At 37.1% G+C, this 72,089-nt stretch overlaps 2 protein-coding genes and 3 pseudogenes across 2 annotated transcripts in view; 3 read left to right on the top strand and 2 right to left on the bottom strand.

The window, feature by feature from the left end:
• LOC110287885 (olfactory receptor 5B12-like) overlaps positions 1-811 on the top strand; it is a 2,873-nt gene extending 2,062 nt beyond the window's left edge. The window contains exon 2 of the mRNA XM_021154385.2: positions 1-811. This exon is cut by the window's left edge and continues 271 nt beyond it. Coding sequence (XP_021010044.1) covers positions 1-703 — 703 coding nt within the window. The 3' untranslated portion in view covers positions 704-811.
• Positions 812-12,107: 11,296 nt separating this feature from the next.
• On the bottom strand, positions 12,108-24,682 carry LOC110287882 (dual specificity protein kinase CLK3 pseudogene; annotated as a pseudogene).
• A 1,686-nt stretch (positions 24,683-26,368) lies between these two features.
• Positions 26,369-27,315, top strand: LOC110287883 (olfactory receptor 5B12-like; annotated as a pseudogene).
• Positions 27,316-40,135: 12,820 nt separating this feature from the next.
• Positions 40,136-41,083, bottom strand: LOC110288625 (olfactory receptor 5B12-like; annotated as a pseudogene).
• An 18,077-nt stretch (positions 41,084-59,160) lies between these two features.
• Positions 59,161-60,105, top strand: LOC110288624 (olfactory receptor 5B12-like). Its single transcript, XM_021154919.2, has one exon. It carries the CDS (start codon positions 59,161-59,163, stop codon positions 60,103-60,105), a length of 945 nt encoding a protein of 314 aa, XP_021010578.2.
• The last annotated feature ends 11,984 nt before the right edge of the window (positions 60,106-72,089 follow it).

Below are 72,089 nucleotides of genomic sequence, written 5' to 3'. Positions count from 1 at the left end.
AGGGTTTCTCACAGGAAATAAGTTAATATCCTACAATGCATGTGCTGCCCAAATGTTCTTCTTTGTAGCCTTTGCTATTACTGAGAATTTTATACTGGCATCAATGGCCTATGACCGTCATGCAGCAGTGTGCAAACCCTTGCATTATTCCACTACTATGACAACTACGATATGTGTCCTGCTTCTGGCTGGATGTTACTTGAGTGGACTCTTACACTCTTCCATTCATGTTTCCTTCACATTCCATCTTTCCTTCTGTCGTTCTAATGTAGTCAATCACTTTTTCTGTGATATCCCCCCACTATTAGCTCTTTCTTGCTCCAGTATACACACAAATGAAATTATACTCTTCATGTTGGCAGGATTCGATGTGGCTTTTTCACTATTGTTTATATTGACCTCTTACTTCCTAATTTCTATTGCAATTCTGAGAATGCGCTCTGCTGAGAGCAGGAAGAAGGCCATTTCCACCTGTGCATCCCACCTTACCACTGTTTCCATCTTTTATGGAACAATTATCTTCATGTACTTACGGCCCAGCTCCAATCACTCCATGGACACTGACAAGATGGCATCTGTTTTCTACACCATGGTAATTCCTATGCTGAACCCTCTTGTATATAGCCTGAGAAATAAAGAAGTCAAGAATGCTTTCAAGAAGGTTGCTGGAAAAGCAGTGCTTTCACTGGGAGTAGTCAATTAACTGTAAAGTGTATTGTAGTTCCGGGTATATTCTTTATATGTATTTTCTGTGTATTCCCTTTGGATTCAGACAATATACAGCTAATGTTGGATATGTTATCATAGAAATTGGGGGCTTTAATTTAAAAATCTAGACTGTAATCCTAGATAGTAGAATACCCTAAACTGCTCCGCATATCATGTGTTATCTGCTGTATAGTAAAGATTTCCTCTGAACTGTGATATAGTTTACTTGGGAGATTCTGGAGATTATAAGACTCAAGAAGTAAATAAAATTACCAAGCTCAGATGTGTCAAAAATTTAAGATTCAGGATGCCAATGGAACCTACTAGGTTGCTGAGCTCAGAAACTTGTAAGAGTCATATAGGCTAGTCCATAGAACCATAATAGCACACTAAAGATAGAGAAGAGTCTCTCAAACCACACTTCCTGAACCATGCTTCTTGGGTTATAGCAATTCATCTTTTTACTCAGTGGCCACACATTCTAGATGGACTTACTAATAATGCATCTGTTTCAGATACATTCATTTTCTTGCAGGTATCTCCTTACCCATACTCATGTAAGTCATAACCATGACAAAACTCATTGTTTCAGCAAGAGAGATTTGCAACAAATTGTTCTTTCTGTATGTTGTTGGCTCTCTAGTTTGACTAGACATTTCTGTACATCTTATTCTGAAAACAGCTACTTTTATAGCAAACCATAACTAGATAGATAAATAGATCAACAGATACCAGAGTTATAGTGTATTTTTTTACAAGTTGTATTAGTTTCTTGAAAGCTCCAAACAATGTTTTGTAATATTCACTCCCTTTCAGTTAACATTCACTCCATTTATACCCATCTATTTTATGCACATTTATGTTCTCTGATTAAGATCAAATTTATGATTGTCAAGTGATCTTTGATGTGTGAGCTTTTTTGGAAGTATGGTCAACCTAGCAGTGGCTATACTGTTCAAAAAATAATAACAGCAAACAAAAATCCAAACAATCAAAGAAAGAAAAAAGCTTCACTTACACCAAGCAGCTATTAATTAGTAATACCTTTATTGATAGTGGCAAGAATATATGCCCATCTCTTTTCTGAGGATTCTAGTTGAGTTAATAATTTTTTGAATCCAACCTTCATTTTCACTTCATTCCATTCAGTAAGTTCATCTCGATATTGAAACAATTTTTCAATTCTATAATGTCTTTTTTTTTTTTCATTTTACTCAGCCATACATTTTTTTTTTCTTGGGCATCACTCAGGTATTTATTACTATTCACATTAAGTTTACTGAGCTAACTGTTTATGTTCTATGCAAAAATTTTAATCTTTTGATAAAATTAATTATTATTATTTCAAGTTCTGTGTAATGGTGTTCATACTGGTCATTTTTAGACAATTTTTAGGTCCTTGCATTTCAGAGGAAATGTACAGTATTGCCCTTACATATTCTGTAAATTTGTGTGTGTATGTGTGTGTGTGTGTGTGTGTGTGAAAGAGAGAGAGAGAGAGAGAGAGAGAAAGACAGTGAGAGAGTGGGGGAGACAGAGACAGAGACAGACAGAGAGAGACAGAGCAACAGAGACAGAGACAAATACAAAGATAGACAGACACAGAGAGACACAGAGACACAGAGGGAGACACAGAAATTTATTATGATGAGTTCTAAACATTTTGAGTTCTCTTCTTGGCTTTGTCTTCCTTGAGATTCTAGGCTGCCTTTTTTGTGTTGCCTGGCCACAATCTGAAGGTTGGGATGGCCTGAGCAGGTACGGTTTCAAGGACTTACAAGTTGTGTATGCATACAGATGGAAAACTAAGGTTGGGCAGGTGTTAGGATATACTGCAGGTAATCTGGGGTAAAGGAGACTGATCAATCTACATTTCAGATATAGGTTCTGACCAAGGCTTGGAGGATGAATGTGGCTTAAGCTAATGGAGTGGAATGAGAAAGGAAGGAGAACAGTAGGACACATGAGGCTACAGTATCACTCTAAGCAATTATTGTTGGGATCATTTCTATTGATATTTCTGTAGGGGCAGGGAACAGGGGCATTGTTTGGCTCAATCCTAGGTACACTGAGAATTTTTTTAGACTTATTCAATCTTTAATGTTATAGTTGCACCTTTCCTCATTTTGACTTCTTTATTATCTGTTTATAATTCATCAGCATTTTGAAAATCTGTTCTGGTGAGGGGTGCCAGAGGGCAATATTCTCCTCTACTTCTCATCTCATTGCAGGCTTCCTCTTTGATAGGACTGTCATTATCATGTAATTGTAACCTATCTCTACTCACTCTATGGATGCAGATAATATTGCATCTTTGGTCTACAATGTACTTATCCTGGTAATGAAATTTTTGGTCTCTAGTCTGAGGAGCACATTCATAAAAGTTGTTGATGAGGCAAACTTTCTGCAGGATTATTCATCTGATGACATAAAATCCACCAAAAGATATGTAATTTTTCTATGCTATAATATAATGTTAAATATTATTTGTTGGACATAAAATAAATTCAGTTATCATATCATTAATTACATTAGTTGAAAAGTTCTTTATATATCCACAGTTTAGAAAATTTGAATGTTTAAAATATCTACTTAGTGAAATTTTATCCATGTGTAAATAGCACTTCCACTTCATAAATAAATAGTTCAGTGTTTGTTAAGTTATTTGTCTCAGAAGGACTTATGTATGTGACAGTTTCCAAAAAGTAAATATTTAGGTTAAAATGAAAACATAGAGGTTTATTAGTCACATTTTATGAATCATTACAATGAATAAGGATCTCCCAATTTTTATTTTTCAATGTATTTAGCATGTAAGAAGTTTCTTCGAAAACAATAATAATTTTATCATATCCAATGAAACAAAATACGTGAATAATTAAATAATGTATACAATATGTTGTGAAGCAGTATAATTATTTATACATCATATAATCCCAAATAATTTATTAATTTATATTAATTATAACACTAATTTAGTATTGCATGGTAATTGACTAGTTACATATTCAATATGTATAAACCAAATTAGAGTTCTATAGTCATTTGATTATAAATAGCCCCATTGGCCCAAATATTTGATTGCCTGTTCATTAAGGAGTGGTGTTACTTGACACAGATTAGGAGATATGGTCTTGATGGATGAAGTATGTCACTTCCAGTAGGCTTTTAAGTTTTCTAAAGTTTAATTCACTTCCATTGGATGTTTCTTCCTGCTGCTTTTGGATCAAGAGTTGTAACACTAAGTTACTATCTCTGTTTGAGTGCCATTATGCTTCCTTACATAAGGATAATAGTCTCAATTAATTATCTTCATTTGTAATACTTGCTCTAGTCATGGGGTTATTTTATCACAATAGAACACTGACTAAAGCTTGTAGCTATCATTTACTTAAACTTTAAAAAAGTCTTGTTTCCAAAATTATTATACTTAATTTTCATTATATTATTTCATACAATATATTTTATTCATACTTTTCCTTCCTAAATAGTCGTAGATTCTACCTACTTCTTTATCAACCCAACTTTGTGTCCTTTCACTCTCTTACACAGAAAAAGAATCCACAATCAAGAAAATAAACAAAGTTTAAAGGAAAAAAATCAACAAAAGAAATGGAGTTTGTTTGTGTTGCTCTGAAAGAAAGAGCAAATTGTTATGCTCTCCTTTAATTTTTCCCTCTGAAAAATAATATATGCACAGAGAAATAGTAACTTGATTCTGACCTATAAGGCTGCAGATGGAGGCCATTATCATCTAAGTAAATATGGTCCATTGCTCATTTAAATTTGTCTTTTCCTGGATTTAGGATGGTCTACAGTCTGATTAAATTAATGTTCACATTCAAACTTAGATTGACCTGTATTTCACTGTTCAGTGAGTATAGGTTTTAGCATTCAAGCAATTCTCCTGTACTCTACCATCCTACTAATAGTTTATTTAGTTTCTGTCCAATTATTCTTTTGTTTGAAGTTTCAATCTATTTTCTTCTCAAATTTTGTTTTGAATATTTTTTTTTTCAGAAAGATCTTGGATAATGACTCATTAGACTTTATTTCAATGACAATGAAATTGATCAAATTATTTAAAACGAAAAAGAGATGTTTCTTAGAAAGAATCATCTTGTTAAAGACATGAATTTTTGTCTCAATGGACAGACTCAAAAGATAAATTTTGGGTTTCTGTGTTGCTTGACAAATTTTTCCAACACGACTAGACACATTTCCTACATAAATAGCAATAGGTATTTAATTATAAAGTATGTATTTGCCCAGCCTGCTCCTTTGCCAGAGGAGATCATCAGCTTGTCTGCTCCTCTGAAGACCCCACAGTCTGAAGACCTTCCAGGACTCTTCTACAGGCCTGGCAACAGGTAATGGGCCCTCCAAAATAACTGCAGCATCTGGAAAGCCCAAGGAGCCAAATGGACTTCTTAAACTCCACCCCTTTCAAGCCGGGGCCTTCCTCCAGGGCAGATTCTCACCTTCTATGCTACTCTAAAGACCCCCAGTCTGGAAGCCTTACAACAGATCTGCTGCATGCAGGACTTGTCTGAATATGCATGCAGCAACTTATCTGAATATACCACATTCTGAAGCCTCCCAGGAAAGCTGCAGTAGCCATGCTAACAGATCACCATCATGCATGCCCCTCTGAAGATATCACAGTTTGAAGATCTCCTATGAGGTCTGCTACAGTCAAGGACACAGGCCTTCCAGGAGACCTGCAGCAACTCAGGGACACAGGAGGCAGGTTTCAGTCAGAGACACCCAAGCCAGTTAACCAAGAGATAACCAGGCAGTGAGATGGAAGCCAGGAACCACAAGCAGCAGCAGAAGCCAATATAAACTGACATCATCAGAAACTAGTTCTCCAACTACAGGAAGCCCTGTATACACCAACACAAATGAAAATCAGGATACTGACCTAAAATTCTATCTCATGAAGATGATAGATACCTTTAAGCAGGATATAAATAACTCACTGAAAGAAACACAGGAAAACACTGGTAAACAGCTAGAAGCACTAACACAGGAAACAAATGAATCCCTTAAAGAAAAAAACAGGAAAACACAATAAATTGAAGGAAATGAACAAAGTTTTCTAAGACCAGAATATGGGAGTAAAAGCAATAAATAAAAAAGAAATGGAGGCAACCCTGGAAACAAAAACCCTAGAAAAGATGTCAGGAACTCAGATGAATGCTTCAACAACACAATACAAGAGATAGAAGAGAGCATTTCTGGTATAGAAGATACTTTACACTATATTGACACAAAGGACAAAGAAAACACCCCAAAGGAATAGTCTGCAGGAAATAGTAAAACTCAAGGCCTACCTCAACCAAATACAAAGGAAGAGACTGATAAAAAGAATCAAGAAAACCAAGAGTTAATACTTTGACCAAATCAACACGATAGATAAACCCCTAGACAAATCTACTAAACGGCATGGAGACAATATCCAAATAACAAAATCAGAAATGAAATGAGACACAAAAAAACAGAAACTGAAGAACTTCAAACAATCGTAAGATGCCCCCCCTCCAAAAAAAGGCTATGCTTAACAAAACTGGAAAATCTTGATGAAATGGATGATATTGCTACATAAAGCCCATGTACCAAAGTCAAATCAAGAGTAGGTAAGCTATCTAAATAGGTCAATATCCCCTAAGGAAGTAGGAAAAATCACTAAAAATTTTCCAACAACAAAAAAAAAACCCCAAGGCCAAATGGCTTTAGTGCAGAATTCAACCAGACCTTCAAAATTGAGGTAATTGCAACATTCCATAAAATTCCATAAAATTGCATCTATTCCATAAAATACAAACAGAAAAAAAACCCACCTAATTCATTCTATGATGCGACAATTACTCTGATACCTAAACCACTCAAAGACATAAAGAAGAGAGAAAACTTTAGACCAATTTCTTTTATAATTATTAATGCAAGACTACTAAGTAAAATTCTCACAATTAAAATGTATGAACACATTAAAACCAGCATTTACCAACAAAAGTAGGTTTGTTCTCACAGATCCAATGTTGGCTCAATATATGAAAATACATTAACATATTCCACTATACAAACAAAGATCATATAATTGGATGCTGAAAAAGTATTTGACAAAATACAACACCCCTTCATGTTAAAAGTATTTGGGAGGTTAAGAATTCAAGGTCCATACCTAATCATAATGAAAACGAACATGTAGCAATCCAACAGGTAATATCAAATTAAATAGAGAGATAATTGAAGCAAGCCTCCTGAAACTAGGGCATAACAAGGTTTCACACTCTCCGCTTATCTACTCAATATAGGACTTGAAGTTTTAACTGGAGCAATAAGAAAACTAAAGGAGAATGAGGGGATACAAATTGGCAAAGATGAAGTCAATCACTATTTGCAGATGTTATGATAGTACACATAAACACCACCAAAATTCTACCAGAGATCGTCGACAGCTGATCAACTTCAGAAAGATGGTCAGATATAAAATTAACTTAAATAAATCATTAGCCTTCCTTTATAGAAATGACACACTGCCTGAATAAGAAAATAGGGAAAGTACATCCTTCACAATTGTCACAATTAATATAAAATGCCTTGTGTTGATTCTAACCAAACAAGTGAAACACATGTATTACAGAAACTTTGATTCTCTCAAGAAAGAAATCAAAGTGGATCTCAGAAAATGAAGAGTTCTCCCATAATAATAGATTTGTAGGACTAACATAGTAAAAATGACCTTCCTACCAAAAACAATTTGAAGATTCAATGCAATACCCAACAAAATTCCAACACAATTCTTCAAAGAGATGGAAAGAACAATTCTCAAATTACTATGGAAAAAACAGTAAACCCAGGATAGCAAAAACAATTCTTAATCATAAAAAAACTTCTGGGGGAATCACCATCCCTGACCTCAAGCTATACTTCAATTTCTTTATGAAATCAATTTAGTATACAGTGGTTCAGTTACCATGAGTTTGTTGGCTTCCTATTTTGTTTTGTTTTTTGTTGTCGTATCATGATCTGATAGAATATATGGGATTATTTCAAAATTCTTTTATCTGTTGAGGCTTGTTTTGTGTCCAAATATATGGTCAGTTCTGGAGAACATACGATAAGGTACTGAATAGAATGTATATTCTTTTATTTTAGTGTGAAATGTTCTGTATATGTCTGTTAAATCCATTTGGTTCCTATCTTCTGTTAGTTTCACTGTGTCTCTCTATAGTTTTTGTTTAAATGATCTGTCCATTGGTGAGACTAGTGTATTCAAGTCTCCATTAATGTGCAAATTCTTCATTATTGTTTTGAGCTTCAGTTAGGTTTCTTTTGTGAATGTGGTTGCCTTTTCATTTCAGGCATAGACATTCAGAATAGAGACTTCAACTTGGTGGATTTTACCTTTGATCATTTTGAAGTGTCCTTCCACATCTCTTTTGATTCCTTTTGGTTTTCTTCTATGATATTGTTGAAGAAGTTTTCTGGCTCTTTGAATTTGGAATCCTCAGCCTTTTTAGTTCCTATTATTCTTAGGTTTGGTCTCTTTTATTGTGCCCCAAATAACCTGGGTTTTGTGTTAAGAATATTTTACACTTTGCATATTTTTTAACTGGTGGGTCAATATATTTTATGGTATCCTCTAAGCCTGAGATTCTCTCTTCCATTTTTTACAGTGTGTTGGTGAAGCTTGCATTTGTAGTTCCTGCTCTCTTGCATAGGTTTTCAATATCCCAAGTTGCCTCTACTTATGATTTCATTATTATTTCTGTTTCTACTTTTAGGTCTTGGATGATTTTCTTCAATTTCTTTCCATGTTTGATTGTATTTTCTTGAGTTACTTTAAGGAATGTATTTATTTCTTCCCTAAGAGCTTCCATTGATTTTTCCTTTATTTCTATAAGGAATTATTTATGTTCAACTTAAAGGCTTTTATCATCTTCATGAGATGGAAGTTTAGGTCAGAATCTTGTTCTTCAGGTGTGTTAGAATTCCCAGGGCTTTCTATGGTAGAAAAACTGGATTCTGATGGTGCTAACTTTTATTGGCTTCTGGTGCATATGTTCTTGTGCCTGCCTTTAGCCATCCGGTTAACTTTTGATTCTTCCAGTTTAGTGTTTTTAACTCTTATGAGGCATTCCTATTTAAACACTGCCCTTTCCCTTGATGTCTGCAATATCACCCCCCTTCTCATTCTAATATCCACAAAATTAAGTCTATAGGTTTTATATTGACTTTATTGGATTTTATTGTCACTATGTTCATTACCTTGAACTATTTATATCTTATGTTCATAACTATCCTAAGTGTGCCCTCAGCTGATGGACAGTAAAAGGCTTCCTTCACCTATGCATCCTGCCTTACCACTGTGTCAATCTGTTCTTGAACAATCACCTCCATTCACTTAAAGGCCAATTCAAGTCATTCCATGGACACAGACAAAACTAAACCATGGTCATCCTGAATTCTCTTGCCTACAGCCTGAGGTATATGGTGTCAAGAGTGCATTCAATAAACCTTTGGGAAAATCAAAGTCTAACTTTATGTCAATTATTTACAGATCATTTCTAAACAATGGAAACTTCAATTAAATAGTTGTTAGTTTTTCCATTAATTTTTGTTGTTTTTTTAATTGGGTATTTAATTCATTTACATTACCAATGCTATCCCAAGAGTCCCCAACATGCCCCCCCCCAACTCACCCATCCACCCACTCGGACTTCATGGCCCTGGAATTACTTTGTACTGAGGCATATGAAGTTTGCTCGACCAATGGACCTCTCTTTCCACCTATGGCCTACTAGGCCATCTTCTGATTCATATGCAACTAGAGACACAAGCACCAGGAGGGTGGGGGCGGTGTTACTGGTTAGTTCATATTATTGTTCCACAGATAGGATTGGGGATCCCTTTAGCTCCTTGGGTATTTTCTCTAACTCCTCCATTGAGGGCCCTGTGATCCAAACAATATCTGACTGTGAGCATCCACTTCTGTGTTTGCTAGGCCCCTGCATCGTCTCACAAGAGACGGCTATATCTGGGTCTTTTCAACAAAATCTTGCTAGTGTATGCAATGGTGTCAGCATTTGGAAGCTGATTATGGGATGGATCCCCAGATATGGCAGCCTCTAGATGGTCCATCCTTTACTCTCAGCTCCAAATTTTGTCTCTGTAACTCCTTCAGTGGGTGTTTTGTTCCCAATTCCAAAAAGGGGCAAAGTGTCCACACTTTGGTCTTTGTTCTTCTTGAGTTTCTTCTATTTTGCAAATTGTATCTTATATCTTGGGTATTCTAAGATTCTGGGGTAATAACCACTTATCAGTGAGTAAATATTGTGAGAGTTCCTTTGTGATTGGCTTACCTCACTGAGGATGATGCCTTCCAGGTCCATCCATTTGCCTAGGAATTTCATAAATTCATTCTTTTTAATAGCTGAGTAGTACTCCATTGTGTAAATGTATGACATTTTCTGTATCCATTCCTCTGTTGAGGGGCATCTGGGTTCTTTCCAGCTTCTGGCTATTATAAATAATGCTTCCATGAACATAGTGGATCATGTGTCCTTCTTACCAGTTGGAACATCTTCTGGTTATATGCCCAGGAAAGGTATTGCAGGATCCTCCAGTAATACTATGTCCAATTTTCTGAGGAACCGCCAGACTGATTTCCAGACTGGTTGTACAAGCTTGCAATCCCAACAACAATGGAGGAGCGTTCCTCCTTCTCCACATCCTTGTGAGCATCTACTTTCACCTGAATTTTTGATCTTAGCCATTCTGACTGGTGTGAAGTAGAATCTCAGGGTTGTTTTCATTTGCATTTCCCTGATGATAGAGGTAGTTGAACAATTTTTCAGGTACTTCTCAACCATTTAGTATTCCTCAGGTGAGAATTCTTTGTTTAGCTCTGAGCTCCATTTTTTAATGGGGTTATTTGATTTTCTGGAGTCCACCTTCTTGAGTTCTTTATATATATATTGAACAAACAAGAATCCTATGGAACTTCAAATAGACTGGACCAGAAAAGAAATTCCTCCCGACACATAATAATCAGAACAACAAATGCACTAAATAAAGATAGAATTTTAAAAGCAGTCAGGGAAAAAGGTCAAGTAACATAAAGGCAAGCCTATCAGAATTACACCAGATTTTTCACCAGAGATTATGAAAGCCAGAAGAGCCTGGGCAGATGTAATACAGACACTAAGGGAACACAAATGCCAGCCCAGGCTACTATACCTAGCCAAACTTTCAAGTACCTTAGATGGAGAAAGAAAGTATTCCATGAATGAACCAAATTCACACATTAACATTCTATAAATCCCGCCCTTCTAAGGATAATAACAGAAAAAAAACAAAACAATGACAGAAATCACGTCCTAGAAAAAACAAGAAAGTAATCCCTAAACAAACCTAAAATAAGACAGCCAAAAAAACAGAATGCCAACTTTAACAACAAAAATTAAAGGAAGCAACAATTACTTTTCCTTAATATCTCTTAATATCAATGGACTCAACTCCCCAATAAAAAGACATAGACTAACAGACTGGCTACACAAGGAGCACCCAACATTTTGCCGCTTATAGGTAACTCATCTCAGGGAAAAAGATTGACACTACCTCAGAGTGAAAGGCTGGAAAACAATTTTCCAAGCAAATCGTCTGAAGAAACAAGCTGGAGTAACCATTTTATATTGAATAAAATAGACTTCCAACCCAAAGTCATCAAAAAAGTCAAGGAGGGGCACTTCATACTCATCAAAGTTAAAATCTTCCAAGAGGAACTCTCAATTCTGAATACCTATGCTCCAAATGCAAGGGCAGCCACATTCATTAAAGAAACTTTAGTAAAGCTCAAAGCACACATTGCACCTCACACAATAATAGTGGGAGATTTCAACATACCACTTTCACCAATTTTTGTTCTTATAAATAGTCTCGGAACAAGTTTTCCTAAATTATTACTGGCATATTTCTTCTTTTACTCCTTTACACATACTATCTATAACTCTTTTCTTTCTTTCTTTCTTTCTTTCTTTCTTTCTTTCTTTCTTTCTTTCTTTCTTTCTTTCTTTCTTTCTTTCTTTTTTTGAGACAGGATTTCTCTGTGTAGCTTTGAGTGTCCTGACACTCACTTTGTAGACCTGGTGGCCTCAAAGTCAGAAATTTGCCTGCCAGTGCCTCCCAAGTTCTGGGATTAAAGGTGTGCGCCACCACCAACTGGCTTAACTACTTTCTTAAGGTATAAGTAACTAGCCTTTGGTTTTGTTTTGTTTTGTTTTGTTTTGTTTTGTTTTGTTTTGTTTTGTTTTGTTTTACAAACAGTAAGAAACACTTGATTATAACTTTACAATACAATATGAGTAGCTTGGGTTCAATCTGCTTTTAGGCAGCTAAGCACCACATCCAACAATTTCTTGCAGGCTTCTGCCTTTCTTCATATTGCACTGATCATTGGTAGCTCTGGCTCTGAGGCCAGTGGGAGAGGATGAAGGAAAGGTGTCAGCAGCCCAGTCCAGATCATCAAATCTTAGTTTGCTGGACTGCCCCTGTAATCTGTTGTGGTTATGGCTGTTGCGGAAGGACTGTTCTTCAAGGGTCAGGACAGCAAAGAAGGGGTGCTGCAAAGCTTCTGACAGTGTGAGGCGCTAACCAGAGTCAAACTCTGATATCTTTCTCATCAGTACAAACAGCTGCACATGCTCCACAGAATCTGTGAGCATGTAATTCTTTAAAAGTTTGCAGTTCTCCTTCACATACTGCCCTTTCAGAGCTGTTTTAATTCCATACTAGGACCCCTTTGTAGAAGTATTTTTGCTTCCTGGTATGGTGGATTATGTGTGATGTGATAGGCCTTAGGATATTCTCCATCAGAGCCCTGTGTTCTCTCTTTTCATGGGTCTGGAAAAGTGTAAAATCATGGCAGTACTGGAAAATAATGCAACCCATGCTCCAGACATCACAGGGTTATGCCCAGCCCAAATCAAGAATCACCAAAGTTGGGCAGAAGTGACAGGTGGTCCACAATGGAGGTGTGATGTTTTTAGTCAAATGTGACACTGCCAAAGTCTGCTACTCAGATGATGGTGTTTTTTGGTGACCTCTCCTCACAGCTCTTGCGCTCATTGTAAAGGGTTTCAAACTCAGAATTCACAAACAAGATGTTCTCTGGCTTCAAGTCTGTGTGAGTCAGCTGGTTCTCATGTAGAAGTCTAAGTTCATGAAGAGCTGGTAGTCCATGTGGTAGGGGATAAGACTGCAAGTTATTTTCCTTCAGGAATTCAAATGTGATCTTGCCCAGGAGCTCAAATGTGATTCACTTATGAACGTGGAAGTTGAACCAATCAGACATCAGAATCAGACAAAGGAACCTATTTTCCTTGTCTTTCTCCTTGATTTTCTTGAGAACATTAATTTCTACAGAGCAGCCATCGAGTACTATGGATGATCTTCACGGCAAACTATGACTTCCCACAGGCATCGTCCAAGCCCTCCATCACCTTATCAAAAATAACTTCACCTAGGTTCTCCATGATCTCATATCACTGTTGGAGTCAATTACAGACCCGCCACACTGAGTGTCCCTCCTTGTCACATTACACATTGTTGCTGCTGCACTTACTTCTAGGTTGTCTTCTCAAGGATGTGTTGCTACTAGACCTGGGACATCGTTTGTGACAGTGGTTAGTATGCTTGCAGGTATGTATGTTATAGCCCCTCTCTTGTGACTGTCTCCAATGCTGAGAATGTGAAGACCCATAGCAATCCACTCCAAAGGATGGGCTCTGCTCTTCACACATATATGTATTGCAGTCATGGAGTTCTGGGTATCTCCTCTGGTAGATCCTCCTCATGTCTTCTGGACTGTGATCTCTGTGGGAAGACTCCCTTCGGGATGCATATTGTAGTCAACCTTCATGTTCCAGACTGTAAGACCACCTCCTCTTTCTGTGGTAGCTCAGGTACAGATCTGACTATGGGGAAAGGTATTTCTTACTGTGATGAATTGTCTCCCAGGACTCAGCTGCAGCTAGGACCCTAGATATAAGTAACTTAAAGTAGATTTTTTTTAATGCTTTATAGAAATAAATAGTAATTCAATTGCAAAATCAAGATTATAATGCTACAGAATAACAGTGTAACTACTGATATGACATTTTTAAAAAGCTAATCCCACATGTCATTATGTCAATGATATTTTCTTTTACAAATACTTAAAATAACTGGTTTTCATTTTCAAATTATACTTTATTTATTTGGTATGCATGTGTGAGTCTTTCTCTCTCTCTCTCTCTCTCTCTCTCTCTCTCTCTCTCTTCCTCTTTCCCTCTCATTGTTTGTGCATGTTTATGTGCATAAACCGTGTTTTTTTCACCATTGTGGAATTTAACACCTTGGAATGATAAACCTACACATGATGTTTTATGAAAGCAACAAAAATGTGACTAATAACACTCATTTGGTAACAGAAAGATAAGAATTTACAGGAATGGGGGAAATGTGTGAATGATGTAGGAGGCTAGGCCCAAGATCTAATCTGTTTTGTTGTGGAAAAAAGGCAGGGAATTTTGCTGATAAAGAGCAATGAGTTTCAGATACAAAATGTGCTTTTCAAAGGTATCTTGTCAAAGAGGGTAAGTGAATTCTACTTACTTATATCAAAGGGTACATTTATAGAGACAGTTCAATTAACTTATCAAAGACAGTAAATATAATGTGTCTACATAGCATTAATAAAATACATCTTAATGATCTTCATACCCTACTCTTTTGAATAATATTCCCTTCAAATCTAACTTATAACTGTTTACTGAAAAAAAATCCCTAACCTTGCACTTGTTATAAGACATATATTTGGGTGAGAGAAAGAGAGACAGAGAGAGAGACAGAGAGAGAGAGAGAGAGAGAGAGAGAGAGAGAGAGAGAGAGAGAGAGAGAGAGAGACAGAGACAGAGACAGAGACAGAGACAGAGATAGAGACAGAGACTCACACCTGCAGAGAGAGAGGCAGGTCTTGGAAGAACACACACAGATTCACACACACAAACACACACACACACACACACACACACACACACACACACACACAATGAGTTGTGACTATCCTTTGAGTACCTTTATTTGTCATATCAGGCTTCTGAACTCAGGGTTTTTAGAGTACTTTCCTTTCTCTATTTAAGAAATCTGAGTTTAAATAATTTCCTCTTCTTAAAACTAATTTCCTCATTAATGTTACATATCCAACATTTGCTTAGGTATGCATCTCTGAAAATAAATTCCCAGGCAGATTTCAGTGTGTTAAGGAGCTCTGATTTTAGGCTACTGAAAGATTCACCATGAGACTTGAGATCTTATAAATAATCAGTTCTCGTAATTTTTCAAGAAAATAAATAATCTTTGTAGTTTAGCTGCATAATATGTTACTGTATTATTTTAAAAATGGAAAGTTAAAATTTTAATGTTCTCAAAGCCCAAAATGATAGATATATAAGGCAATAAATATATAAACTATAACTAAAAATGATCATTCATTATAAGTATCTAGATTATATCATCAAATTAGAAACTCTACCTCTATCCATAAAATATTGATAATTTTAACATTAAATTTAATAAGAAATTTTTAAAAGCAATTTTATTTGATATTTTCTCCATTTACATTTTCAACGTTTTCCCAAAAGTCCCCTATAAACACCTTACTCCCCAAACCAACCAATCCTGCTTCAAGATCTGGCATTCCCCTGTACTGTGGCATATAATCTTCGGAAGACCAAGGGCTTCTCTTCCCTATGACAGCCAACTAGGTGCTCTTCTGCTACATATGCAGCTAGAGACACAGATCTGGGGTACTGATTAGTTCATATTGTTGTTCCTCTTATAGGGTTGCAGACCCCTTAAGCTCCTTGGATATTTTCTGTAGCTCCTCCATTGGGGGACCTATGTTCCATCTAATAGATGACTGTGAGCATCCACTTCTGTATTTCCAGTCACTGGCATAGCCTCACAAGAAACAGCTATATCAGGATCCTGTCATCAAAATCTTCCTGACATATGGAATAGTGTCTAGTTTTGGTGGCTGATTATGGGATGGATACCCGGGAGGGGCAGTCTCTGTAACTCCTTCCATGGGTACTTTTTTCCCCATTCTAAGAAGGAACGAAGTATCTATACTTTGGTCTTCTTTCTTGAGTTTCACGTGTTTTGCAAATAATATCTTGGGTATTCTAAGATTCTGGGCTAATATCCACTTATCAGTGAGTGTATAGCATGTGTGTTCTTTTGTGATTGGGTTACCTCACTCAGGATGTTATCCTCCAAATCCATCCATTGGCCTAGTAGTTTTATAAATTCATTGCTATTAATAGCTGAGTAGTACTCCATGGTGTGCATGTACAATATTTTCTGTATCCAAGCTTCTGTTGAGGGATACCAGTTTTTTTTCCAGCTTCTGGCTATTATAAATAAGGCTGCTATGAACAAAGGGGATCATGTGTCCCCTATACACTTCCCCCCCCATACACCCCTGCTCCCCTACCCACCCACTCCCACTTCTTGGCACTAGTGTTCCCCTGTGCTGGGGCATATAAAGTTTGCAAGATCAAGAGGCCTCTCTTCCTAATGATGGCCAATTAGGCCATCTTCTGCTACATATGCAGCTAGAGATATGAGCTCTGGGGTTACTGGTTAGTTCATATTGTTGTTTCACCTATAGGACCTCAGATCCCTTCAACTCCTTGAGTTATTTAGCTCCTCCATTGGGGCTCCTGTGTTCCATCCAATAGATGACTGTGAGCATCCACTTCTGTAATTTGCCAGGCAGTGGCATAGTCTCACACAAGACAGCTATATCAGGGTCCTTTCAACAATATCTTGCTGGCATGTGCAATAGTGTCTGCATTTACTGGCTGATTCTGGGATGGATCCCAGGGTGGGGCAGTTTCTGGATGGTCCTTCCTTCAGTCTTAACTCCAAACTCTGTCTCTGTAACTACTGCCATGGATATTTTGTTTCCCATTTTAAGAAGGAATGAAGCATCCATCTGTTGGTCTTCTCTCTTCTTGATTTTCTTGTGTTTTGCAAATTGTATCTTGGGTATTCTATGTTTCTTGGCTACTATCCACTTATCAGTGAGTGCATATAAAGTGACTTCTTTTGTGGTTAGGTTACCTCACTCAGGATGATATCCTCCAGATACATCCAGTTGCACAAGAATCTCATAAATTCTTTGTTTTTAATAATGAGTAGTACTCAATTGCGTCAATGTATCACATTTTCTGAATCTATTCTTTGTTGAGGCATATCTGGGTTCTTTCCAGCTCCTGGCTATTATAAATAAGGCTGCTATGAACATAGGGAATCATGTGTCCTTATTACCAGTTGGAACATCTCCTGGGATTATGCTCAGGAGAGGTATTGCTAGGTCTTCTGGTAGTACTATGTCCAATTTTCTGAGAAACAGCCATTCTGATTTTCAGAATGGTTGTACCAGCTTGCAAACCCACCAAGAATGGAGGAGTCATTGCCTTCATCTGCTGTCACTGGATATTTTTTTTTTTTTTGGTTTTTTTGAGACAGGGTTTCTCTGTGTATTCCTGGCTGTCCTGGAACTCACTCTGTAGACCAGGCTGGCCTCAAACTCAGAAATCGCCTACCTCTGCCTCCTGAGTGCTGGGATTAAAGGCGTGTGCCACCACTACCTGGCCTGAATTTTTTATCTTAGCCATTCTGACTTGTGTGAGGTTGTGTGAGATCCTCAGGGTTGTTTTGATTTGTAATTCCCTGATGACTAAGGATGTTGAACATTTTTTCAGGTGCTTCTTAGCCATTTAGTATTCATCAATTGAGAATTCTATCTTTAGCTCTGTACCCCATTTTAATGGGGTTATTTGATGTTCTGGAGTCCAGCTTTTGAGTTCTTTGAATATATTGGATATTAGTCCCCAATCAGATTTAGGTTTGCTAAAGATCCTTTCCCAATTGGTTGGTGGTCCTTTTGTCTTATTGACAGTGTCTTTTGCTACACAGAAGCTTTGCAATTTTATGAGGTTCCATTTGTTGATTCTTGATCTTACAGCAGATGCCATTGCTGTTCTGTTCAGGAGTTTTTCCCCTGTGTCTTTATCCTCGAGACTTTTCTCACTTACTCCTGTACAGGTTTTAATGTCTCTGGTTTTATGTGGAGTTCCTTGATTCACTTAGACTTCAGCTTTGTACAAGGAGATAAGAATGGATCAATTCTTATTCTTTTACATCGCAACCACCAGTTAAGACAACACCATTTGTTGAAAATGCTCTCTCTTTACCACTGGATAGTTTTAGATACTTTGTGTTGTTTAATTTCTGGGTCTTCAATTCTTTTCTATTGGTCTACCTGTCTGTCACAGTACCAATACCATGCCTTTTTTTTTTTTTTCATAATTGCTCTGTAGTACAGCTTGAGGTCAGGCATGGAGATTCCCCCAGAGGTTCTTTTATTGTTGAAAATACCTTTTGCTATCCTAGGTTTTTTGTTATTCCAGATCAATTTATAAATTGCCCTTTCTAACTCAGTGAAGAGTTGAGTTGGAATTTTGAGGAAGATTGCATTGAATATGTAGATTGCTTTCAGAAAGATAGCCATTTTTACTACATTAATCCTGCCAATCCATGAGCATGGGAGACCTTTCTGTCTTCTGACATCTTTTTTTATTTCTTTCTTCAGAAACTTGAAATTCTTTTCATACACATCTTTCACTTCCTTAGCTAGAGTCATACCAAACTATTTTTTTTATTATTTATGACTATTGTGAAGGATGTTGTTTCCCTAATTTCTTTCTCAACCTGTTTTTCCTTTGTGTAGAGAAAGGCCACTGATTTGTTTTGAATTAATTTTATATCCAGCTACTGAACTGAAACTGTTAATCAAGTTTAGGAGCTCTCTGGTTAAATTTTTTGGTCAGTCATGTATAATATCATATCATCTACAAATAGGGATACTTTGACTTCTTCCTTTCCACATTGTATCCCCTTGATCTCCTTTTGTTGTCTAATTGCTTTTTCTAGGACTTTAAATACTATATTGAATAGGTAGGGATAGAGTGGGCAGCCTTGTGTAGTCTCTGATTTTAGTGGGACTCTTTCAAGTTTCTCTCCATTTAGTTTGATGTTGGCTACTGGCTTGCTGTATATTGCTTTACTATGGGTCTTGAATTCCTTATTTTTCCAAGAGTTTTATCATGAATGGGTCTTGTATTTTGTCAAATGATTTCAAGAATCTAATGAGATGATCATGTGTTTTTTGTCTAATGATTTGATTTTTTTAATTAGGTATTTATTTCATTTACATTTCCAATGGTATCTCAAAATTCCCCCACACGCTCCCCAACCTACCCCCACCCCACGCACCCACTCCCAATTCTTGGCCCTGGCTTTCCCTTGTACTGAGGCATATAAAGTTTTAACAACCAATGGGCCTCTCTTTCCACTGATGGCTGGCTAGGCCATTTTATAATACATTTGCAGCTTGAAACACGAGCTCAGGGGATACTGGTTAGTTCATATGTTGTTCCATGTATAGGGTTGCAGATCCCCTTAGCTTCTTGGTTACTTACTGTAGCTCCTCCATTGGGGGCCCTGGATCCATCCAATAGCTGACTGTGAGCATCCACTTCTGTTTTTTCTATGCCCCGGCATAGTCTTACAAGAGATAGCTATAACTGGGTCTTTTCAGCAAAATCTTGCTAGTGTATTCAATGGTGTCAGCGTTTGGAAACTGATTATGGGATACATCCTTGGATATGACAGTTTCCAGATAGTCCATCCTTTTGTCTCAGCTCCAAACTTTGTCTCTGTAACTCCTTCCATGGGTGTTTTGTTCCCAAATCTAAGAAGGGGCAAAGTGTCCACACTTTGGTCTTTGTTCTTCTTGAGTATCTTCTATTTTGCAAATTGTATCTTATATCTTGGGTATTCTAAGTTTCTGGACTAATATCCACTTATCAGTGAATACATATTGTGTGAGTTCCTTTGTGATTGGTTACCTCATTCAGAATGATGCCCTCCATGTCCAACCATTTGCATAGGAATTTCATAAATTCATTCTTTTTAATACCTGAGTAGTACTCCATTGTGTAAATGTACCATATTATTTGTATCCATTCCTCTGTTGAGGGGCATCTGGGTTCTTTCCAGCTCCTGGCTATCATAAATAAGGCTGCTAAGAACATAGTGTAGCATGTGTCCTTTTACTGGTTGGAACATCTTCTAGATATATACCCAGAAGTGTTATTGCGGGAAGATCTGGTAATACTAAGTCCAATTTTCTGAGGAATCATCAGACTGATTTCCAGAGTGGTTGTACAAGCTTGCAATCCCACCAACAATGGAGGAGTGTTCCTATTTCTCTAACTGGCTAAATTATGATTTGTTTATATAGTATATTAAGTTGGTGGATTTCTGTATATTAAACTATCCCTGCATCCCTTTAATGAAGCCAACTTGATAATGATGGATGATCGTTTTGATGTGTTCTTGTATTAGTTTTGCAAGAATTTTATTGAGTATCATTCATAAAGGAAATTGGTCTAAAGTGCTCCTTCTATAATGGGAATTAATGTGGTTTAGGTATCAGAGTAATTGTGGCTTCATAGAATGAATTGGGTAGAATACCTTCTGTTTCTATTTTGTGGAATAATTTGAAAAGAACTGGAATTAGGTCTTCTTTAAAGGTCTGATAGAACTCTGCACTAAACCCATGTGGTCCTGGGATTTTTTTGGTTGGGAGAAAATGACTGCTTATATTTCTTTAGGGGAAATGGAATTTTTAGATGTTTAATCTGACTCTGATTTAACTTTGGTACCTGGTATCTGTCTAGGAAATTGTCCATTTCATGCAGGTTTTCCAGTTTTTTTGAGTAAAGACTTTTGTCATAGGATCTTATCATGTTTTTGGATTTCCTCCTGTTTTGTTGTTATGTCTCCTTTTTCATTTCAGATTTTGTTAATAAGCATAGTGGGCCTGTGCCCTCTAGATAGTGTGGCTAGTGGTATACCTATCTTTTTGGTTTCTCCAAGAACCAGCTCCTGGTATGGTTGATTCTTTCTATAGTTCTTTTCATTTTCAATTGTTTGTTTTCAGCCCTAAGTTTGAATATTTCCTGCCATCGACTCCTCTTGTTTGAATTTGCTTCCTTTTCTTCTAGAGCTTTTAGGTCTGCTGTCAAGCTGCTAGGGTATACTCTCTCTAGTTTCTTTTTGGCAGTACTCAGAGCTATGATTTTACTTCTTAGGAATACTTTCAGTGTGTCACATAATTTTGGGTATGTTGTGGATTCATTTTCATTAAGTGCTAAAAAGTCTTTAATCTCTTTCTTTATTCTTTCATTGACTGAGTAATTATTGAGTAGAATGTTGTTCAGCATCCATGTGAATGTTGGCTTTCTTTTATTTATGTTGTTATTGAACATCACCCTTAGTCTGTGTTGATATGATAGGATGCCTAGGATAATTTCAATATTTTTTTTATCCGTTGAAGCCTGATTTATGGCTGATTTTATGGTCAATTTTGGAGGAGATACCATGAGGTGTTGAGAAGAAGGTATATCCTTTTGTTTTAGGATAAGATGTTCTGTTAAATCCATTTGTTTCATACCTTCTGTTAGTTTCAATGTCTCTCTGTTTAATTACTGTTTCCAGGATCTGTCCATTGATGAAAGTGGGGTGTTGAAGTCTCCCACAATTATTGTGTCCTATGTAAATTGTGCTTTGAGCTTTACACTAAAGTTACCTTACTGAATGTGAATACCCTTCATTTAGAGCATGTATATTCAGAATTGAGAGTTCATCTTGGCAGATTTTACCTTTCATGAATATAAAGTGCCTCTCCTTGTCTTTTTTTTTTTTTGTAACTTTGGGTTGGAGGGTTTTTTTACCCCATTATTAGAATGACTACTCTTTCTTGTTTCTTCAGACAATTTGCTTGGAAAATTGTTTTCCAGCCTTTTACTCTGAGGTAGTTCCTGTCTTTTTCCATGAGGTGAGTTTACTGTATACAGCAAAATGATGTGTCTTTTTAATGTAGTCAGTCTGTTGGTCTATGCTTTTTTATTGGGGCATTGAGTCCATCGATATTAAGAGATACTAAGGGAACATAATTGTTGCTTCCTGTAATTTTTGTTGTTAGCATTGGGATTCTGTTCTTGCAGCTCTCTTCTTTTAGGTTTGTTGAAGGATTAGGTTCTTGCTTTTTTAGAGCATAGGATCCTTCCCTTTATTAAACTTTGAAGTGCTGGATTCATGGAAAGATATTGTGTGAATTTGTTTTTGTCATGGAATACCTTGGTTTCTCCACCTTTGGTGACTGAGAGTTTTGCTAGGTATAGCCTCCTGGACTGGCATTTATGCTCTCTTAGGTCTGTATAACATCTTTCCAGGATATTTTGGCTTTCATAGACTCTGGTGAGAAGTCTGATGTAATTCTAATAAGTCGGCCTTTATATGTTACTTGATATTTTTCCCTTCTGCTTTTAATAATATATTTTTATTTAGTGCATTTGTTGTTTTGATTATTATGTGTTGCTGGAATTTCTTTTCTGTTCCAGTCTATTTGGAATCTGTAGATTTTTTTGTATATTCATGGTCATCTTTCTTTAGGTTAGGGTAGTTTTCTTCTATAGTATTGCTGAAGGTATTTACTGGCACTTTAAGTTGAAAATCATCATTCTCATCTATACTTTCATCCTTAGGTTTGGTTTTCTCATTGTGTCCTGCATTTCCTGGAAGTTTTGATTTAGGATCTTTTTGCATTTTGCAATTTCATTAATTGTTATGTGCATGTTCTCTAAAGAATCTTCTGCCCCTGATATTATCTCTTCCATCTCTTGTAATTTGTTGCTGATGCTCACATCTATGGTTCCTGATTTCTTTCCTAGGATTTCTATACCCAGAGTTGTCTCCCTTTGGGTTTTCTTTATTGTTTCTACTTCCATTTTTAGATCTTGGATGGTTTTGTTCAATTCCACCATCTGCTTGTTTGTGTTTTCCTGTAATATTTTTAAAGGACTTTTGTGTTTAGTCTTTAAGGACTTCTTCGTGTTTTGCAGTTTTTTTCCTGTATTTCTTTGAGGGATTTTTGTGCTTCCTCTTTAAGGACTTCTACCTGTTTAGCAGTGTTCTCTGTATTTATTTAAGTGAGTTATCAATGCCCTTCTTAAAATTCTCTACCAGCATCATGAGATATGATTTTTAAAATCTGAATCATGTTTTTCAGGTGTGTTGGGGTATGCAGGATGTGTTGTGGTTTGCATATTGAGTTCTGATGATGCCAAGTGGTCTTGGTTTCTGTTAGAAAGATTCTTATGTTTGCCTTTTGCCATCTGTTAATCTCTGGTGTTAGATGTTCTAGCTGTGTCTGGCTGGAGCTTGTTCCTCCTATGATTCTGTTAGCCTCCATCAGCACTTCAGGGAGTCCAAATCTCTCCTGAGTCCCAGTGGTTAGAAAACTCTCTGAAGGCAAGCTCTCCTCTTTCAGGGAAGGCACACAAAGTTCTTGAGCTCAGATCCACCTCCTGGTTGAGTTTTAAGGCCCAAAGGAACCCTATCCAAGAATCTCTGTTGCTTCTGCAGCCCATGTGCTCTTCTGTGCAGACTGGTCTCTGAGAGACCTGTGATACAAGATGGCACTCCCACATGAGGCCCTGGGTCAGACCCCTCTCTGAAGTCTGACTCTCCTCAGGGATTTTAAGATCCTGGGTGTGCTAGTGTGCTGGTGGTGTGGAGAGTCCTGTGGTGACAGTGAGCCTGTCAGCTGAACTTGTGCCCATGGTGGCCAAGGCTAGTGTCGAGCAGAATGAACCCCAGCTGCTGGTAGGGTTGGTTTCCCATTTCAGTGTTCCTGCTGGCATAAGCCCCTCTGGGTTGTTTTGAAACAGATGTTTTATTCCACTCAGCAGTGATCCCACAATCATGGGTGTGCTAGGGCACCTGAAGTGTGGAGAGTCCCAGCTGCTGGACTGCTGGGTTTCCAGTGTCCCTGTTCCTGCGGACACAAGCTCCTGGGTTGTTTTGGAACAGATGTTGTGGTTGGCTCACCAGTGATCCCAAGATCATTGACATTCTAGGACCCCTGTGGTGTGGAGAGGCCTCTGGGGACTTTCAGAACTTCCAGGGAGTTCACTTGCACGGTGTCATGGTGCTGTCCACTAAGAAAAAAATTCAATCAGACTGTGGTTGTAAAAACAAAATTGATTTTATTTTTCTTAACAACAACAAAAAATCAAAGCTCAAGTATAATTGGATCAAGGAACTCCACATAAAACCAGAGACTCTGAAGCTTAAAGAAGAGAAAGTGAGGTGAAAGCCTCAAAGATTTGGACACAGGGGAAAAATTCCTGAACATAATACCAATGGCATGGGCTGTAAGATTTAGAATAGACAAATGGAACCTCATAAAATTGCAAAGGTTCTGTAAGGTAAAAGACAATGGCAATATGACAAAAAGGCAACCAATAGATTGGGAAGGCATCTTCCCATTCCTAAATCTGATAGGGGACTAATATAGAGTATAAATAAAGAACTCAAGAAGCTGGACTCCAGAAAATCAAATATCCACATTTAAAAATCGGGTATAGAGCTAAACAAAGAATTCTCAACTGAGAAATAACAAATGGATGAGAAGCACCTGAAAAAAATGTTCAACATCCTTAATCTTCAGGAAAATGCAAATCAAAACAACTCTGAGATACCAACTCACACCAGTCATAATGGCTAAGATCCAAAATTCACATGATAGCAGATGCTGGTGATGATATGGAGAAAGAGTAACACTCGTCCATTGATGGTGGGATTGCAAGCAGGAACAACCACTCTGGAAATCAGACTGGCTGTTCCTCAGAAAATTGGACATAGTACTACCAGAATATTCAGCAATATCTCACCTGGGCGTATGCCCAGAAGATGTCCCAACCGGTAAGAAGGACACATGGTCCACCATGTTCATAAAAGCCTTATTTATAAAAGCCAGAAGCTGGAAAGAACCCAGATACCCCTCAGCAGAGGAATAGATACAGAAAATGTGGTACATTTACAGAATGGAGTACTACTCAGCTATTAAAAAAATGAATATATGAAATTCCTAGGCAAATGGGTGGACCTGGAGGGCATCATGCTGAGTGAGGTAACCCAATCACAAAGGAACTCACACAATATTTACTCACTGATAAGTGGATATTAGCCCAGAAACATAGGATACCCAAGATATAAGATACAATTTGCTAAACACATGGAATTCAAGTAGAAGAAAGAGCAAAGTGTGGACACTTTGCCCCTTCTTAGAAATGGGAACAAAACACCCATGGAAGGATTTACAGAGACAAAATTTGGAGCTGTGAGGAAAGGATGGACCATCTAGTGATTGCCATATGCAGGGATCCATCCCATAATCAGCTTCCAAACGCTGACACATTGCATACACTAGCAAGATTTTGCTGAAAGGACCCAGATATACTTGTCTCTTGTGAGACTATGCCGGGGCCTAGCAAACACAGAAGTGGATGATCACAGTCAGCTATTGGTTGGATCACACGGCCCCCAATGGAGGAGCTAGAGAAATTACCCAAGGAGCTAAAGGGAACAGCAACACTATAGGTGGAACAACAATATGAACTAACCAGTACCCCGGAGCTCTTGTCTCTAGCTGCATATGTATCAAAAGATGGCCTAGTCGGCCATCACTGCAAAAAGAGGCCCATTGGACTTGCAAACTTTATATGACCCAGTACAGGGGAACCCCAGGGCCAAAAAGGGGGAGTGGGTGGGTAGGGGATTGGGGGGGTGGGGGTGGGGGACTTTTGGGATAGCATTGAAAATGTAAACGAGGAAAATACCTAATAAAAAATAAATTAAAAAAAAAACTAAAAAAAGAAAATAGGAGCACATGTTAAAAAAAAAGCCCATTAGATGTAATGAAAGCATTTAAAAATAACTCTAACTTTTCAAAAACTATGAACTTAGTTTGTCAAATAAATGATAACTGTGATATATTTAAACTTTAAAGTGAACATGTTTCATACATCAGGAAGTTATCGTTTAGTTCAAAGTTAAAAGGAAAAAAAATTAATGAAAGATCTTAGCAAGTTAGGTATAAAACTGAGTATTCATGCTGTGGCACCTAAAATTACTGCATTGCCACAGTTGGTATGTTAAACCTAATGGAAGTATTAGAGATGGGAGACACAATAGATAAGGTTTGTTAATAACAAAAGGCAAAGAATAATTACATGTACCTATATTACACTTGATTCAAAGAAGCTGAGGTACATCTCAGAAAATACATTTGTAAGATTTTTGAAAAAAGAAACAAATCAGTCCTTTGTGTGTTACTAATATAAAACAACAAAAAAAACTATTTTCATTTACCAGAAAACTAAAATAAGACCTATATTCATAATAGGGATACATATTGGCAGCAAAAAAGTAACAGTTTCAATTTGACTCCCACCCAGGAAAATAACTCCCTTTAGGTCATTTCCACCCAGAATTAAGTTTAGACCATTTCAAACTAGAAAGGATGCTGTCACATGAATAAGAGAATGTGAACATACTTCAAATTTCCTGCTGATGTCCAAATACAATATTTTTTTATTTTATCCTAGGAGTCTCCTTTAATTTCCATATAAAAATGATTCAGAATATTTCAGAACTGTCTGAATTTATTCTTGTTGGGTTAACAGATGCACCATTCCTGCAAACTCCTTTATTTATCATCTTTACTCTCATTTATTTGACAACATTGTTTGGGAATCTTGGGATGATCATGCTGATTCTGCTGGACATCAGACTCCACACTCCCATGTACTTTTTCCTCAGTAACCTCTCTCTGGTGGACTGTGTTTATGCCTCAGCTGTCAACCCCAAGGTGATGGAAGGGTTTCTCACAAAAATAAGATCATATCCTACAATGCCTGTGCTGCCCAGATGTTCTTCTTTCTAGCCTTTGCTATTACTGAGAGTTTTATCCTGGCCTCAATGGCCTATGACCGTCATGCAGCAGTGTGCAAACCCTTGCATTATTCCACTACTATGTCAACTATGATTTGTGTCCTGCTTCTGGATGGATCTTACTTAAGTGTACTCCTACAATCTTCCATCCATGTTTCCTTCACATTCCAACTCTCCTTCTGTCATTCTAATGTAGTCAATCACTTTTTCTGTGATATCCCCCCACTATTAGCTCTTTCTTGCTCCAGTATTTACACAAATGAAATTATACTCTTTATGTTGGCAGCATTCAATGTTGCTTTTACTCTATTAGATATATTGTCCTCTTACTTACTAATTTTGGTTGCAATTCTGAGAATTCGCTCTGCTGAGAGCAGGAAGAAGGCCATTTCCACCTGTGCATCCCACCTTACCACTGTTTCCATCTTCTATGGCACAATTATCTTCATGTACTTACAGCCCAGCTCTAATCACTCCATGGACACTGACAAGTTGGCATCTTTTTTCTACACCATCGTCATTCCCATGCTGAACCCTCTTGTATATAGCCTGAGAAATAAAGAAGTCAAGAATGCATTCAAGAAGGTTGCTGGAAAAGCAGTTCTTTCACTGGGATTAGTCAAATAACTGTAAAGTGTATTGCAGTTCTGGGCATATTGTTTATATGTATTTTCTGTGTATTCCTTTTTGATTCAGACAATATACAGCTAATGTTGGATATGTTATCATAGAAATTGGGTGCTTTAATTTAAAAATCTAGACTGTAATCCTAGATAGTAGAATACCCAATACGGCCCCTCACTTCATGTGTTATCTGCTGTTTAGTAAATATTTCCTCTGAATTGAGATATTGTTTGCTTGAGAGATTATGGAGATTATAAGACTCAAGAAGTAAATAAAATTACAATGCTCAGATGTGTCAAAAATTTAAGATTCAGGACGCCAATGAAACTTACTAGTATCCTGAGCTCAGAACTTTATAAGAGTCACATAGGCTAGTCCATTGAACCATAATAGCAAACTAATGCTAGAAAGGAGTCTCTCAAACCACACTTCCTGAATGTTGCTTATTGGGTTATAGCAATTCATATTTTTACTGGGTGGCCACCCATTCTGGCTGGACTTTCTAACAATGCATCTCTCTCAGATACACTCATTTTCTTGCAGGTAGCTCCTTATCCATACTGATGTAAGAAATAACCATGACAAAACTCATTGTTTCAGCAAGAGAGAGTTGCATCAAATTGTTTAATCTGTATGTTGTTGGCATGCTTTCCAGATTTGTCTAGAAATTTCTGTACTTCTTATTCACTACACAGCTACTTTTATAGCAAACCATGACTAGGTAGATAAATAGATCAACAGATACCAGAGTTATAGTATAATTTTTTACAAGTTTTATTAATTTCTTGAAAGCCCCAAACAATATTTTGCAATATTCACCCCCTTTCAATTAACATTCCCTCCATTTTTACCCATCTATTTTTAAGCACATTTGTTTTCTTTGATTAAGATCAAATTTATTATTCTCAAATGATCTTTGATATATGACCTTCAATGGAAGTATAGTCAACCTAACAGTGGTTATACTGTTAAAAAAATCAACAATAACAACATTCAAAAATCCAACCAAAAAAATCAAAATGCTTCACTTACTCCCAGCAGCTATTGACTGGTAATATCTTTCTTGATAGTGGTAAGAGTATATGTCCAACTCTTTTCTGAGTTTTCCAGTTTGATTAATAAGATTATAAATACCACCTTCATTTGCTCTTCATTCTCTTCAATAGATTCATCTCTATATTGAAACCTTTTTCAAATTCTATAATCTCTTTTTTTTCAGTTTACTAAACCATATATTTTTTAGGGGGCATCACTAAAGTATTTATTACTATTCACATTAAGTTTATTGAGCTAATGGTTCATGTTTTATGCAAATATCTTTAATCTTTTGATAAAGTTAATTATTATTATTTCAAGTTCTATGTACTGGGGTTCATCCAGGTTATTTCTAGACAAATTTTAGAACCTTGCATTTTAGGGGAAATGTACAGTTTGGCCTTACGTATTATATAAATTTGTGCATGTATGTGTGTGCGTGTGTGTGAGAGAAAGAGAGAGAGACAGAGAGTGACAGACAGACAGACAGACACAGAAACACAGAGAGAGACACAGAGACTGGCTATGATGAGTTCTAAACATGTTGAGTTGTCTTCTTTGCTCTGTCTGATTTGAGATCCTAGGTTGCCTTTGTTGTGTTGCCTGGTCACAATCTGAAGGTTGGGATGGCCTGAACAGGTAAGTTTTCAGGGACATACAAGTTGTGTAGGCATACAAATGGAAAACTAAGGCTAGGCAGGTGTTAGGTTATACTGCAGGTAATCTGGAGTAAAGGAGAATGATCAGTCTACATTTCAGATATAGGTTCTCTCCAAGGCTTGGAGGATGAATATGGCTTAAGCTAGTGGTATGGAAGGAAAAAGGAGGGAGAACAGAAGGACACATGTGGCTACAGTATCACTGTAAGCAGTTGGTGTTGCGATCAATTGAGTTTCAAAAGAGTGCCAGCAGACTGAACAAAGCAGACATTCCATGGCAATCAGCGGCCATACCAGAGACGCTGAAATAGAAAAGACGGGAGAGAGAGAGGACTGTAGATAACCTGATTGTGCTGCGTTTATTGATCTTTTTAAATGGATGATTATTTTTGTCAAATATGAGTACACTTCATTTTTAATATATTTCTTTGAAAATTTTATGCATAAGTACTTTAATTATATCACTTGCATAAAAACATATACACTCATATATACACATACATGTATATATGTGCACATACATATACACAAATATATATATATATATATATATATATATATATATATATACATATATATATGCATGAAGTATTGGGTTCATTTAGTCTTTCCTTTATTTACATATGTTTAAGCCTGATTTCTTGAGTTTAAATAATCTACTAGATGGATTTAACCAGGAGAAAATTTATTCTTCACTCAACTGCAATTTCATTTCTTATTTTTAATTTATATAAAAACTGTGACTGAAAATTTTAGCTCACAATTAAGTAATAATTCAGCTTTACCTTACTGCAATAAAATATACAATAATTAGAGTAATAAAAACTCCAGATTCTTTATATTTCATATGGAAGGTCCTTGAAGCATTTGTCACAATCTTCTAGTTGTATCATGATCTCGTTATATCTGTGCCCATTAAAACAATCCAGAAAATCAAATAACCCCATTAAAAATGGGGCTCAGAGCTAAACAAAGAATTCTCCCCTGAGGAATACCGAATGGCTGAGAAACACCTGAAAAAATGTTCAGCATCCTTAATCATCAGGGAAATGCAAATCAAAACAACACTGAGATTCCATTTCACACCAGTCAGAATGGCTAAGATCAAAATTTCAGGTGACAGCAGATCCTGGCAAGGATGTAGAGAAAGAGGAGCACTCCTCCACTGTTGATGGGGTTGCAAGCTTGTACAACCACTCTGGAAATCAGTCTGGTGGTTTCTCAGAAAATTGGACATGGAGGATCCCGCAATACCTCTCCTGGGCATAGATCCAGAAGATGTTCCAACTAGTAAGAAAGAAACATGCTCCACTATGTTCATAGCTGCCTTATTTATTTATAAAAGCCAGAAGCTGGAAAGAACCCAGATTCCCCTCAACAGAGGAAAGGATACAAAAAATGTGGTACATTTACACACTGGAGTACTACTCAGCTACTAAAAAGAATGAATTTATGAAATTCCTAGGCAAATGGATGGACCTGGGGGGCATTATCCTGAGTGAGGTAACCCAATCACAAAAGAACTCAAATGATATGTACTCACTGATAAGTGGATATTAGCCCAGAAACTTAGAATACCCAAGATATAAGTTACAATTTTCAAAACACATGAAACTCAAGAAGAATGAAGACCAAAGTGTGGACACTTTGCCCCTTTTTAGAATTGGGAACAAAACACCCATGGAAGGAGTTACAGAGACAAAGTTTACAGCTGAGACAAAAGGATGGACCATCTAGAGACTGCCATATCCAGGGATCCATCCCATAATCAGCCTCCAAACAATGACACCATTGCATTCACTAGCAAGATTGTGCTGATAGGACCCTGATATAGCTATCTCTAGTGAAACTATGCCTGGGCCTAGCAAACACATAAGTGGATGCTCACAGTCAGCTATTGGATGCATCACAGGGCCCCAGATGGAGGAGCTAGAGAAACTACCCAAGGAGCTAAAGGGATCTGCAACCCTATGGGTGGAACAACATTATGAACTAGCAGAGCTCTTGACTCTAGCTGCATATGTATCAAAAGATGGCCTAGTCAACCATCACTGGAAAGAGAGGCCCATTGGGCTTGCAAACTTTATATGCCCCTGTATAGGGGAACTCCAAGGGCAAAAAGTGGGAGTGGGTAGGTAGGGGGGTGGGGGGAGGGTATGGGGGGATTTTGGAATAGCATTGGAAATGTAAATGAGGAAAATACCTAAGAAAAAAGAAAAAAGTAAAAAGAAAAAAAAAAAACAATCCAAATTTCCTGATTTTTTTCTTGTTGTAGCCATAATTGTTCGTTTACCTATAAAATGTATAATTTTTATAAATTTATTTATTTATTTATTTGTTTTTATGTTTATTTTATTTTTATTTACTGTTTTATTTATTTACATTTCATATGTTATCACCCCTCCCAGTTTCCTCTCTGTAACCCCCCTATTCTTCCCCCCCCCCCCACTGCTTCTATTAGTGTGTACCCCACCCACCCACTTACCCAATTATTCTACCTCACTGCCCTAGCATTTCCCCACACTGGGACATTGAGCCTCCACAGGAACAAGGGCCTCCCCTCCCATTGATGTCAGGTAAGACAATTCTGTGCTACATATGCAGCTGGATCCATGAGTCCCTCCATATGTACTATTTGGACGGTGGTTTAGTCCCTGAGAGTTCTGGGGTCTGGTTGGTTGATATTACTTTTCTTCATATGGCGGTGCAAAATACCATCCTGAGTGAGCTAGCACAGTCACAAAAGAACATTCATGTTATGTACTTACTGGTAAGTGGACATTAAGCAAAAAGCTTGGAATACCCACAAAACAACTCACAGGCCATATGATGCTCAAGAAGAAGCAAGACCAAAGTCTGGAGAGAATGTTTTATGGAATTAGAAATAGAAAATATTAGTATCACCTCTTTGAATTTTAACCTTGAATGTTGTTTAATTATGGGGTCCATCTTCTTTCACGATAAATGTGAATGGAGCCTAGTTCTGAAAAATCAGTATTTCTCAAGGTTCTAGGACAGAGCACTATTGATATCCAATTGACAGGTTAACTGTTAGGCTACTTTATTTATGAATAGTTTATACTAAAACCTTAAAATAAATGTTAGTTGGTAGCCATAAGGAGATAAAATATTAAATAGACATAAATGAAACTAGTGGTTTGATTTTGAAATATTAGCCTTTTCTACATTCTTTAAGCATTTATATTTTTGGCCACATGTTAACAGGAATAGCCTAATAAGGTAGGTGACGATTTTGTCCCTAGTTCTTATTTAAGAGAAATGTAACATCATTTTTCACATTGAATATGAAGGGAGCCTAGTTCAGAGAAATGAGACATTCTCAAGGTTTGATGTTCAACATTCTAAACCCAGAATTTCTCTCATATTGAAAGGCCCTATTCCTAATACAACCACAGGAATTTTTTTAGAGCTCATTTATCTATATAGAGTTCAAGAATATACACTCTGAAATATAGACTGGCAGAGGGTATGAAATCTGAGGGAATTGCAAAAGTATACACTGTAAATACATTCTAATTGAGACTATAAAATCTCAGGAAACTACAATGGTGTCTATTCCTCCTTCTCCTATTCTTACATCCCCATCCATAGAATAGTACACTATATGCAATATGATGGTTGTGATGTGAAGTGTAAACAGCTGAATCTTTACTGCAACTGTTTGAAATTTCCTTTTTGTGTCTGTTCATTAAGGTTCTAAATGGCATTAAGTTATCAGTAAGAATATGCTCAAAAGTGTGTACATACATTTGAACTGACCAGTGCTTAAAAGGAAGAGTATAGTTAGAAACATCAAAATGAGTTTCGTTTTTAAAAATTTTTATTATTTTTTATTACATATTTTCCTTAATTACATTTCCAATGTTATCCCAAAAGTCCCCCATAACCTCCCCCCCACTTCCCTACTCACCCATTCCCATTTTTTTGGCCCTGGCATACCCCTGTATTGGGGCATATAAAGTTTGTGTGTCCAATGGGCCTCTCTTTCCAATGATGGCCAACTAGGCCATCTTTTGATACATATGCAGCTAGAGTCAAGAGCTCCAGGGTACTGGTTAGTTCATATTTTTCCACCTATAGGTTTGCAGATCCCTTTAGCTCCTTGGGTACTTTCTCTAGCTCCTCCATTGGGAGCCCTGTGATCCATCCACTAGCTGACTGTGAGCATCCACTTCTGTGTTTGCAAGGCCCAGTCATAGTCTCACAAGAGACAGCTATATCTGAGTCCTATCAGCAAAATCTTGCTAGTATATGCAATGGTGTCAGTGTTTGGAAGCTGATTATGGGGTGGATCCCTGGATATGGCAGTCTTCAAATGGTCCATCCTTTTGTCACAGCTCCAAACTTTGTCACTGTAAATCCTTCCATGGGTGCTTTCTTCCCAATTCTAAGAAGGGGCACAGTGTCCACACTTTGGTCTTCATTCTTCTTGAGTTTCATGCGTTTAGCAAATTGTATCTTCTATCTTGGGTATCCTAAGTTTTGGGCTAATATCCACTTATCAGTGAGTACATATTTTGTGAGTTCCTTTGTGATTGTGTTATTTCACTCAGGATGATGCCCTCCAGCTCCATCCATTTGGCTAGAAATTTCATAAACTCATTCTTTTTAATAGCTGAGTAGTACTCCATTGTGTATATGTACCACATTTTCTGTATCCATTCCTCTGTTGAGGGGCATCTAGGTTCTTTCCAGCTTCTGGCTATTATGAATAAGGCTGCTATGAACATAGTGGAGCATGTATCCATCTTACCGGTTGGGACATCTTCTGGATATATGCCCAGGAGAGGTATTGCTGGATCCTCCGGTAGGACTATGTCCAATTATCTAAGGAAATGCCAGACTGATTTCCAGAGTGGTTGTACAAGCTTGCAATCCCACCAACAATGTAGGAGTGTTCCTCTTTCTCCACATCCTCGCCAGCATCTGCTGTCACCTGAATTTTTGATCTTAGCCATTTTGACTGGTGTGAGGTGGAATCTCTGGGTTGTTTTGATTTGCATTTCCCTGATGATTACGGATGTTGAACATTTTTTCAGGTGCTTCTCCACCATTCAGTATTCCTCAGGTGAGAATTCTTTGTTCAGTTCTGAGCCCCATTTTTCAATGGGGTTATTTGATTTTCTGGAGTCCACCTTCTTGAGTTCTTTATATATATTGGATATTAGTCCCCTATCTGATTTAGGATAGGTAAAGATTGTTTCCCAATCTTTTGGTGGTCTTTTTGTCTTATTGACGGTGTCATTTGCCTTGCAGAAGCTTTGCAGTTTCATGAGGTCCCATTTGTCAATTCTTGATCTTACCATGCAAGCCATTGCTGTTCTTTTCGGGATTTTTTTCCCCTGTGCCCATATCTTCAAGGCTTTTCCCCACTTTCTCCTCTATAAGTTTCAGTGTCTCTGGTTTTATGTGAAGTTCCTTGATCGACTTAGATTTGACCTTAATACAGGGAGATAGGAATGGATCGGTTCGCATTCTTCTACATGATAACAACCAGTTGTGCCAGCACCATTTGTTGAAAATGCTGACTTTCTTCCACTGGATGTTTTTAGCTCCCTTGTCGAAGATCAAGTGACCTCAGCTGTGTGGGTTCATTTCTGGGTCTTCAATTCTATTCCATTGGTCTACTTGTCTGTCACTATACCAGTACCATGCAGTTTTTATCACAATTGCTCTGTAGTAAAGCTTTAGGTCAGGCATGGTGATTCCACCAGAGGTTCTTTTATCCTTGAGAAGAGCTTTTGCTATCCTAGGCTTTTTGTTATTCCAGATGAATTTGCAGATTGCTCTTTCTAATTCGTTGAAGAATTGAGTTGGAATTTTGATGGGGATTGCATTGAATCTGTAGACTGCTTTTGGCAAGATATCCATCTTTACAATGTTGATCCTGCCAATCCATGAGCATGGGAGATCTTTCCATCTTCTGAGATCTTCTTTAATTTCTTTCTTCAGAGACTTGAAGTTTTTATTATACAGATCTTTCACTGCCTTAGTTAGATTCACGCCAAGATATTTTATATTATTTGTGACTATTGAGAAGGGTGTTGTTTCCATAATTTCTTTCTCAGCCTGTTTATTCTTTGTGTAGAGAAAGGCCATTGACTTGTTTGAGTTAATTTTATATCCAGCTACTTCACAGAAGCTGTTTATCAGGTTTAGCAGTTCTCTGGTGGAATTTTTAGGGTCACTTATATATACTATCATATATATCATCTACAAAAAGTGATATTTTGACTACATCTTTTCCAATTTGTATCCCCTTGATCTCCTTTTGTTGTTGAATTGCTCTGGCTAGGAATTCAAGTACAATGTTGAATAGGTATGGAGAAAGTGGACAGCCTTGTCTAGTCCCTGATTTTAGAGGGATTGCTTCAAGCTTCTCACAATTTACTTTGATGTTGGCTACTGGTTTGTTGTTGATTGCTTTTATCATGGTTAGGTATGGGCCTTGGATTCCTGATCTTTCCAAGACTTTTATCATGAATGGGTGTTGGATCTTGTTGAATGCTTTTTCCCCATCTAATGAGATGATCATGTGGTTTTTGTCTTTGAGTTTGTTTATATAATGGATTATGTTGATGGATTTCAGTACATTAAACCATCCCTGCATCCCTGAAATAAAACCTACTTGGTCAGGATGGATGATTGATTTAATGTGTTCTTGAATTCGGTTAGCAAGAATTTTATTGAGGATTTTTGCATCTATATTCATAAGGGAAATTGGTCTGAAGTTCTCTATCTTTGTTGGATCTTTCTGTGGTTTAGGTATCAGAGTAATTGTTGCTTCATAGAATGAGTTGGGTAGTGTTCCTTCTACTTCAATTTTGTGGAATAGTTTGTGGAGAACTGAAATTAGATCTTCTTTGAAGTTCTGATAGAACTCTGCAGTAAACCCATGTGGTCCTGGGCTTTTTTTGACTGGGAGACTATTAATGAGTGCTTCTATTTCTTTAGGGGATGTGGGACTGTTTAGATTGTTAACTTGATCCTGATTTAACTTTGGTACCTGGTATCTGTTAGAAATTTGTCCATTTCGTCCAGGTTTTCCAGTTTTGTTGAGTATAGCCTTTTGTAGAAGGATCTGATGGTGCTTTGGATTTCTTCAGGATCTGTTGTTATGTCTCCCTTTTCATTTCTGATTTTGTTAATTAGGATGTTTGTACCTGTGCCCTCTAGTGAGTCTAGCTTAGGGTTTATAAATCTTGTTGATTTTCTCAAAGAACCAACTGCGCGTTTGGTTAATTCTTTGAATAGTTCTTCTTGTTTCCACTTGGTTGATTTTACCCCTGAGTTTGATTATTTCCTGCTGTCTACTCTTCTTGGGTGAATTTTCTTCTTTTTTTACTAGAGCTTTTAGATGTGTTGTCAAGCTGCTAGTGTGTGCTTTCTCCAGTTTCTTTTTGTAGGCATTCAGAACTATGAGTTTCCCTCTTAGAAATGCTTTCATTGTGTCCCATAGGTTTGGGTATGTTGTGGCTTCATTTTCATTAAACTCTAAAATGTCTTTAATTTCTTTCTTTATTCCTTCCTTGACCAAGGTATCATTGAGAAGAGTGTTGTTCAGTTTCCATGCGAATGTTGGCTTTCCACTATTTATGTTGTTATTGAAGATCATTCTTAGGCCATGGTTGTCTGATAGGATGCATGGAACTATTTCAATATTTTTGTATCTGTTGAGGCCTGTTTTGTGACCAATTATATGGTCAATTTTAAGAAGGTTCCCTGAGGTGCTGAGAAGGAGGTATATCCTTTTGTTTTAGGATAAAATGTTCTGTAGATATCTGTTAAGTTCATTTGTCTCATAACTTCTGTTAGTTTCACTGTGTCCCTGTTTAGTTTGTTTCCACGATCTGTCCATTGATGAAAGTGGTGTGTTGAAGTTGCCCACTATTATTTTGTGTGGTGCAATGTATGCTTTGAGCTTTACTAAAGTGTCTTTAATGAATATGGCTGCCCTTGCATTTGTAGCACAGATATTCAGAATTGAGAGTTCCTCTTGGAAGATTTTAACTTTGATGAGTATGAAGTGTCCCTCCTTGTCTTTTTTGATAACTTTGGGTTGGAAGCCGATTTTATTAGATATTAGAATGGCTACTCCAGCTTGTTTCTTCAGGCCATTTGCTTGGAAAATTGTTTTCCAGCCTTTTACTCTGAGGTAGTGTCTGTCTTTTTCCCTGAGATGGGTTTCCTGTAAGCAGCAGAATGTTGGGTCCTGTTTGTGTAGCCAGTCTGTTAGTCTATGTCTTTTTATTGGGGATTTGAGTCCATTGATATTAAGAGATATTAAGGAAAAGTACTTGTTGCTTCCTTTTATTTTTGTTGTTAAAGTTGGCATTCTGTTCTTTTGGCTCTCTTATTTTAGGTTTGTTTAGGGATTACTTTCTTGCTTTTTCTAGGGCGTGATTTTCTTCCTTGTATTGGTCTTTTCTGTTATTATCTTTTGAAGGGCTGGATTCGTGGAAAGATAATGTGTGAATTTGGTTTTGTTGTGGAATACTTTGGTTTCTCATTCTATGGAAATTGAGAGTTTGGCCGGGTATAGTAGCCTGGGCTGGCATTTGTGTTCTCTTATTGTCTGTAGAACATCTCTCCAGGCTCTTCTGGCTTTCATAGTCTCTGGTGAAAAGTCTGTGTAATTCTGATAGGCCTGCCTTTATATGTTATTGACCTTTCTCCCTTGCTGCTTTTAATATTCTATCTTTATTTAGTGCATTTGTTGTTCTGATTATTATGTGTCGGGATGAATTTCTTTTCTGGTCCAGTCTATTTGGAGTTCTGTAGGCTTCTTGTATGATCATGGGCATCTCTTTCTTTAGGTTTGGGAAGTTTTCTTCTAAAATTTTGTTGAAGATATTTGCTGGCCCTTTAAATTGAAAATCTTCTGTCTCATCAACTCCTATTATCTGTAGGTTTGGTCTTCTCATTGTGTCCTGGATTTCCTGGATGTTTTGAGTTAGGATCCTTTTGCGTTTTGTATTTTCTTTGATTGTTGTGCCGAAGTTCTCTATGGAATCTTCTGCACCTGAGATTCTCTCTTCCATCTCTTATATTCTGTTGCTGATGCTTGCATCTATGGTTCCAGATATCATTCCTAGGGTTTCTATCTCCAGCATTGCCTCACTTTGGGTTTTCTTTATTTTGTCTACTTCCCTTTTTAGGTCTAGTATAGTTTTCTTCATTTTCATCACTTGTTTGGTTGTGTTTTCCTGTTTTTCTTTAAGGACTTGTAATTCTTTAGCAATGTTCTCCTGTATTTCTTTAAGTGAGTTATTAAAGTCCTTCTTGATGTCCTCTATCATCATCATGAGATATGCTTTTAAATCTGGGTCTATCTTTTCGGTTGTGTTGGGGTGCCCAGGACTAGGTGGGGTGGGAGTGCTGCGTTTTGATGATGGTGAGTGGTCTTGATTTTTGTTAGTAGGATTCTTGTGTTTGCCTTTCGCCATCTGGAAATCTCTGGGGCTGTGCAGAATACTGGGAGGGGGGGGGTCCTGGAACCAAGATGTCTCTTGCTGAAGCTCAGGCAAAGTGCTCCCTCCCCGCTCAGACCCCTTTCCACTGGCTGGAAGGTGGCTGGATGTCAGGGGCCTGTGCAGAATACACTTGGTGGGTCCCGGAACCAAGATGTCTGCTGCGGATGCACAGGCAAAGCGTTCCTGGACCGGTCGGATCCCTAACCACTGGCCAGAAAAGTGGCCAGCTGTCTGGGGCCTGAAAAGGGGGTTGCCTTAGAAGCTATGTGGCTCCCCCATCTCAGAAGCTTTTAGCTTCTGTATTCCTTACTCTCACCTGTGCAGAATACATTGGCGGGGTCCCGGAACCAGGATGTCTGCTGCCAATGCTCAGGCTAAGCACTCCCTCTCTACTCAGACCCCTTTCCTCTGGCCGGAAGGTGGCTGGAAGTCTGGGGCCTGTGCAGAATACACCAGGCAGGGTTCCAGAACCAAGATGTCTGCTGCCAATGTACAGGCAAAGTGTTCTCGGGCCGGTCGGATCCCTAACCTCTGTGCAGAATACACTCAGCAGGGACCCGGAACCAAGATGTCTGTTGCTGATGTAAAATACAACTTAAATGATCAGAGAGTACTTATCCTGTTACTTAACATTATAGAATTCATTATGTATACTACTTATCATGTAGATTAATTTTTGGTGGTTGTAGTCTGTACTCATCTCTGGAATTCACTACTAGTTAGAGTAAGAAAATATGCTTCCACTTATTATGGAAATTCCAACACTGAAATTATTTTAACCTCATGATTCAAGACCTTTTTATCACCAAACTATATGAAGTAATGTTATTTGCAAATTCATCTGGAATAACAAAAAAAAAAAAAAAAAACCTAGGATAGCAAAAACTTTTTCAACAATAAAAGAACCTCTGGGGGAATCACCATGCCTGACCTCAAGCTGTACTACAGAGCAATTGTGATAAAAACTGCATGGTACTGGTACAGCAACATAAAGGTAGATAAATGGAATACAATTGAAGACCCAGAAATGAACCTACACACCTATGGTCACTGATCTTTGAAAAGGGAGCTAAAACCATCCAGTTGAAAAAAAAAATCATTTTCAAAAAATCTCTCCATAATTCTTTTTAGTATTAATGTTTGAAAAAAGTTGATTCATATCATATTTATTGAACTTCAACAATTAATGAAAACTGAGGCAATAAATTACAAGGGAGCAAGCAGAAGTATATACTATGATTTGGAGCAAAGAATGCAGAGGAAAATTTAGGTAACTTTATCTATAAAAAAGAAATGATGATAACTATTAATGATAATAATAAAGTAATTGAAAGTATAACAGTTATCATGCACATATTAAATTGACATACAAAGCAGATTTAACAAAAAAATGAAGTAATGTTGTATGTGAACTCAAACCATTATAATCTTAATTTAAATATTAAATTGACATCATATTTCTAGAAAGATACAATTAAAATTTACAATAAATTTATCATATTCTCATGCATGAGTACACAGTTCTCCTTCATTAAGTAACAGTTGAATTAAATCATAGATAAATAATATTTACAAATAAACTATTCATCAAAACTAAAGACCCAGTGTTTCATATGCTTTAAAAATACTTTGGAATTAATTGACTAACTGAAGTGATGTCATTAATTTTCCAACAACTTTCTTAAATGCATTTTTTTACCTCCTTGTTCCTTAAACTGTATACTACAGGGTTCAGCATAGGAATGACCATAGTGTAAAACACAGATGCAATTTTGTCTGTGTCCATGGAATGATTAGAACTGGGCTGTAAATACATGAACAAGGTTGACCAAAGAAGATGGATACAGTGATGAGATGAGATGCACAGGTAGAGAATGCCTTCCTCTGTGCTTCAGCTGATCGCATTCTCAGGATAGCAATGAAAATAAGCAGGTAAGTGTTTAAGATAACGAAGAGAGTTAAAATACCATCACAAGTACCCAAGATAAGGACTGTAATCTCATTTTTGTAGGTATCAGAACAAGAGATGTCCAGCAGTGGGGGAATGTCACAGAAAAAGTGATTAATCACGTTGGAATTACAGAAGGAAAGACAAAATGCAAGAGCAACATGAATAGAGGATTGTAAAATCCCACACATGTAGCAGCAAGTGACAATTAAAATGCAGGTGGTACTTGTCATAATGGTAGTGTAGTGCAGGGGTTTGCACACTGCTGCATGGCGGTCATAGGCCATTGAGGCAAGGATCAAACTTTCAATAGCAATAAAGGCTACAAAGAAGAACATCTGGGCAGCACATGCATTGTAGGATATTATCTTATTTCCTGTGAGAAACCCTTCCATCACTTTGGGAATGACAGCTGAGGCATAAACACAGTCCACCAGGGAGAGGTTACAGAGGAAAAAGTACATGGGAGTGTGGAGTCTGGAGTCCAGCAGAATCAACATGATCATCCCAAGATTTCCAAACAGTGCAATCAAATAAATGAGAGTGAAGATAATAAATAAAGGGATCTGAAGCTCTGGGGCATCTGTTATCCCCACAAGAATAAATTCAGTGACCTCTGAAATATTCTCCATCAAAGTTATTTCGCAATTATCATGACAAGTTCCTAGAATATATAAAGAAATATGCTATTTGAATGTCAATGGAATTCTAAAATTAACCATTTTTTTTTCTTGTGAAGAACACCATACATAAGATGATTAAATGCATCCTGGGGAACTACAGGTAGTTAATTCATATGGCAATGATACAGATGAGCACTGATCTTATTTGATTATGCAAGTGTTAATATGTCTGTGGGGTACAATTCCATAACTACTAAATAAACTTGTGTATGCTACACTAAACTATATAATGGTCATTTTTACTATTTGTAATAATTACATATGTTTTTGTATAAAATACACATAGTATATACAATATATTGGAACTTGGATCAGGATCATCAACTGTAAGGAATGTATGGATTTTTTATCAGCATAAGATTTCAAAAATGAAATTTAATGTGATATAATCTCTACCTTCTTAAATATATGGAATGACCTGTGATTCTAATCTCAACACATCTAGGCTATAAGTCCAATTCATGAGATTTCTTACTTGGTTCTTCTTTACATGTTAGTATTTAGATGGCAATACATGATATCTTGTGAGATGCCTGACTCGCCAGCAATAAAGACACCACAATAGGATCCTTCTGCAACACGTTTATTGAGAGAGCATTGACTGTGTAGGTGAAAGACCCCGAGCCCTGGGCCTCTCACTCTTATATACTATCAGTTCTCATCCATGCACAGCAGGCCACATCACCTCACCAGGTATGCAGCTTCAGCTAATCAGGGCAGCAGGGGCATATCTCCACCAAAATGGCTTCGCCAATAACCTGGTACAACTGCGCAGCTCTCATGATGTTTGTGGTTTATATGAGGAAGTCAGGTGCAAGTCATACGACTTAGCTGCAGTCCCTGGCGCCTTTGGAACTGCCGCCACACCTGCTCCCCACAATATATTCACTTTTTCAGAAGTAAAAAATGTAATGAAATAGTTTTTCAAAATTGATGAGCAAAACTGTATCTGATTAGTATTCATACCACAGTCTTTTTCACATAGAATGATGTTGTCCCTTACACACCAACAACCATGTCTTCTTGATTTGTGTTTTGGACCAGACACAGAAAAATATTTCTCATTCTCCCATAGAGACTAAGTTTTAGCAAGCAATATTATATAGGATATTTGATTTACTCACCTCCACAGTGGCTCATATATCAGATGACTGCCACTGGTTACAGAATGAAAATCAATGCACCTAAGAACAAATTTGTTTCTGGAATTATGAGACATATTAATTGCTAGCAGTAAACGTCATTCTTATTCAAGTTAGGAGAAGAAGTACAAGGTTAGCCAAGCTGATTGTTTTTTTTTTCCCCATAAGATTCAGTTACCTCCTTTATCTTTGAGTACAATTATCACCTTACCAGCTTCTAAATGGCATCTTCTGATACTGATCATCAAAATATGAATTATAACATATATACAGTATATACATAACTATACAGTGAAGTGTGATGGAAAGAAGTATGGAAAAGATAACTCAGTGTGTTTGTAGAATGACTATTCAACATTTATTGCCATTATTTTCTAATTTTTCACAAGGAAAAAACGTGGCTTGATTTTGTTCCCCTTATAATTATAACTTTATATAACTATATATTTTATTACTTACCATTGTTCTAGATACAGAGAAGTGTACAAAATACTGAGTATTGGTCTGCCATGCATACCAGGAAAGCTCTGTAAACAGTGATCTTTTTCCCCTCCATCATTAGCTCTGGTATACCTAAAGAACCCTGGCCTGTGCATTATTTTGTCAGTATCAAGGCAGATGATGCAAGCTCCTCATATGCATCATGGGAATTGGCATAAGATGCAATAGATATCTCTGGAGGCTTGTGTTCCCATGTTGGCTATTCATTTTCTCCTTAATGGAGTTATCAAGAATTTTAGAATTTGGAAGAGAGTCCTTGTAATGACATGAAGGAACAGATATTTAGAGGGAAGTTAGTCTAATTATCATGACATCTGGGTCACAGTAAGTGAATAAAGAAAAAAGCCCTCTACAATTTCACAGTCAGGCAGCTACCCTGAGCTTCTGGCATTTAGCTTTGTCACATGGTTCCAGCGCATCATTTTTCTTTACTTCTAGTTGGTTTTCAATAGAACATCAAACAACTAACTTAGCACCATGTATGTACTCTAAGATTTTACTTTGCATTTTCTGTAATATATATTTATTAATATGTAACTATTATATATTCACCAACTTATGAGGAAAACTCGCCCAGATTGTCCCATTATATACTATGTAGTGATTCTGAGTAAAGGATATTAGCATTTTCCATATGTTTAGTATTTACCAATTGTGAAAACTTCTCAAGTTTACTTTTGTAGTCATTGAAAACATACAAAATGTTTCTCTCAGCTAAAATTATCTTCTTTTGTAGTGTGAATATAGCTAATTAGTAGGAGTAAGTCACTTCTTCTCTTTACAATCAGGAGCTAAACTGATAAAGTCCGACCACAACTCTCTAAATATTACCTGAACAAGGACAAAGCCAATAGACATACCAAAGTGAGTAAGGCAAACTTCATGTGGCCTCAATGTCACATAAACTTCAGGTAACTAAGAAATGCTGAGAATAGGAAAAATAGTCCTGTACAGAAAAAATTCATACCAATTAGTGATCCAATATCAAGTCACCATCCCTGAAAACACATATAAAATTAAAATTAAATAGATGAGGCTCCCCTATCTATCCATCTATCCATCTATCTATCTATCTGTCATCTATCTATCAATCAATCAATCAATCAATCTATCTAACTATCACAACAATAAGTTTGGAAGAAATCAAGTAAATATACATGGAAGGATGTAGAAGATGCTCAATATGTGTTTGGAAGTAAAGAGACAATCCTATCAACCTCAAAATCTCTATCTACTTCCTTTAATAAATGTCTCTTATTGACCTGGAAGAATCTTTCTATCCAGGGTATATTTAACAAGATGGAAAATGTACTTGACTACTAAAGATATTAAGATACTGGCATATGAATTAAGTATTGCCCATAGATGCGAACTCTAAGCCAATGATTTGAATTCATATACTTATTTGGAATTGGTAACAGAACTGTTAAAGAAGTGAGAAAGGAATTAAGGAAAAAGAAGAATGAAAATTCAGACTATCACTAAAGAATGGACTGTTTATGGGAACACCTAGTGCTTAGATTTTTAGGAATCCGATAGCTACTATTATGTCATAAAAGGTATGACACTATGTCATGAAATAGTAGTGACTAATATGATGTGTCTTCTGATTGCTTACTTTCTGTATTGTATTTAAAAAAAGAACAAATAAATTGCAATTATTCATTATTCAAAACATTTAGTAGCTCATATTTAATTACTGGAATTCAAAAATTGAAATCAGGAAAAGATAGACAAATGTAAGATAGAAAAACTACCATTTGAGATTTCTATTTTCAATGGACAGGTGAATTCAGTACAGATAAACATGCCTGGTTCAGTTGCTGAATATAAGAGACAAAATGTTCATGTCTAAATGGAACATCTGTATTAATCCTACCACCACTACCTCGGCTCAGGGAACATTGCTGAAGAGGACATCTAAAAATAAAAGAGCTAGAGGATGGAAATGAAAGCTGTTAAATAAAAGCTTCTAAACATTACATGATTAATGCAATCACTAACTCAGCAGTTATACCTGTCTGTACAATAACTGTACATGACTAAGTGAGAAAAGCATCTCACAAAAGTCTGTTACATCATTACAGATGTAACCTCTTAATCAGTAGCTATTGGAAATTGGTATTTGCTGAAGAAGAGAGAAACAATTTTTGATGATGTGACAACTCTATATTTCTCATTTTCCAGCAGACACCTCCACACTCATGCTGGTCTGAGGCTGCTAGCACATATATAGCAGAGGTCTGCCTGATCTGGTCTCAGTGTAAGAAAACATACTTAATCCTTAAGAGGCCCCAGAGAAGGGGGAACCCTGGGGAGAGCAACCACCCTAAGTTAAGTGGGGATAAAAATGGGATGATTAACTGTATGAGGGAGGACCAAGGTGGGGCAATGATTAGAAGGTAAATTAAAAGAATAATTTGAAGAGTTCTCAAAGGAAATAAGAAAAATATTAGACAGGTATCATATGAACCTCAAAAAATACTTTAAATGGCAAAGCATGACATATCTTTTAATCCCTGCCAAAAAGGTGAGCAACATGAGGACACAGATAAAAATTCACTGTGGTTCCCTTGCTATTGACTGGCAAATATAAAGCACGAACTAATTTCCAAAAAGTAAATATTTAGGTTAAAATGAAAACACAGAGGTTTATTATTCACATTTTATGAATCATTACAATGAACAAGGATCTCACAATTTTTATTTTTCAATGTATTTAGCACATAAGCAGTTTCTTCAAAATAATAATAGCATTAACATATTCAATGGAACAAATTATTTAATTAAATAATGTTTAAAATATGTTATGAAGCAGTATGTTTATTTATACACCATATGACCCCAAATAATTTCTTTATTTTATTTTAATTGTACCACTAATTTTATATTGCATGGTTATTTGCCATTTACATATTAAACATGTATAAACCAAATTAGAATTCTGTAGTCATTTGACTAGAAATGGCCCCACAGGCCCAAATAATTGAATCCTTGGTCATTAAGGAGTGGTACTGATTGACAGAGATTAGGAGGTATGGTCACCTTGGATGAAATATGTCACTTCTGGTGGACTATCGAGTTTTCTAAAGTTCAATGCAGGTCCAGTGGGTGTTTCGTCCTGCTGCTTTTGGATCCAGACTTGGAACGCTAGGTTACCATCTCTATTTGAGTGCCATCATGCTCCCTTAAATGAGGATAATAGCCTGACCTTGAAAACTGTACAGTTAAGCCTCAATTAAACATCTTCATTTATAAGACTTGTTGTAGTCATGATGTTATTTCATCACAATAGAACACTGACTAAAGCTTGTAGCTATCGTTTCTTTAACTTTAAAAAAAATCTTGTTTTCAAATGTATTATTCTTAATTTTCATTATATTATTTTTCATACAATATATTTTATTCGTATTTTTCCTTTCCTAAATAGTCCTAGATACTCCTGACCTCTTTGTGTCCATTCACAGAAAAAGAAACCACAATCAAGAAATTAAACAAAGGCTAAAGGAAAAAATCAACAAACCATAAAACGTCATATACAGAGAAAAGGAGTTTGTTTTGTGTTACTCTGAAAGAAAGAGCAAATGGTTAGGCTCTTCTTTATTTTTTCTCTATGAGAAATAATATATGCACAAAGAAATAGTAACTTGATTCTGTGCTAGAAGGCTGTAGATGGTAGCTAGTATCATCTAAATAAATGTGTTCCTTTGGTCATTTAAATTTGTCTTTTCCTGGAACCAGGCTGGTCTACAATATGATTAAATTAAAGTTGACATTCAAACCTAGATTGATCCATATATATAATTGTTCAACGAGTATAGGTGTTAGCATTCAAGCAATTCTCCTGTACTCTACCATCCTACTGACACTTTATTTAATTTCTGTCCAATTATTCTTGTGTATGTGGTTTCAATCTATTTTCTTTCCAATCTTTGTTTTGAATATTATTTTTATAGAAAAATCATGAATAATGACTCAGTTGACTTCATACAATGATGAAGAAATTGTTCAAATTATTTAAAAAAGTAAAGAGATGCTTCTTAAAAAGAATCTTCTTGTTAAAGACATTTATTTTTGTCTCAAAATACAGACTTAGAAAAAAAATTTGGGTTTCTGTGTTGGTTGTCAAACTTTTTCAACATGACTAACCACATTTCCTACACGAATAGGCAATAGGTATTGAATTATGACATACATATTTGCCCAGTTTGCACCTTTTGCCAGGGAAGAGTATCAGCTTGTCTGCTCCTCTGAAGACCCCACAGTCTGAAGGCCTCCCAGGAGATCTTCTACAGACAGGGCAACAGGTAAAGGGCCCTGCAAATTAACTGCTGCAGCTGTGAAACTCAAGGAGCCAAGTGGACTTTAGACCCATTCCTATACCCTAACCCTACTACAACTCCACCCCTTTTTAGCCTGGGCCTTCCTCCAGGGCAGATACTCACCTTCTATAATACTCTGAAGACCCCACAGACTGAAGACAACACAAGAGGTCTGCTGTAGCTGGGGCAACAGATCACCATCATGCATGAGGCTCTGAAGACATCACAGTCTGAAGACCTCCCACAAGGTCTGCTACAGCCAAGGATACAGGTCTCACAGGAGACCTGCAACAAATCAGGGACACAGGAGGTAGGACTCAGTTAGAGACACCCAAGCCAGCTAAGCAAGAGATAACCAGATGGTGAGATGGAAGCACAAAGACCATAAGAAGCCACAAAGCCAATACACTTTGGCATCATTAGAAACTAGTTCTCAAACCAAAGCAAGCTATGTATACACCAACACAACTGAAAACCAGGATACTTACCTAAAATTCTATCTCATGAAGATAATAGATTTCAGGGTTTTATTTTTTCATTTTTTTATTAGATAATTTCTTCCTTTACATTTGAAATGCTATCACAAAAATTCCCTATACTCTACCCCCACCCTATTCCCCTACCCACCCACTCAGACTTCTTGTATCTGACATCCCCCTGTACTGGGGCATATGAAGTATGCAAGACCATTGGGCTTCTCCTCCCAATGATGGCCAATGAGGCCATCTTCTGTTATATATTCAGCTAGAGACACAAGTTCTGGGAGTACTGGTTAGTTCATATAGTTGTTCCACCTATAGGGATGCAGACCCCTTCGGCTCCTTGGGTACTTTCTCTAGCAGCTCCATTGGGGGCCCTGGGTTCCATCAAATAGATGATTGTGAGCGTCCACTTCTGTATTTGCCAGGCACTGGCATAGCCTCACATGAGACAGTTATATCAGGGTCTTTTCAGCAAAATCATGCTGGCATATGCAATAGTATCTGCATTTGGTGTCTGCTTATGGGATGGATCCTCAGGTGGGAAGTCTCTGGATGGTTCATCCTTCTTCTCAGCTCCAAACATTTTAACTGTAACTCATCCCATGGGTATTTTGTTCCCAGTTCTAAGAAGGGACGAAGTATCTACACTTTGGACATTCCTTCTAATTGAGTTTCATGTGTTTTGCAAATTGTTGCTTGGGTATTTTAAGTCTATGGGATAATATGCACTTATCAGTGAGTGCATATCATGTAAATTATTTTGTGATTGGGTTACCTCACTCAGGATGATATCCTCCAGATCCATCCACTTGTCTAAGAAATTCATAAATTCATAGTTTTTAATAGCTGAGTAGTACTCCATTGTGTAAATGTACCACATTTTCTGTAATGATCTTTCCCCTGAGGGAAATCTAGGTATTTTCCAGCTTCTGGCTATTATAAGTAAGGCTGCTATGAATATAGAGGATCATGTGTTCTTATTACCAGTTGAAACATCTTCTAGATATATGCCCATGAGTGGTATTGCTGGATTCTCTGGTGAAACAGTGTCCAAATTTCTGAGGAACCGCTAGACTGATTTCCAGAGTGGTTGTACAAGCTTGCAATCCCACAAACAATGAAGATGTTTTCCTCTTTCTCTACTTCCACACCAGCATCTTCTGTCACCTGAATTTTTGATCTTAGCCATTCTGACTGGTGTGAGGTTGTATCTCTGGGTTGTCTTGATTTGCATCTCCCTGATGATTAAGGATGTTGAACATTTTTCTCAGGTGCTTCTCAGCGACTCTGTTTTCCTCAGTAGAAAATTCTCTGTTTAGCTCTGTGACTCATTTTTTCATGTCGTTATTTGAATTTCCAGAGTTCATCTTCTTGAGTTCTTTGTATATATTTTAAATTCATCCCCTATCTGATTTAGGATTGGTAAAAATCCTTTCTCAATCTGTTGGTGCCCTTTTTGTCTTATTGACAGTGTCTTTGGACTTACAGAAGCTTTGCAATTTTATGAGGTCCTATTTGTTGAATCTAGATCTTAGAGGACAAGCCATTGCTGTTCTGTTAGGAATTTTTCTCCTGTGCCCATATTTTTGATGCTCTTACCTACTTTCTTTTCTATAAGTATCAGAGTCTCTGGGTTTATGTGGAGCTCCTTGATCTACTTAGACTTGAGCTTCGCACATGGAGATAAGAATGGAACAATTCTCATTCTTCTACATGATAGCTACCAGTTAAGCCAGCACCATTTGTTGAAAGTGCTGTCTTTTTTCCACTGGATGGTTTTAACTCCCTTGTGGAAGATCAAGTGACCATAGGTGTGTGGGTTCATTTCTGGGTCTTCAATTCTATTCCTCAGATCTGCCTGTCTGTTGCTGTACCAGTACCATGCAACTTTTATCACAATTGCTCTGTAATACAGCTCAATTGAGGTCAAACATGTGATTCCATCAGAGGTTCCTTTATTGTTGAGAATAGTTTTTGCTATCCTAGGTTTTTTTTGTTATTCCACATTAATTTGCAAATTGCCCTTTCTAACTCTGTGAAGAATTGATTTAAAATTTTGATGGGGATTGCATTGAATATGTAGATTGCTTTTCATAGGATAGCCATTTTTACTATATAATTCTTGCCAATCCATGAACATGGGAGATCATTCCATCTTCTAAGGTATACTTCAATTTCTTTCTGCAGAAGACTTGAAGTTCTTATCATACAGATCTTTCACTTCCTTAGTTAGAGTAACAGCAATGAATTTTATATTATTTATGACTATTGTGAAGGGTGTTGTTTCCCTAATTTATTTGTCAGCCGGTTTATCCTTTGTGTAGAAAAAGGCCCCTGAGGTTTTTTTTAGTTAATTATATGTCCAGCTACTGTACTGAAGTTGTTAATCAGGTTTAGGAGTTCTCTGGTGGAGTTTTTAGGGTCACTTATATATACTATCATATCATGTGCAAATAGTGATATTTTGACTTCTTCTTTTAGATTTTGTATACCCTTGATCACCTTTTGTTGTCTAATTGCTCTGGCTAGGACTTCAAGTACTATAATGCATAGGTTGGGAGAAAGTGTGCAGCCTTGTCCAGACCCTGGTTTTACTGGGATTGCTTCGAATTTCTCTCCGTTTAGTTTGATGTTAGCTACTGGTTTGCTGTATATTGCATTTATTGTGTTTAGGTATGGTCTTTGAATTCCTGAAATTTACAAGACTTTTATCATGAAGTGGTGTTGGATTTTGTCAATTGCTTTCACAGTATCTAATGGGATGATCATGTGGTTTTTATCTTTCAGTTTGTTTATATAGTGGGTTTCATTGATCGATTTCTGTACCATCCCTGCATCCCTGGGATGAAGCCTACCTGATAATGATGGATGATCATTTTGATGTGTTCTTGGATTCGGTTTGCGAGGATTTTATTGAGTATTTTTGCATCGATGTTCATAAGGGAAATTGGTCTGAAGTTCTCTTTCTTTGTTGGATCTTTGTGTGATTTAGATATAAGATTAATTGTGTCTTCATAGAGTGAATTGGGTAGAGTCCTTTTCTATTTTGTTGAATAGTTTGATGAAAATTGGGATTAGGTCTTCTTTAAAGGTCTATTAGAAATGTGCACTAAACCCATCTAGTCATAACCTTTTTATTTATTTATTTATTTATTTTTAGTTGGGAGACTATTAAAAACTGCTTCTATTTTTTTAGGATATATGGGAATGCTTAGATCATTTTTCTGATCCTGATTTAACTTTGGTACCTGGCATCTGTGTAGAAAATTGTCCATTTCATCCAGGTTTTCCAGTTTTGTTGAGTATATCCTTTTTTAGTAGGATCAAATGATATTTTTAATTTCGTCAGGTTCTGTTGTTATTACTCCCTTTTTATTTCTGATTTTGTTATTTAGGATACTGTCCCTGTGCCCTCTAGTTTGTCTGGTTAAGGGATTATTTATCTTGTTGATTTTCTAAAAAAAAAAAACAGCTCCTGCTTTGGTTGGTCCTTTGACTGGTTCTTTTTGTTTCTACTAAGTTGATTTCAGCCCTGAGTTTGTATATTTTCTGATGTCTACTCCTCTTGGGTGAATTTGCTTCATTTTGTTCTAGTGCTTTTAGGTGTGCTGTCAAGCTGCCAGTGTATGCTCTGTCTAGTTTCTTTTTGTTGGTACTCAGAGCTATGTGTTTTCCTCTTAGGACTGCTTTATTTGTGTCCCATAAGTTTGGGTATGTTTTGGCTTCATTTTCATTAAACTCTAAAAAGTCTTTAATCTCTTTCTTTGTTTCTTCCTTAACCAAGTATCATTGAGTAGAGTCTTATTCAGCTTCAACGTGAATGCTGTCTTTCTATTATTTATGTTATCTATCGAAGATCAGCCTTAGTCAGTGGTGATCTGATAGGAGGTGTGGGACAATTTCAATACTTTTGTATCTGTTGAGGCCAGTTTTTGCCCAATTATATGACCAGTTGTGAAGGAGTTACCATGAGGTGCTGAGAAGAAGTTATATCCTTTTGTTTTAGGATAAAATGTTCGGTAGATATCTGTTAAATCCATTTGGTTCATACCATCTGTTAGTTTCAATGTGCTTCTGTTTCGTTTCTGTTTCCATGATGTGTCCAATGATTAATGTGGAGTGTTGAAATCTCCCACAACTATTGTGTGAGGTGCAATGTGTGCTTTGAGCCTTACTAAAGTTTCCTTAACAAATGTGGTTGCCCTTGCATTTGGAGCATAGATATTCAGAATTGAGAGTTCATCTTGGCAGATTGTACCTTTGATGAGTATGTACTGCCTCTCCTTGTCTTTTTTGATAACTTTGGGTTGGAAGTCAATTTTATTCGATATTAGAATGGCTACTCCAGCTTGTTTCTTTGGACCATTTGCTTGGAAAATTGTTTTCCAGCCTTTTACTCTAAGGTAATGTCTGTCTTTGACCCTGAGTTGGGTTTCCTGTATGCAGCAATATTGTGGGTCTTGTTTACATAGCCAGTCTGTTAGTCTATGTTTTTTATTGAGGATTTGAATCCATAGATATGAAGAAGTGCAAAGGAAAAGTAATTATTGCATCCTGTTATTTTTGTTGTTAGAGTTTGGGTTTTGTTCTTTTAGCTGTCTTCCTTTAAGTTCGTTGAAGGATAAATTTCTTGCTCTTTCTAGGGCATAATTTCCATCCTTGTGTTGGAGTTTTCAATTTATCCTTTGAAGGGCTGGATTCATGGAAAGATATTGTGTGAATTTGGTTTTGTCATGGAATACCTTGGTTTCTCCATCTACAGTAAGTGAGAGTTTTGCTGGGTATAATAGCCTGGGCTGGCATTTGTGTTCTCTTCGAGTCCATATAAACTTTGTCCAGGTTCATCTGGCTTTCAGAAATTCTGGTGAGAAGTCTGGTGTAATTCAAATAGGTTTGCCTTTATATGTTACTTGGCCTTTTTTCCTTTACTGCTTTCAATATTCTGTCTTTATTTTGTGCCTTTTTTGTTCTGATTATAAAGTGATGGGAGTAATTTCTTCTCTGGTCCAGTCTATATGTAATTCTGTAGATCTCTTGTATTTCATGTGCATTTCTTCTTTAGGTTAGGGAAGATTTCTTCTATATTGTTTGAGGTATTAATGGGCCTTTAAGTTGAAAATCTTCATTTTGATCTATACCTATTATCCTTAGGTTTGGTCTTCTATTTGTGTCCTGGATTTCCTGGATGTTTTGAATTAGGATAATTTTACATTTTTCATTTTATTTGATTGTTGTATGCATGTTTTCTATAGAATCTTCTACACCTGAGATTCTCTCTTCCATCTCTTGTATTCTCTTGCTGATTCTCGCATCAATGGTTCCTAATTTCTTTCCTAGGATTTCTATCTCCAAAGTTGTCTCCCATTAGGTTTACTTCATTGTTTCTAATACATTTTTAGATCTTGGATGGTTTTGTTCAATTCCATTTCCTGTTTGGTTGTGTCTTCCTGTAATTCTTTAAGGGTGTGTGTGTGTGTGTGTGTGTGTGTGTGTGTGTGTGTATGTGTGTGTGTATGTGTTTCCTCCTAAGGACTTCTACTGGTTTAGCAGTGTTTTCCTGTAATTCTTTAAGGGTTTCCACCTGTTTTGCAGTGTTCTCCTGTATTTCTTTAAGTGAGATATTAATGCCCTTCTTAAAATCCTCTACCACCAGGGGTATCCAGGTTTCACTGTGGTGGGTGTACTGGGTTCTGATGATACTCAGTGGTCTTGGTTTCTGTTAGTAGTATTTTTACGCTTGTCTTTCACTATCTGTTAATCCCTGTTGTTAGTTGATCTAGCTGTGTCTGGCTGGAGCATGTTCCTCCTGTGATTCTGTTAGCCTCTGTCAGCAGTCTTGGGTAGTCCAATTCTCCCCTGAGTAACAGTGGTCAGAGCACTCTCTGCAGGCAGACTCTCCTCTTACAGGGAAGGTGTCCAGAACTCTGGAGCTCTGATCCACTTCCTGAGTCCTGGGGTCAGAGCCCTCCCCGAAGGCCCACTCTCCTCTGGCAATGAAGGTGCCCTGGGGTCTGGGTCTCACCTCTGCCTCCTGGCTGAGGATAAAGGCCCAAAGGGACCCTGTCCAAGAAGCTCTGTTGCTTCTGCTGCCCATGTGATCACAAGGGATCCCAAGGTCCTGGGTGTGCTAGGTGGTCTGTGGCATGGAGAGTCCTCTGGGGACCTTGGCGAGCTCAACTGGGAAGATGCCAGGGCTGGCCCTGTGCAGGACGAATCCCAGCCTCTTGTCAGGCGGGGTTCCTTTGTACTAGTTCCTGCTGGTACAAGACTCTCCAGGATTCTTTGGAACTGATGTTTCTTTCCACTCACCAGTGATCTCAAGGCCCTGGCTGCGCTAGGTGCCCTGTGGAGTAAAGAGTCCTTTGGAGACCTTTGAATCTTCTGCGGTGTTTCTGTGCAAGATGGTGCACAGCTGGCCTTGACCATAATGAATCCTCTGACTTTTTTAACGCCAATCCCAAGTGTCAATGATGTTTTCAATTACAAATACTTAATATAAAGCATTTTCATTTTTCAAACATGCTTTATTTATTTGGCATGCATGTGTGAGTCTTTCTCTCTCTCTCTCTGTCTCTCTATGTCTCTTTGTGTGTGTATGTGTGTGTGTGTCTATGTTTATGTGCATAAGCAGTGTTTTCTCCAACCACTGTAGAATCTAACACCCTTGAACTATAAACCTAAACAAACACTTTTCTCTATATATATAGTTTTTAGTCATGATGTTTTATCAAAGCAACAGAAAAGTGACTATTAACACCCATTTGGTAAAAGAAAGATAAGGAATTATGGTAATGGAAAGAATGGTATGAATGAGGTAGGAGGCTAGGCCTAAGATGTAATCTTCTTTTGTGGAAAAAAGGCAGGGAATTTTGCTGGTAAGATCAATGAGTCTCAAATACAAAAGGTGTTTTTCAAAGGTATCTTGTCAAAGAGGTTAAGTAAATTCTACTTACTTATATTAAAGGGTAGATTTACAGAGACACTTCAATTAAACTCTCAAAGACAGTAACTATAATGTGCCTACATAGCATTGATATGATACATCTTAGTGTTCTTCATACACTACATAGCATTGATATGATACATCTTAGTGTTCTTCATACACTACATAGCATTGATATGATACATCTTAATGTTCTTCATACCCTACTCATCTGAATAATATTCCTTTCAAATCCACCCTGTAACTGTGTTTACTGAAACAAAAATTCTTTTTGCCCTTGCTATAAGACATATTTTGCTGTAGGAGAAAGAGAGAGGGGGGGCCTTGGAAGAACACACACACACACAAACACACACTGTAATGCTACTCTTCTTTGAGAAGCTTTTACTTCTCATATCAGTCTTCTTAACTCAGTGTTCTTAGAGTACTTTTTTCTCTCTTTAAGAAATGTGACTTTAAATCATTTTCTCTTCCTGAAACAAATTTCCCTATTAATGTTACATATACAAGTTTTACTTCGGTATGCATTTCTGAAAATAAACTTCCCAGGCAGATTTCAGTGTGTTAATGAGTTGTGATTCTAAGGCTACTGAAAGTTTCACTGTCGAACTTGATATCTGATAAACAATCAGTTCTCTTAATTTTTCAAGGAAATAAATGATCTGTGTAGTTTAGCTACTTTACATATTATTGTATTATTTTAATAATGGAAATTAAACTGTTTAATATTCTGAAAACTCAAAATGATAGATATATAAGTAATAAATATACAAACTATACCTAAAAATGATTATTCATAGTATGTATCTACATTATATTGGCAAATTATACACTGCACCTTTATCTATAAAAATTATATTTTAACATTAATATTAATAATAAAAACCAAAGCAGATTGTGGTTTTAAAAACAAAATTGGAGATTATTTTTAACAAAAAACGTTGAAAAAATATTTATGCTTCAGAAATACAAAGGCCCTTGTGTGAAAGATATCTTGAAAGAAGGGAAGAATATGATCAAATATATTTAAATTTAAAGTTTATAGCAATAACCATATAATAATAATAATTGAAAAATTGTGCTGTCATATATTATGAGATTTCAATTAAGTGTGATTTTATTTTTTTGCCTAACTTCTCTGTAGCCCAGCTGGCTCGATAATTTCAGGCTCTATTCCCTGAAATTCTCTTTCCCAACATACTCATAAACCCTCCCAAACAACATGTTAACAGGCTTCTGAAGTGTTAGTTTGGATGGTTGGTGTAGGATCATGAATCTCTAGAAACAACAACTCCCATGGCATTGCTCTCAATGAGATATTTGCAAATCTTGTCACTTCTAAATTTAAAAAGTAAAGCACAAGACTACATTATGTTCCACAGCAGAGTTCCACAGATGTGAGAGAAGATTCTCTAAATCAGAAAATGTTTCCTTGGATATAGGTGCTGTTGATGTGAAAGTTTCACAGATCTATACCACATATTTGTAGGTTTTCCGCCACTATGTCACTTTCAAGGACAACAGTACTTCAGAAGCATGCATCCTAAAAAGTACTCTCAAATGCTCTCGCTGAGGCCCAGGAAATATAGTGGAGGGAATGGCAGAAAGAATTTAACAGCTTGAGCCTAGAAACTGGAAAATGATTGGGTGAAGAAAGTCACATGGACAGAAGGTATTGACATGATATTCATGATTTGCTTAGTTGTCCATGGCTGGAATATGGGGTTCCATATAACTTGGAGGAATTCAGATATGATGTAGGAGAATCCTCTGGGAGGAAGCATAGCCACACATGGCTAGGACACTGTGTGTGGGACTCAATATAGGTCTGGAGATTTGTGGAGAATATGTGAATAGATGTGTTAGGGAAAGTCACCTGGCCAGCCCTGGAGAAGAATTTAGGAGGTCTCAAGGTGCTTGGAGACCCTTATGGAAGAATAAAAGGAAGGATTGCAGTTAATAGGTGATAGGAATTTTGTAGGTAGATTAATAGAATCAACTAACCTCAACCTGGACACTTGGGGCTCTCAGAGTATGAACCAATAACCAAAGAACATACAGGTCTGGAGCTAGGCTTCTCTGCACATATGTAGCATATGTAGAGCTTGGACTTCGTGTGGGTCTTGAGGTGCAGGAACATGAGCTATCCCAACAGCTGTTGCTTGTATGTAGGATGTGTTCTTCTAGCTGGGCTATATTGTCTGGCCTCTGTGGGAGAGGAAATGTCTAAGCTCACAGAGACTTGAAAGGCCAGGGTCCCCCTGGTGACCCAGGGGTCACCACCTGCTCAGAAGAGAAGGGTTCGAGGGATGGGGGAAGAATTATAAGAGGTAGTGACAAAGAGGGGATCAGTATGCAGGATATAAACTGAATAATTAAAAGTAAAAAAAATTAGAACGCATATATCCAAATAATGTTTTATGTGATAAGAATAAAATGAATATCTTCTTTATAATACTTAAAATGAAATAATAAAAGTCCTAACTCAGATCTTTTGAGGAAAATTGATATAAAAATGCTTGTATGAGTTGCTAAGGTTGCTTAAGGTAAAAAAATTAATGGGCTTTTAAGTTGTTTTTTGTTTGTTGTTTCTCTGTTCAACCTGAATGTGGACACCTGTGTTTGATAACTTGAGGTTTTTTTTTTCATATAAGTATATATTCTCCAATGTCTTCATAAGTACTGTTAAACAATATGCAAACACTATCTTCTGCAATCTCCATCAAGGTTGATCTAAAAGCCAATGTGAGTTCATTATGCTCTAGAGACACCTACTCATGTGAATTTCGCCCCTGTGAGATACATGTATAGCTCCTAGTTATATTATTATATTGGCAATATTATAAGACAAAATTCTATTTCACAGCAGAGCTGCTCTAGCTGTGTAGAGAGGAGAACAATATGCTTTCCTAGTTATGTATGTTAGGTCAGTGTTCTGGATAGGAAATATCACACAGCCTTCCTTTTTACTCCTCTTTTTCTGTTCTTAGGACAACAGTAAGTATTAAAAATATGTAAATATATGTAAGCAAAACTGTAAATAGATATAACAAGTTATTTTGTTTTTATTCATAGGTGCAAACAAAAAAGAGTAAATTTAATATCTAAAAAGATAAAGCAGCAGGTCCAGAGAGCCATGATTATTTATTTACTTATAATCTCACTCTAGACCCCTTGCTCTACTTACAACCATGATGCATTAGAAAAGCCAGAATTCTACTATAAAGTCTTTTTGATGTTGAAGTGATGGTTTCATTCTAGAGGGAGACCATGTTCTAATTTTCTAATATTTAAAATATTCTACAGGATCAGAAAACCTCATCTCACTTTTAATTTCAGAATATTCTAGAACTTTCAACATTTATTTAATATATCGTTTACTAGGTTCCTTTTCCTGAGAATATCAACTTTCAGACAAGTATTATGAGCTGCTATTCAGAAAACACCAGGTAAAGATAAGCAAGCATTGGAAAGGTAATGGCTATGACTTACATGATTTTGAATAGTTATCATCCTACATACTTGCAAAAAATTACACATTCATTTTAATTTAAGTACAGGTATATCTCATGAAGAGAAAGGATGATTTGCATATCGGTTATTTAAATGAATAAGGTTATATTATCTCATGCCGTGAGTATAAGAGATTATTAATGAAGAAAAATAAGTATGCCTAAGATTTTCAAGTTGGAAGTAGGTCTCAATTCAGGAACCTCATATGAAATCATATTTGCATTTTCAGGTATTACATTATCCACCACGGGGATGGTACAACAAGATGCACCTTTTAATATACTGTATTTGAGGTTACACATTGTGTAGAAAGAGCAAAGATAGCTATCCATTATTGTTTACCTTATTCTCCCTCAAACACAAATATAACAAAATTCTGTGGCAGTTATAGAAAACAGGAAAATGTGTAAAATAAAATAAAGCCCATTATAAGTAATGAAAGATTTTAAATAATTCTAATTTTGAAAAACTATGACCTTAGATTGTTAAATAAATGATAACTGATATATTTAAACTTTACAATGAACATGTTTCATACATCAGGAAGTTATCATTTTGTTCAAATTTAAAAGGAAAAAATTTAATGAAAGAGCTTAGCAACTTAGATATAAATCTGAGTACTCATGAAGCAGCACCTAATTTTACTGCATAGCCACAGCTAGTGTAGTAAACTTGCTGGAAGTGTTAGAGATGGAAAACACAACAGATAGGGTTTGTTACTAAAAAAAAAGCAAAGAATAATTGCATGTACCTAAATTGAACTTGTTTCAAAGATTCTGATGCATATATCAGAAAATACATTTGTAAGATTTTTGAAAACAAAATTGTCCTTTGTGTGTTAAGGAAAAAACTATCTTCATTTACAAAGAACTGAAATAAGACCTATATTTACAATAGGAATGCATATTGGCAGCAATAAAGTAAGTTCCCATTTGACCCACTACCAGGTAAGTAACTCCTTTTAGGTCATTCCCAGCCAGAATTCAGATGAGATCATTTCACACTGTACAGGATGCTGACACATGAATAAGAGAATGTTAACATACTTAAAATCGCTTGCTCATGTCCAAATACAATATTTCTTTATTTCGTTCTAGGAGTCTGTTATAATTCCCACATAAAAATTATGCAGAATATTTCAGAACTGTCTGAATTTATTCTTGTTGGGTTAACAAATGCACCATTCCTGCAAACTCCTTTATTTATCATTTTTACTCTCATTTATTTGACAACATTGTTTGGGAATCTTGGGATGATCATGCTGATTCTGCTCGACTCCAGACTCCACACTCCCATGTACTTTTTTCTCAGTAACCTCTCTCTGGTGGACTGTGTTTATGCCTCAGCTGTCACCCCCAAGGTGATGGAAGGGTTTCTCACAGAAAATAAGATAATATCCTACAATGCATGTGCTGCCCAGATGTTCTTCTTTATAGCCTTTGCTATTATTGAGAGTTTTATCTTGGCCTCAATGGCCTATGACCGTCATGCAGCAGTGTGCAAACCCTTGCATTACTCCACTACTATGACAGCTATGAAATGTGCCCTACTTCTTGTTGGATCTTACTTGAGTGGACTCTTACAATCTTCCATCCATGTTTCCTTCACATTCCATCTTTCCTTCTGTCATTCTAATGTAGTTAATCACTTTTTCTGTGATATCCCCCCACTATTAGCTCTTTCTTGCTCCAGTATTCACACAAATGAAATTATACTCTTCATGTTGGCAGGATTCAATATTGCTTTTTCCCTATTAGTTATATTGTCCTCTTACTTACTAATTTTTGTTGCAATTCTGAGAATGCGCTCTGCTGAGAGCAGGAAGAAGGCCATTTCCACCTGTGCATCCCACCTTACCACTGTTTCCATCTTCTATGGCACAATTATCTTCATGTACTTACAGCCCAGCTCCAATCACTCCATGGACACTGACAAGATGGCATCTGTTTTCTACACCATGGTCATTCCCATGCTGAACCCGCTCGTATATAGCTTGAGAAATAAAGAAGTCAAGAATGCAGTCAGGAAGGTTGCTGGAAAAGCAGTGCTTTCACTGGGATTAGTCAATTAACTGTAAAGTGTATTGTAGTTCAGGGTATATTCTTTATAAGTATTTTCTTTGTATTCCTTTTGGATTCTAACAATATACAGCTAATTTTGGATATCTTATCATAGAATTTGGGTGCTTTAATTTAAATATCTCGATTGTAATCCTAGATACTAAAATACCCAATACTGATCACAGTTCATGTGTTAACTGATGTTTTGTAATTATTTCCTCTGAATTGAGATGTTGTTTGCTTGAGAGATTTGGGAGATTATAAGACTCAAGATGTAAATAAAATTACAATGTTCAGATGTGTCAAAAATTTAAGATTCAGGATGCCAATGAAACTTAATAATTTCCTGAGCTCAGAAGTTTATAAGAGTCGCATAGACTGGTCCATAGAACCATAATAGCACACAAATGCTAGAGAGGAGTCTCTCATACCACACTTCCTGAACGTTGCTTATTGGGTTATAGCAATTCATATTTTTACTGAGTGGCCACCCATTCTTCTGGATTTTCTAATAATGCATCTCTCTCAGATACACTCATTTTCTTGCAGGTAGCTCCTTAACCATACTCATGGAAAACGTATCCATGACAAAACTCATTGTTTCAGCAAGAGAGACTTGCATCAAATTGTTTTATCTGTATGTTGTTGGCATGCTCTTTAGGTTGACTAGACATTTCTGTGCATCTTATTCACAGCACAGCTACTTTTGTACCAAACCATGACTAGGTGGATAAATATATCAACAGATACCAGAGTTATAGTGTAATTTTTTTACAAGTTTTGTTAGTTTCTTGAAAGCTCCAAACAATGTTTTACAATATTCACTCCCTTTCAATTAAGATTCCCTCCATTTATACCCATCTATTTTTATGCACATTTGTTTTCTCTGATTAAGATCAAATTTATGATTCTCAAATGATCTTTGATGTATGACCTTCTATAGAAATATTGTCAACCTAACATTGGTTATACTGTTTAAAAATCAACAATAACAACAATCAAAAATCCAATCAAACAAAAAATGCTTCACTTACTCCAGGCAACTATTAATTAGTAATAACTTTATTGATAGTGGCAAGAGTATATGCCCATCTCTTTTCTGAGGTTTCTAGTTGAATTAAAATTTTTTTGAATCGCACCTTCATTTTCACTTCATACCCTTCAATAAGTTCATCTCGATATTGAAGCAATTTTTCAATTCTATGATCTCTTTTTTTTTTTTTCATTTTACTCAGCCAAACATTTTTTGTTTTCTTGGGCACCACTCTGGTACTTATTGCTATTCACATTAAGTTTACAGAGCTAATTGTTCATGTTTTATTCAAAGATCTTTAATCTTTTGATAAAGTTAATTATTATTATTTCAAGACATAGACAGACACAGAGAGACACATAGAGACACAGAAATTGATTATGATGAGTTCTAAACAAGTTGAGTTCTCTTCTTAGCTTTGTCTTCCTTGAGATCTAGGCTGCCTTTGTTGTGTTGCCTGGCCACAATCTGAAGGTTGGGATGGCCTGAGCAGGTAAGGTTTCAAGGACTTACAAGTTGTGGATGCATACAGATGGAAAACTAAGGCTAAGCAAGTGTTAGGATATACTGCAGGTAATCTGAGGTAAAGGAGACTGATCAGTTAATATTTCAGATATAGGTTCTGTCTAAGGCTTGGATGATGAATGTGTCTTAAGCTAATGGAGTGGAAAGAGAAAGGAGGGAGAAGAGAAGGACACGTGAGGCTACAGTATCACTCTAAGCAATCATTGTTAGGATCATTTCTATTGTTATTTCTGTTGCGGCAGGGGACAGGATCTTTGTTTGGCTCAATCCTAAGTCCACTGAGATTTTTTTTAATCTTATTTCAAGCTTTAATGTTATATTTGCACTTTTCCTCTTTTTGATCTCTTTATTATCTGTTTATAATTTATCAGCATTTTGAATATCTGTTCTGGTGAGGGGTACCAGAGCACAATATCCACCTTTACTTCTCATCTCACTGCAGTCTTCCTCTTTGATGGGACTGTCAATATTATGTACTTGCAACCTATCTCTACTCACTCTATGGATACAGATAATATTGTGTCTTTGGTCTACAATGTAATTATCCTCTTAAGGAAATCTGTGGTCTCTAGTCTGAGGAGCACATTCATAAAGGTTGCTGATGAGGTAAACTTTCTTCAGGATTATTCATCAGATGACATAAAATCCACCAAAAGACATATAATTATTCTATGCGATAATAAAATGTTAAATATTATTTGTTGGATATAAAATAAATTCAGTCTTTATATCATCCATGTCTTTATGGATGAATTTTTTTCTATATATCCACAGTTTAAAAAATTAAAATGTTTAAAAATATCTACTTAGTGAAATTTTATCCAGGTATAAATAGCATTCCCACTTTATAAATAAATAGGTTTTTTGTGTCAGAAGGGCTTATATATGTGGCAGTTTCCAAAAAGTAAATATTTAGTTTAAAATGAAAACATAGAGTTTTATTTGTCACATTTTTTGGACCATTACGATGAACAAGGATCTCCCAATTTTTATTTTTCAATATATTTAGCACATAAGCAGTTTCTTCAAAACAATAACACCATTAACATATTCAAAGAAACAAATTATTTAAATAATTAAATAATGTATACAATATGTTTTGAAGCAGTATAATTATTTATACATCTTATAATTCCAAATAATTTATTAATTTTATATTAATTGTAGCACTAATTTGTTATTGCATGGTAATTTATTTTTGCATATTCAATATGTATAAACCAAATTAGAGTTCTGTAGTCATTTGATTACAAATAGCCCCATTGGCCCAATTATTTGATTGCCTGTTCATTAATGAGTGGTGCTACTTGACACAAATTAGGAAGTATGGTCCTGTTGGATGAACTATGTCACTTCCAGTGGACTTTTGAGTTTTCTAAAGTGTAATTCAGGTCCACTGGATGTTTCTTCCTGCTGCTTTTGGATCCAGAGTTGTAACACTAAGTTACTATCTCTGTTTGTGTGCCATCATGCTTCTTTACATGAGGATAATAGTCTCAATTAATTATCTTCATTTGTAAGACTTTCTCTAGTCATGGTGTTATTTTATCACAATAGAAAACTGACTAAAGCTTGTAGCTATCATTTCCTTTAAATTTTATAAAAGTCTTGTTTTCAAATATACTTAATTTTCATTATATTATTTTATACAATATATTTTATTCATACTTTTCCTTCCTAAATAGTCCTAGATTCTACCCACCTCTTTATCAACCCTACTTTGTGACCTTTCACTCTCTTACACAGAAAAAGAAACCACAATCAAGAAAGTAAACAAAGGCTAAATGGAAAAAAAAATCAACAAACAATATAACATCATTTACAGAGAAATGGAGTTTGTTTTGTGTTGCTCTGAAGGAAAGAACAAATGGTTAGGCTCTCCTTTATTTTTTTCCCTATGAGAAATAATATATGCACAGAGAAATAGTTACTTGATTCTTACCTAGAAGGCAGCAGATGGACGCCATTATCATCTAAGTAAATATGGTCCTTTGCTCATTTAAATTTGTCTTCTCCTGGATTTAAGATGGTTTACAGTCTGATTAAATTAAAGCTGACATTCAAACTTAGATTGATCTGTATTTCACGGTTCAGTGAGTATAGGTGTTAGCCTTCAAGCAATTCTCCTGTACTCTATCATCCTACTAACAGTTAATTTAGTTTTTCTCCAATTATTCTTGTTTTTTTTTTATTAGGTAATTTCCTCAATTACATTTCCAATGCTATCCAAAAAGTCCCCAATACACTCCCCCCCCCAGTCCTCCACCCACCCACCTCCACCCCTTGACCCTGGCATTCCCCTGTACTGGGGCATATAAACTTGGCAAGTCCAATGGGCCTCTCTTTCCAGTGATGGCCTACTAGGCCATCTTTTGATACAAATGCAGCTAGAGACAAGAGCTCTGGGGTACTGGTTAGTTCATAATAATGATCCACCTATGGGGTTGCAGTTCCCTTTAGCTCCTTGGGTACTTTCTCTAGCTCCTCCATTGGGGGCCCTGTGATCCATCCAATAGGTGACTGTGAGCATCCACCAATTATTCTTGTGTTTGAAGTATCAATCTATTTTCTTCCCAAATTTTGTTTTGAATATTATTTTTTCAGAAAGATCATGGAAAATGACTCATTTGACTTTATTTCAATGGCGATGAAATTGTTCAAATTATTTAAAACAATTCCATAAAATAGAAACAGAAAAAACACCACCTAATTCATTCTATGATGCCACAATTACTCTGACACCTAAGCCACTCAAAGACATAAAAAGGAGAGAAAAAATTAGATCAATTTATTTTATGATTATTAATGCAAAACTACTAACCAAAATTCTCACAATAAAATTTATGAACACATTAAAACCACCATTCACCATGAAGTGTAGGTTTGATCTCACTGATTCAATGTTGGCTCAATATATGAAAATACATTAACATATCCCACTATACAAACAAAGATCATATAATTGGATGCTGAAAAAGTATTTGACAAAATACAACACCCCTTCATGTTAAAAGTATTAGGGAGGTCAAGAATTCAAGGCCCATACCTAATCATAATAAAAACGAACATGTAGCAATCCAACAGCTAATATCAAATTAAATGGAGAGATAATTGAAGCAATCCTCCTGAAACTAGGGCATAACAAGGCTTCACACTCTCCACTTATCTACTCAATATAGTACTTGAAGTTCTAACTGGAGCAATAAGACAAGTAAAGGAGACTGAGGGGAGACAAATTGGCAAAGATGAAGTCAATCACTATTTGCAAATGATATGATAGTACACATAAACACCACCAAAATTCTACCAGAGATCATCCACAGCTGATCAACTTCAGAAAGATGGTCATATATAAAATTAACTCAAATAAATCATTAGCCATCCTTTATAGAAACGACACACTGGCTGAATAAGAAAATAGGGAAAGTACATCCTTCACAAATGTCACAATTAATATAAAATGCCTCATGTTAATTCTAACCAAACAAGTGAAACACCTGTATTACAGGAACTTTGATTCTCTCAAGAAAGAAATCAAAATGGAACTCAGAAAATAAAGAGTACTCTGATGATAATAGATTTGTAGGACTAACATAGTAAAAATGACCTTCCTACCACAAACAATTTGAAGATTCAAGGCAATACCCATCAAAATTCCAACACAATTCTTCAAAGACCTGGAAAGAACATTTCTTAATTTACTATGGAAAAAACAGAAAATCCAGGATAGCGAAAACTATTCTTAACCATAAAATAAATTCTGGGGGAATCACCATCCCTGACATCAAGCTATACTCCATTTTTTTTATGAAATCACTTAGTATAGAGTTGTTCAGTTACCATGAGTATGTTGGCTTTCTGTTTTGTTTTGTTTTTTGTTGTCATATCATGATCTGATAGAATATATGGAATTATTTCAAACTTCTTTTATCTGTGGAGGCTTGTTTTGTGTCCAAATATATGGTCAGTTCTGGAGAATATATGATAAGGTACTGATTAGAAGATATATTCTTCTATTTTAGTGTGAAATGTTCTGTATATGTCTGTTAAATCCATTTGGTTCCTAACTTCTGTTAGTTTCACTCTGTCTCTGTATAGATTTGTTTAAATTATCTGTCCATTGGTGAGACTAGTGTATTCAAGTCTCCATTATCATGCAAAGTCTTCATTATCATTTTGAGCTTCAGTTAAGTTTCTTTTGTGAATGTGGTTGCCCTTGCATTTCAGGCATAGACATTCAGAATTGAGACTTCACCTTGGTGGATTTCACCTTGGATGAGTATGAAGTGTCCTTCCACATCTCCTTTGATTCCTTTTGGTTTTCTTCTATGATATTGTTGAAGAAGTTTTCTGGCTCTTTGAATTTGGAATCCTCATCCTTTTTAATTCCTATAATTCCTAGGTGTGGTCTCTTTAATTGTGTCCCAAATAACCTGGGTTTTGTGTTAAGAATATTTTACACTTTGCATATTCTTTGACTGGTGGGTCAATATATTATGTGGTATCCTCAAAGCCTGAGATTCTCTCTTCCATTTCTTACAGTGTGTTGGTGAAGCTTGCATTTGTAGTTCCTGCTCTCTTGCATAGGTTTTCAATATCCCATGTTGCCTCCACTTATGATTTCTTTATTGTTTCTGTTTCTACTTTTAGGTCTTGGATGATTTTCTTCAATTTCTTTCCATTTTTCCTGTATTTCTTTAAGGGAATTATTTATGTCCTACATAGAGGCTTTTATCATCTTTATGAGATGGAAGTTTAGGTCAGAATCTTGTTCTTCAGGTGTGTTAGAATACCCAGGGCTTTCTATGGTAGAAAACCTGGATTCTGATGGTGCTAACTTTTATCAGCTTCTGGTGCATATTTTCTTGTGCCTGTCTTTAGCCATCTGGTTAACTTTAGATTCTTCCAGTTTAGTGTTGGTAACACTTATGAGGCATTCCTATTTAAACACTGCCCTTTCCCTTGATGTCTACAATATCACCCCCTTCTCATTCTAATATCCACAAAATTAAGACTATAGCTTTTTTATTGACTTTATTGAACTTAGTTGTCGCTATGTTCATTACCTTGAACTACTTATATCTTACGTTCATAACTATCCTAAATGTGCACTCAGCTGATGGATAGTAGAAGGCTTACTTCACCTATGCATCCTGCCTTACCACTATGTCAATCTGTTCTTGAACAATTACCTCCATGCACTTAAAGGCCAATTCAAGTCATTCCATGGATACAGACAAAACTAAACCTTGGTCATCCTGAATTCTCTTGTCTACAGCCTGAGGTACATGTTGTCAAGAGTGCATTCAATAAACCTTTGGTAAAATCAAAGTCTAACTTTATGTCAATTATTTACAGATCATTTCTAAACAATGGAAACTTCAATTAAATAGTTGTTAGTTTTTCCATTAATTTTTGTTCTGTTTTTTTTAATTAGGTATTTATTTCATTTACAATACCAATGCTATCCCAAAAGTACCCAACATGCCCCCCCAACTCACCCATCCACCCACTCCCACTTCATGGCCCTGGCATTTCTTTGTACTGAGGCATATGAAGTTTACATGACCAATGGGCCTCTCTTTCCACTGATGGCTTACTAGGCCATCTTCTGATTCATATGCAACTAGAGACATGAGCACCAGGGGGTTGAGGGTGGTGTTACTGGTTAGTTCATATTGTTGTTCTACAGATAGGATTGGGGATCCCTTTAGTTCTTGGGTATTTTCTCTAGCTCCTCCATTAGGGGCCCTGTGATCCAACCAATAGCTGACTGTGAGCATCCACTTCTTTGTTTGCTAGACCCCTGGATAGTCTCACAAGAGACAGCTATATTTGGATCCTTTCAGCAAAATCTGGCTAGTGTATGCAATGGTGTCAGCATTTGGAAGCTGATTATGGGATGGATCCCCAGATATGGCAGCCTCTAGATAATCCATCCTTTCCTCTCAGCTCCAAATTTTGTCTCTGTAACTCCTTCCATGGGTGTTTTGTCCCAATTCCAAGAAGGGGCAAAGTTTCCACACTTTGGTCTTCATTCTTCTTGAGTTTCCTCTATTTTGGAAATTGTATCTTATATCTTGGGTATTCTAAGTTTCTGGGGTAATAACCACTTATCAGTGAGTATATATTGTATGAGTTCCTTTGTGATTGGCTTACCTCACTCAGAATGATGCCTTCCAGATCCATCCATTTGCCTAGGAATTACATAAATTCATTCTTTTTAATAGCTGAGTAGTACTCCATTGTGTAAATGTACCACATTTTCTGTATCCATTCTTCTGTTGAGGGGCATCTGGGTTCTTTCCAGCTTCTGGCTAATATAAATAAGGCTGCCATGAACATAGTGGAGCAGGTGTCCTTCTTACCAGTTGGAACATCTTCTGGTTATATGCCCAGGAGAGGTATTGCAGCATCCTCCAGTAGTACTATGTCCAATTTTCTGAGGAACCGCCAGACTGATTTCCAGACTGGTTGAACAAGCTTGCAATCCCACCAACAATGGAGGAGGGTTCCTCTTTCTCCACATCCTTGTGAGCATCCACTGTCACCTGAATTTTTGATCTTAGCCATTCTGACTGGTGTGAGATGGAATCTCAGTGTTGTTTTCATTTGCATTTCCCTGATGATTGAGGATGTTGAACATTTTTTCAGGTGCTTCTCAGCCATTCAGTATTCCTCAGGTGAGAATTCTTTGTTTAGCTCTAAGCCCCATTTTTTAATGGGGTTATTTGATTTTCTGGAGTCCACCTTCTTGAGTTTATATATATATTGAACATACAAGAATCTATAGAACTCCATATAGACTGTACCAGAAAAGAAATTCCTCCCTACACATAATAATCAGAACAACAAATGCACTAAATAAAGATAGAATATTAAAAGCAGTCAGGGAAAAAGTCAAGTAACATAAAGTCAAGCCTATCACAATTACACCAGATTTTTCACCAGAGACTATGAAAGCCAGAAGAGCCTGGGCAGATGTTATACAGACACTAATAGAACACAAATGCCAGCCCAGGCTACTATACCCAGCCAAATTTTCAAGTACCTCATATGGAGACAAGAAAGTATTCCATGACAGTACCAAATTCACACATTAACATCCACAAATCCCGCCCTTCAAAGGATAATAACAGAAAAAACCAAAACAAGGACAGAAACCATGTCCTAGAAAAAACAAAAAGGTAATCCCTAAACAAACCTAAAATAAGATAGCCAAAAGAACAGAATGCCAACTTTAACAACAAAAATAAGAGGAAGCAACAATTACTTTTCCTTAATATCTCTTAATATCAATTTACTAAACTCCCCAATAAAAAGACACAGACTAACAGACTGGCTACACAAACAGCACCCAAAATTTTGGTGTTTATAGGTAACTCATCTCAGGGAAAAAGATTGACACTACCTCAGAATGAAAGGCTGGAAAACAATTTTCCAAGCAAATGATCTGAAGAAACAAGCTGGTGTAGCCATTTTATATCGAATAAAATAGACTTCCAACCCAAAGTCATCAAAAAAGACAAGGAGGGGCACTTCATGCACATCAAAGTTAAAAACTTCCAAGAGGAACTCTCAATTCTGAATATCTATGCTCCAAATGCAAGGGCAGCCACATTCATTAAAGAAACTTTAGTAAAGCTCAAAACACACAATGCACCTCACACAATAATAGTGGGAGACTTCAACAAACCACTTTCACCAATTTTTGTTCTTATTAGTAGTCTCAGAACAAGTTTTCCTAAATTATTTCTGGCATATTTCTTCTTTTACTCCTTTACACATACTATCTATAACTCTTTTCTTTCTTTCTTTCTTTCTTTCTTTCTTTCTTTCTTTCTTTCTTTCTTTCTTTCTTTCTGTCTGTCTGTCTGTCTGTCTGTCTGTCTGTCTTTCTTTCTTTCTTTCTTTCTTTTTTTCTTTCTTTCCTTCCTTTCCTTCCTTCCTTCCTTCCTTCCTTCCTTCCTTCCTTCCTTTCTTTCTTTCTTTCTTTCTTTCTTTCTTTCTTTCTTTCTTTCTTTCTTTCTTTCTTTCTTTCTTTCTTTCTTTCTTTCTTTGAGACAGGATTTCTCTGTGTAGCTTTGAGTGTCCTGGCACTCAATTTGTAGACCTGGCTGGCCTCTAAACTCAGAAATGTGCCTGCCATTGCTTCCCAAATTCTGGGATTAAAGGTGTGTGCCACCACCAACTGGCTTAACTACTTTATTAAGGTATAAGTAACTAGCGCTTTTTTTTTTTTTTGTATAAACAATAAGAAACACTTGATTATAACTTTACAATACAATATAAGTAGATTGGGTTCAATCTGCTTTTAGGCAACTAAGCACCACATCCAACAATTCCTTGCAGACTTCTGCCTTTCTTCATATTGCACTGATCATTGGTAGCTCTGGCTCTGAGGCCAGTGGAAGAGGATGAAGGGAAGGGGTCAGCAGCCCAGTCCAGATCTCAACTCTTAGTTTGCTGGCCTGCACCTGTTGAAAGAGGAAAAACTGAACTCTTCCTGAACTCTTCAGCTCAAAGTCCTCTTACCCCTCCCATCCAGAGACTGTTCCTGGAACACTCCTGAACTTCTCACCCCAGAATACATTCCTGAACTCCTCACCCCAGAGTCCGACCTCCTCCCAAATGAAAACTGTTCCAGGAACATTTTTTAGATAAGGGTCTCCTGGAACAAACCCAGTCCAACCCCTCCCAACTTAGGACTGTGCCAGGAACATTTTCGAGATAAGGGTTTGAACAAACCTCAGAATGTTCCAATAAATCAAGTACATTGCCAAAATATAGGACACGACCCCTTGGTTACGTAAAGCCCCTTGGAAAGTCCCTTGGAAAAAACCCTTGGCAGAACCCCTTAGTGACGCAAATTTGTACTTTCCCTGCCCTGCTCCCCCCTTGCCTTTCTCCTATAAAAGCCTGTGAAAAATTTGGGCCGGTTGTCGATTCTCCTCTACACCATGCTGGGTGTATGAGTTTCGACCCCAGAGCTCTGGTTTATGTGCTTTTTATGTGCTTTCTTGTTGTCGCTTTATTAAATCTTACTCTCTACATCTTAAGTTCGGTCTCAGTGTCTTCTTGGGTGCGCGGCTGTCCCGAGGCTTGAGTGAGTGTCTGCCCTCCGGGGGTCTTTCATTTGGTGCGTTGGCCGGGAATCAGCGTGACCACCCAGAAGCCCTGGACCCACTCAGAGGTAAGATTTTCTGTTCTGTTTGGTCTGGTGTCTGTGTTCTGTTTCTGGAGGCCAGGTAGGCCGTTCTGTATCTGGTGCGATTGCAGTTTCGGTTTTGCGCGACGCTCTGTGCTCAGTACGAGCACTTGAGACCGCGCTCCGAGAGGGAGCGCGGGGTGGATAAGGATAGACGTGTCCAGGTGTCCACCGTCCGCTCGCCCTGGGAGACGTCCCAGGAGGACAAGGGGAGGACCAGGGACGCCTGGTGGACCCCTCTGGAGACCAGGTAGGTCTCAATCTGTCAGCCTTTGGAAGGCCATCTGATTCTGTAAGTTGCCTGTGGGCTACGCGAAGTCGCCGCCGTTTTTGGTTTCTTTTTTGTCTCAGTCTCGTGTCTGCTCTTGTTGTGTCTGCTATTATTCTAGAAATGGGACAATCTGCCTCCTCTCCCTTGTCTCTAACCCTGGAGCATTGGGGAGAGGTGAGGGTCAGAGCTCACAACCAGTCGGTAGAGGTTAAAAAGGGTCCTTGGCAGACCTTCTGCACCTCCGAGTGGCCGACGTTTGGAGTGGGCTGGCCACCGGAGGGTGCTTTTGACTTGTCACTAATCGCCGCCGTCAGGCAAATTGTTTTCCAGGAAGAAGGAGGTCACCCTGATCAGATCCCCTACATTGTGACCTGGCAGAATCTTGTTCAGTTCCCACCTCCGTGGGTCAAGCCGTGGGTCCCAAATCCTTCGAAACTGACGGTCGCGGTTGTCCAGTCTGATGCAGCTGAAAAATCCAATACTTCAGCACCTCCCAAGATTTATCCAGAGGTTGACGACCTCCTCTGGATGGACTCCCAACCTCCCCCTTACCCCCCACCCCAGCAGCCGCCTGCGGCTGCCCCGCCACAGGGACCGGCAGGGGGGACTAGGAGCCGTAGAGGCCGAAGCCCTGGGGAGGAAGGGGGGCCAGATTCAACAGTTGCCTTGCCACTTAGAGCACATGTGGGGGGGCCGGCGCCAGGACCTAATGATCTCATCCCTTTGCAGTACTGGCCTTTTTCCTCTTCTGATTTATATAATTGGAAAACTAACCACTCTCCTTTCTCAGAAAACCCCTCTGGGCTTATTGGGCTCCTTGAATCGCTTATGTTCTCCCATCAACCCACTTGGGATGATTGCCAGCAACTCTTGCAGGTCCTCTTCACCACGGAGGAGAGAGAGAGAATTCTGCTGGAAGCCAGGAAGAATGTCCTGGGACAAGATGGGACCCCCACTA

Source organism: Mus caroli, unplaced genomic scaffold (assembly GCF_978045245.1).
Source record: "Mus caroli unplaced genomic scaffold, Mus_caroli_1 scaffold_20, whole genome shotgun sequence".
NCBI classification, from domain to species: Eukaryota; Metazoa; Chordata; class Mammalia; order Rodentia; family Muridae; genus Mus; species Mus caroli.
This window is presented reverse-complemented; position numbering and strand designations above follow the sequence as displayed.

Coding starts and splice junctions, on each gene's coding strand:
- LOC110288624 (XM_021154919.2), top strand. CDS start 59,161: ATGCAGAATATTTCAGAACTGTCTGAATTTATTCTTGTTGGGTTAACA.